This window comes from Erinaceus europaeus, chromosome 1, assembly GCF_950295315.1.
Source record: "Erinaceus europaeus chromosome 1, mEriEur2.1, whole genome shotgun sequence".
Classification (NCBI taxonomy): Eukaryota; Metazoa; Chordata; class Mammalia; order Eulipotyphla; family Erinaceidae; genus Erinaceus; species Erinaceus europaeus.
The window spans coordinates 190,569,319-190,641,407 of record NC_080162.1 but is presented as its reverse complement, the minus strand read 5'-3'; the positions used below and the strand labels follow the sequence as shown (position 1 = coordinate 190,641,407).

At 39.5% G+C, this 72,089-nt stretch overlaps 1 protein-coding gene across 9 annotated transcripts; it reads left to right on the top strand.

The window, feature by feature from the left end:
- The first annotated feature begins 17,838 nt into the window (after positions 1–17,838).
- On the top strand, positions 17,839–54,257 carry YTHDF3 (YTH N6-methyladenosine RNA binding protein F3). Of its 9 annotated transcripts, XM_060200893.1 has the most exons (7): positions 17,839–18,275; positions 18,494–18,679; positions 19,276–19,300; positions 22,679–22,824; positions 25,383–25,468; positions 33,781–35,379; positions 51,187–54,257. In XM_060200893.1, exons 4-7 carry the CDS (start codon positions 22,767–22,769, stop codon positions 51,208–51,210), a joined length of 1,767 nt encoding a protein of 588 aa, XP_060056876.1. In that variant the 5' UTR covers positions 17,839–18,275; positions 18,494–18,679; positions 19,276–19,300; positions 22,679–22,766; the 3' UTR covers positions 51,211–54,257. The 9 variants fall into 9 exon arrangements, with proteins under 9 accessions (XP_060056876.1, XP_007526942.1, XP_007526957.1 ...); XM_007526872.3 differs by lacking the exon at positions 17,839–18,275 and having other exon boundaries at positions 18,328–18,679; XM_060200910.1 differs by lacking the exons at positions 17,839–18,275; positions 18,494–18,679 and adding an exon at positions 18,923–19,016.
- The last annotated feature ends 17,832 nt before the right edge of the window (positions 54,258–72,089 follow it).

Here is a 72,089-nt window from a genome sequence, read left to right as displayed (position 1 = left end):
CTGTATCTGGTTGGCAAAGATCTTGTTTAATATTTTGGCATCTATGTTCATCAGCGATATTGGTCTGTAGTTTTCCTTTTTTGTTCTCTCCCTATCAACTTTTGGTATCAGGGTGATGTTGGCTTCATAGAAGGTGAAAGGGAGTATTCCTGTTTCTTCAATCTTATGGAAAAGCTTAAGAAGTATGGGTACTAACTGTTTCCTGAAAGTTTTGTAGAATTCATTTGTGAAGCCATCTGGTCCAGGACTTTTGTTGTTGGGGAGATTCTTAATAACAGTTTCAATTTCTTTGTCTGTGATTGGTGCATTTAGATTTTGTAGTTCTTCTTGGTTCAGTTTTGGAAGGGCATATATGCTTCTAGGAATTGTTCCATTTCTTCCAGATTCTCTAGCTTGGTGGCATATAGTTCTTTATAGAACTTTCACAGAATTCTCTGGATTTCTGTGGTGTCAGTTGTGATATCTCCTGCATCGTTTACAATTCTATTAATTTGAGTCTTCTCTCTTTTTTGTTTGGTGAGTCTGGCTAGGGGTTTGTCAATTTTGTTTAATCTTTCAAAGAACCAACATTTGGCTTCATTGATCTTTTGTATGGTTCTTTTATTTTCGATGTTGTTTATTTCTGCTCTAACTTTAGTGATTTCTGTCCTTCTGGATGCTTTAGGGTTCCTTTGTTCCTCTTCCTCTAAGTCCTTGAGGTGTGCAGTAAGGTCGTTCATTTGAGCTTCTTCTTGGTGTTTAATATGTGATTGTATGGCTATAAGTTTCCCTCTCAGTACTGCTTTAGCTGTGTCCCAAATATTTTGATAGGTTGTGTCTTCATTTTCATTTGTTTCCAGGAACATTTGCATTTCCTGCTTGAGTGAATCTCTGACCCAGTGGTTCTTAAGGAGTATGTTGTTTAGTTTCCAAATTCTGTGACTTTTAATAATTGTCTGTTTGTTGTTAAATGTTAGTTTTACTCCACTGTGGTCTGAGAAGATACTTGGGATGATTTCAATGCTCTTGAATTTATTGATGCTGTCTTTGTGGCCTAACATGTGGTCTATCCTTGAGTATGTGTTATGTGGATTTGAAAAGAAGGTGTATTCCGGTTTTTTGGAGTGAAGGACTCTGAAAATGTCCAAGAGATCTAGTCTGTCAATCTCTTCATTCAATTCCCTTGTATCTTTATTGGTTCTCTGCTTTGTTGATCTGTCTAAGTGTGAGAGTGGGGTATTGAAGTCTCCCACTATTATTGTATTACTATTGATGTATTTTTGAAATTCTTTCAGTAGGTACTTAATGTATTTAGATGGTCCCTCATTGGGTGCATAGATGTTAATGATTGTTAAGTCTTCTTGGATGATTGATCCTCTAATCATTATGTAATGTCCTTGCCTATCTTTCGTTACTTTATTTAATTTAAAATCTATCATGTCTGAGATGAGAATGGCTGTTCCTGCCCTTTTTTGTGGCCTGTTAGCCTGTATGATAGTTTTCCATCCTTTCACTTTAAGTCTGTGTTTATCTTGTTGTGACAGATGGGATTCTTGCAAGCAGCATATGGTTGGATTATGTTTTCTGATCCATCCCCCCACCCTGTGCCTTTTTATGGGTGAGTTTAAGCCATTAACATTTATTGTTATTATGGATTTAATGTATTGTAGTGCCATTGTTCAAAAAAAAATTTTTGTTTGCTCTGATATATTGTAAGTATTGTAGTGATGTTCTTGTTTATAAGAGGTCTTTTAGAACCTCTTTCAGGGCCAGCTTTGTGATGGTTGCTTCCTTTAACTGTTGTTTGTCTAAGAATGTTTTGATCCCTCCATCTAGTTTGAATGAAAGTCTAGCAGGATATATTATCCTTGGTTGAAACCCTTTTTCATTCAGGGCTCGATAGATATCTTGCCATTCCCTTCTGGCTTTTAGAGTTTGAGTGGAGAAGTCTGCAGATAATCTTTTGGGTTTTCCCTTGTATGTGATTTTTTGTTTCTCTCTTGCAGCCTTTAGGATCCTTTCTTTATCCTTACTTCTTCTTATTGTGACTATGATGTGTCTTGGTGTCTTCAGGTCTGGGTTGATTCTTTTTGGTACTCTTTGGGCCTCTTGAATCTTGCTGTCCTTTCTGTTATTCAGGTCTGGGAAGTTTTCTTCTATTATTTCCTCTAGAATGTTTGCTTCCCCTTCCTCTCTTTCTTCCTCTGGCAGGGCAATTATACGAATGTTACTTCTTTTGAGATCATCCCATATGTCTCTGTTGTTGTTTTAAGTGTCTTTCAATCTCTTTTTAAGCTCTTTCATCTCTTTCTTCGTTTTCTCTAACTCATCCTCTATCTGACTAATTCTGTTTTCTGCTTCTGTTAGTCTGCTTTCCCTTGCCTCAGCTTATTTCTTCATTACAGCTATTTCAGCTTTCAGTTCTCTAATTGCCTCAAGATAATCAGTATTTTCCTTGGGGGTCTCAACTGTTGTTTCCCTAATACTGCCATTCCTTTCCTCCAATGTTGTTTTCATTTCTGTGATTAATAAGTTTATTATTGCTTGCATACTTTTCTTGTCTATGGTTACTTCTGGCTGATTTGTAGTTTCTTCTGGGCTCTTGTCTTCATTCATTGGAGTAGCAGTTTTATTTGTTTTTGATCTACCCATTTTTTTTATTTATGTGTCTTTTTTTTTATATGCTCTGTTGTTCCTCAGTTGTTGTGTCTTGAGTACAAGCAACACTGTACTAAATACCTTTATGACAATTGCACTCACCAACCTCAGGAATTAAGGTAGCAACTGAAGCAAGTATTGAAGCAGTTTAATTGTTACCAGTTAGCCAAACAATTTCTCCACTCTGTGAAAGAACAGTAACCAAATCCCAGTGAATAATAAAGAGAAAAGAAAGAAGGGATAGCAAGAATAGACAGTTATGCAAATCTACTATCCACTGTATATTCTTGGGGTAACAAGAGGGGAAAGGGAAGTAGAGCAGATATACACACATAGAGAGTCCACTCTGAGTCAGATTTCTTCCCCAAAATAATTCAGAAATTCAGAAAGGCAAAGAAGAAGGAAGGAAGAAGTGTATGACAAGATTAAGGAAAAGAAGAAGAAAAGAAGAAAAGGGGGGGAAGATATATGCCTTTATATAATACTAATAGTAAAATAGAGCAGGTAAAAAAAAATAAAATATAAACCCTGTACCAGATTACCTCAAACCTTGTGATCAGAGGCAGCTGATTGTTAAGAATGAGAAAAAAAAAAAAAAACAACCTCAGGACTAGACAAGGATAGCTGAAATAGACAGTTATGCAAATCTACTATCCACTGTATATTCTAGGGGTGGCTAAAAGAGGAAGGGAAGTTGAGCAGAGACACTTGCAGTGAGAATCCAACTCTGAGTCAGAATTCTTCCCCCAAATAATTCCCAAATGTGTATCATTGAATTCAGAAAAGCACACTGTTTGGTGGTGTGGGGGCTGGGGGCTGTGGCTTTGGAAGCTGTAGGATTAAGGAAGAAAGGATGACAAGAATGAGAAAAAGAAAAAAAAAGAAAGAGAGAGAGAAAAAAAGAAAAAGATAAGAAAAAGAACAGTCATAAAAGAGCAGTGAAAGGAAAGGTTTTTTTTTTAATTTATTTATTTTTAATTATTTAATTAGCTATGCAGGGTAAGGTGGGGGGGTTGGCTACTTAGAAAGAAAAAAGTCCAGAGGTTTCAGAAGGGTATAGACTTAGAATGAATGATACTCCCTGGTGGGACAGGAATTTGGTAAAGAAAGAAGCTCCTAGCAGGGGAGCCTGCTAGGAGCTGGTCCCCAGGGACTGGTTATGGGGGGGGGGCAAGGGGGAGGAGGTATGCTTAAAAATTAAAAGCAAAAAAATTTTTTTCCCCTTTTTTTCTACTTAATTCTTAACCCAAATTAAGTTATAGTCACCTCCTTGGTGTTACCGCTAGGACCCCTTATTGACTGGCCTACTACTTCTACCACTAGCGTTTGCCCTTCTTCCGTAGCCAGTCAACAGTGTCAGGTTGAGCCTGATGTAAAGTTTCGAGACCTCCTTTGAATCTGGAGAGGTGGCAGTCGTTGACTATGTGGGTCATAGTCTGTCTGGAGCCGCAGGGGCAGTTCGGGTCATCTCTGGCTCCCCAGCGATGGAACATAGCGGCGCACCGGCCATGGTCTGTTCGACTGGCCTACTAAAAGCAGAAAATCCTTCCGTTTCTAGGAGATGTGGTCAGAGCTCAAGCCACTAGCAGCTTCTCAGTCCGCCATCTTCCGGGAACCTCGAAATGTTGTTTTCTATCAAACTACTTCTGGACAATTATATTCAGTAAAATATTCATGCTACACAATTTGCTGGACACTATGTAAGGCACTGATGGCATGAAGATGAAATCCCTGATCCTTATTCTCAAGGTGCTTAAAGACCAATAAAGGACCCAGGGAACATAAAAGTTGCCATGGCAATACAGAGAAAGATGGGTCTGATAGGATCAAGGAAGTTGTCATAGAAGAGAGTATTATAAATGAACTTAGAAGTGTGAGTATCAGTTTGGAAAGAAAAACAGCAAAATGCCAGCAAGAATGAAAACTGAAAAGTTTTCTAAGCAGAAGCAACAATCAACATAAAGATACAGTTAACAGTGACTATGCGAATAAGTTGACATAGAGCATATGTGTTGGGTCGGGGTAAATAGTATAATGGTTATGCAAAGAGACTCTCATGCCCCCCCCCCCCGCACCACCACTAGTCAGAGCTGAACAGAGCTCTGAAAAAAAAAATCATGTATGTCCGTGAATTGGTGAAAGTTATCTCCAAAGTAAGTGCTCAAAATGGTACATTAGACAGTAGGAAATTATTATAATTTCTATTTAGGTTTTAAATGGTTTCTGATTATCTAGTTTATATTAGACCTAATACAGTACAGTCACATAAATATAAAATAATAAAAGTACATTTGACTGCATTGGGATAAATACTTGAAGCTGTTTTTTTTTTTTAAATTATTTGATTTTCTAGAACAAAGAGAAATTGAAAGGGGGGATGGGGTGGTAGCACAGCAGGTTAATCGCACGTGGCGCGAAGCTCAAGGACTGGCGTCAGAATCCCGGTTCCAGCCCTGACTCCCCACCTGTAAGGGAGTCGCTTCACAGGCAGTGAAGCAGGTCTGCAGGTGTCTCTCTTTCTCTCCGCTTCTCTGTCTTCCCCTCCTCTCTCCATTTCTCTCTGTCCTATCCAACAACGACGACAACAACAACTACAACAACAAGGGCAACAAAAGGGAAAATAATTAATAAAAATTAAAAAAAAAAAAAAAGAAAGGGAGGGGGGAGGTAGAGAAGGAGAAAGAGACACCTACTTCACTGCTTCACCACTCCAGACACTTTCTCCCTTGCAGGTGGGGGATGGGTACATGAACATGGATCCTTGTGCATGGTGCTATGTGAACTCAACCACACGTGACATCACCCGCCCCAGAGTTATTTTTCTAGTTAAGAGTGTGGGTTCCAAGAGGTTTCTGAGACATCTGCTATAGGTGAAGGGAAACCATAAAGGCTTGTAAAGAGATGTGTGGCCACAAAACCTGAAACTCTGGCCACAGAGTGGAGGGTGATTCTTCTTCTTCTAGCGTTTGCCCTTCTTCCATAGCCAGTCAACAGCGTCAGGTTGAGCCTGATGTAAAGTTTCGATACCTCCTTTGAATCTGGAGAGGTGGCAGTCGTTGACTATGTGGGTCATAGTCTGTCTGTAGCCGCAGGGGCAGTTCGGGTCGTCTCTGGCTCCCCAGCGATGGAACATAGCGGCCCTGTTCGATAGCAATTGAGGAGGGCCCAATTAATACAAGAGAATATGCAAGGCAGAGGCATCAGCAAAGTAAGGAGTGAGAACTCAAACTAGGAAGTAGTCATGGGAACGATAAGAAAGTTTAAATATACAGAGTTTGACAAATGGATATTTTGTATTAAGCATGGAAAAAAAGAATAATTTTTTTTTTAAAAAATCAGAAAGAAGAAAATGGTGGCCTTGTGAAACAACAACAGTTGGGTCAAACTAAAAACCAAACGCAGGATGAACTCACTTGCCATTATTATTACAGGATGCATGTATCTTCCTTTGGCGTAACCACCATTTATATCTCTTTAAGACTGGAATGCATTTTAGATTCTAAATTTCCAGCCCACACAGATATCACACAATAAACGTGTTGCTGGAGATTAGCAAACCATGCTGTATCCAGAAGTAAAACAAATTATAATCTGATCAAAAGGAGCATTCAAAATGTAATGCTTGCCAGAAGAAGTGGTTTAAAGTTCTGAATGCATCTGTACCTATAAACATGATAATATGTTGTGGAAAAAAATAGTAACATAATTACAAGAGCATAGTCTCTGAAACCTTTGAGATTTCCCCATCTGGACACAACATACAGCTACAGATAATGTCTAGAAATAGGCACAAGGTGTGGGAGTGAAAATATTTTACTCTAAAAAACTATCAGTCACTGCAAGTGAATTTGGAACATTGTGATAGAATTCTATTTTAAATAATGGTGAAACTTTCCCTCTTGTCTTAAATGTAAATATGTTCCATTACCTTATTTCCAGCCGACTTACCAAGCAAGGAAATCATGTAAAAGCATACAAACTTTTCCAGAACTTCCCTTTGTCCTCTAGGCTTTACTGATTTTCACTTTCCTGAGTCAGAAGCATGGTCTGTGTAAGAGAGAGAGAGAGAGAGAGAGAGAGAGAGAGAGAGAGAGAGGGAGAGAGAACCAGTATGAAGAGAGGAGAAGACAGAGAGGGGGAAAGACAGACACCTGCAGACCTGCTTCACTGCTTGTGAAGCTACTCCCCTGCAGGTGGGGAGCTGGGGGCTCGAACCGGGATCCTTATGCCAGTCCTTGTACTTGGCGCCATGTGTGCTTAACCTGCTGCGCTACTGCCTGACTCCCCATTCCTATTTTTCATGTCTTATCTTAAACACACTTTGTCAAGTTGGCATTTACTGCACCACTATATAAATGCTTTTGCTCTATGACCCCTGGTACATCCATTTTTGTAACATGTATTGACTTGCAATTACTTTTTAGTACCTTCCTCCACACTGGCTTGTAGGTTGCCTGGTATATGATTGTTATTTAATAAACATTAATAGGACTGGGGACAGGTGGTGGCGCACCTGGTTAAGTGCTCACATCACAGTGCACAAGGACCCAGGTTCAAGCCAATGTCCCCACCTGCAGGGAGAAAACTTCACGAGAGGAGAAGTAGGGCTGCAGGTGTCTCTTTGTCTGTTCCTCTCTATCTCCTCCTTCTCTAATTAAATTGACTTTTATAAACTAGGCATACTAGAGACCAGACCCTCCATCTACAAACATATATGCAAGAACTGAATTCAATTTCTAAAGTTCGATTTAATCCCTGTATCCAAGGCATCACTTTACCTGGTTGTCAGACTTTTTTTCTTGATTAATTCAGTATCTCTTCACTTTGTGCTTTTACCTAAATTTACAAAAAATAACCCAGAGAGCAAGCTCATTTACCCTGCCATCTCTCCTCTAAGTTTAGATTCCAGTTCTGCATCTGACCATGTGGATTACTCCAAGCAGGTTTCTCACAAGATTTCCTTTTTCCTAGGGTGTGTTAAACTTAATACCATGAGACATAGGAGAGAGAGAGAGCAAGAAAGAGAACCGAGTTTCACTTTGGTACAAGTACTGTAGGATACTGAATTCAAGACCTCAGGGCCATGAGTTCGATACTTTATTCACTGTGCCACCTCCTGGACCATCTGTTTTCCTAGTGTACGACTCCTTTAAGTCAATGTCTCTCTTTACCGCTTGTCTCCGCCCTTGGGTCTGTGAGTTCCTTCTGCCACCTCAGTATTGCAGTGAATACACTAGTCAGTCACTTCCTTTGGACCCTGTTGTCTCCCTGGAGTCCCGTCCCCAGAGGCTAGGAACAGTATTGGGTTCTGGGACCTCGCACAGCTACATGGTATGGTGTTGCCTCAGTCGCTCTGCACAGATAATAGTGTTTTTCTCTAGTACCTTCCCACCTTGAGGACCCTTGCTTGCTCATGGTGTGGAGCAGGGGTGAGGAACATCCTACCCACAGGTCACTGTTCTGTGTGGGCTCAGTCAGGAACTTCACTGCCAGTCCCCTCAGTCCACAGGGCAGGTAAGCTCTGCCAAGGCAACTGGAGCTTTCTTTTTCTTTTTTCTAAATTTCTTTATTGGGAAATTAATGTTTTATATTCGACAGCAAATACAATAGTTTGTACATGCATAACATTTCCCAGTTTTCCACATTAACAATACAACCCCCACTAGGTCCTCTGTCATCCTTTTTGGACCTGTATTCTCCCCCCCTACCCACCCCAGAGTATTTTACTTTGGTACAATATGCCAAGTTTTTTTTTTTTTCCACAGCAACATTCAGTACTTATTTTTAAGGCTATAATTTGTATGGCCTGTGAATTATGTTATAAAGATCCAAATGGCTCTTGGTAAAGGAAAATTTCCCCACCCTTGGCTGAGAGCTTGTAGAGGTAGAAGAGGAAACCATTTTTGCTGGAGCTGTCTCCTGTGTCTTCAGCTTATTAACTTCTTTTAATCATTGAGTCTCAGTCTTTAAAACTCCAGACAGGAAGAGAACCCTTCCTCCGTGGCTTAGTTCTCCTACGTCATCTACTGGGGACTCAAATATGTGTTATGTGCATGGCAAACATGCACCTTTCTAGAAGAGCTATCTCACTGGCCCCTATCTTTAAAAAAAAAAAAAATCTTTAAAATATATATATATTTACCTGGAGTAGGGCACCAAAGTAAAAACCCTGGCTTCCTGGGGTGGCAGGGATGGGTGGGTAGGATGGGACACAGTCTTTTGGTGGTGGAATGGTGTTTATGTACATTCCTATTAAAGTTTAGTCATATAAATCACTAATTAATATGAGAGGGGAAAATTGATTGCATGTCTCAAACTTTTTAAAGCACAGACTGAGTCTTTTTAATACATAGGCTGAGTCTTTGATATGTTGACTCTCTCAAAAGAATAGACCAGGGAGAACAGAAGCAACTGGTGGCACAGCTATATACAAGATGTTGAGTATTATACAGCAAATCCTAACAAAGGGATTTTTCAAAGTTAATACAATTACCAAATAATGTGATAACAATAACTATCTATTGTCTTCTTGAACCCTAAGACAGCAGGAACCTCACATTTCCACTATAGAGCCTATATTTTCCCCAGTCCTGGAACCTTAGGGTGCGGGCACAATTTCCTGAATGCTTCTTTCAATTCATACTAAATAATATTGCATCCACTTCTTCTTCTTCTAGCATTTGCCATTGCATCCACTAATCCCAACCTAATCAACACAAGGAGTACCACCTCAGCATGCTTCACTTCAGACTGTGTCCAGAGACTTCAGGTGTGGAATGACAACTCTTCAGCTTCATCACTTGGGTGAGACCTTTCCTTTCATAGTATTCTTTAGTTCCATTCCAGGCGGTGCACTTCCTAACAAAGTCCCAAAACCTAGATATAGACTAGGTCCCGTGATATAGAGCATATGTTCACACATATCCATAAACTAGGGCAAAATATATACCTGAAAGGAAAAGTACACAATAGTCTGCAGTGAGTACCCCCCAACACCTGATCTGCACTACTCCAACCTTTAGGTCCATAATTGTTCAACAATTTGTTTGGCTTTGTATGTTAACTCTCTTTTCAGCCACCAGCTTCCAGATGCTAGCATGATGCTGACCAGACTTCCCTGGACTCCTGGACTGAAGACCCCACCAATGTGTCCTGGAGCTCCCCTTCCCCAGAACCCTTCCCCACTAGAAAAAGAGAGAGGCAGGCTGGGAGTATGGATCGACCAGTCAACGGCCATGTTCAGCGGGGAAGCAATTACAGAAGTCAGACCTTCCACCTTCTGCAACCCACAATGACCTTGGGTCCATACTTCCAGAGGGATAAAGAATAGGAAAGCTCTCAGGGGAGGGGTTGGGATACAGAGATCTGGTGGCGGGAACTGTGTGGAGTTGTACTCCTCTTATCCTGTGGTTTTGTTAATGTCTCCTTTTTTAAATAGAAAATATATATACATATATTATTGGACAAAGAAATTGAGAAGGAAAAAGGAGATAGAGAGACACCTGCAGCCTGCTTCACCACTGTGAAACTTTTCCCTTACAGTTGGAGACCAGGGGCTCGAACCTAGGTCCTGCACACTGTAATTTGTGCACTTAACCAAGTGTGCCACAGCCTGGCCACCTAGCTAGATTTCTTTTTTTAACACATAAAATCCATAGTATAAGTATAGATAAAGAGATTTAATTTATTTTGTTATCTTTATTTGATAGATTTTGAGCCAGAAATTGAGAGATAGAGAGGCATCTGCAGCCCTGCTTCATCACTTGCGAAGCTTTCTCTCTGCAGGTGGGAACCAGGGCTTGAACCTGGGTCCCTGTGTATTTTTAACATGTGCACTCAACCAGGTGCCCCACCACCCAGTCCCTGTTCTAAGTATATTAAGATTGACTTGTCACGGGTTTAACAGCATAATCATTATACAGCAGACTAACACTTGGCTATTAACAGCCTAGGCATATGGTTCTTACTAAAGTATGATACGATCCTGGACTATTTGACTACTGGTAGTGTGAGAAATAAATTCCTGCTGTTTGTTTGCTATGGCAAAAGCCTTTGGCATTTTGTTACAGCAGCCTGAAGGTACTAATACACAGTATTCTAGACAGAAAAGCCTGCCTCAATAAAAAGGCGATTCCGCAAATTTCCCATGTCTGGAAGAACTGGGGTCACTTTAATTATGAGGCATTCAACCTTCATATCTGTTATTTCCACTAGTGTTTTTTTTTTTTTAATTTATAAAAAGGAAACACTGACAAAAACCATAGGATAAGAGGGGTATAACTCCACACAATTTCCACCACCAGAACTCTGTATCCCATCCCCTGCCCTGATAGCTTTCCTAGTCTTTATCCCTCTGGGAGTATGGACCCAGGGTCATTATGGGGTGCAGAAGATGGAAGGTCTGGCTTTTGTAATTGCTTCCTCACTGAACATGAGCATTGACAGGTCGATCCATACTCCCAGCCTGTCTCTCTCTTTCCCTAGTGGGGCAGAGTTCTGGGGAAGCAGGGCTCTAGGACACATTGGTGGGCTTGTCTGTCCAGGAAAGTCTGGTTGGCATCATGCTAGCATCTACCAATAATGTTTCTAAATTGAAACAGCAACAAAAAACTTTGGCAGCTATCAAGTTTGTAATTCTCTAATCACATGTGTGGGTCACTGGTCATAATGCACTTTTCCTTTGTACCATTTTAGAGTCACTGCTGTGGTGTACGAATAGTTGTAGTCACTGCTACTGGTCCCCTGAATCCTAAGTCTAATGTCCTTACTCTTTTTTTTTTTCCTATAGAATGCCATATCTGTTGCGTAAGACTAGTGGTTGCTAATATTAGGAAGGATGAGTGCTTTGACTTGGATTTGGGAGAGAGGACAGTCAACTTTATTTTCACACCCATCATGCTGGGCTGAAAAGTCCCTGGTAAATCATTTCAAGGGCAAGAGAATTTTTCTTACCTAGGCCCATTGCACTATTGGTGGTGAGCTATGGAAGACAGTAAGGGTAAAGGAAATCCTCTGCCAATGTGCAAACAGGGGTGGGGGCATAGTGCTTCTTTACAAACCAGCATTTCTAAGATTCTGATATGCCCCTGCTGTTTTTGCTTCCAGGCTCCCTTTCACTATGATCTCACTACTTCTCTTCGCTGTTCATTTAAGTGTCATCCAAAGCTCATTTCCTATTTTCTGTTCATCTCATAAAACCGCAGGACACTCAAAATGTAGATTTTATTATTTGGTAAAAAGCTGGATATTTTTTTTTTAAATGCTCAAACCTTACTCAGAAAACTGACTTAACACCTGAACGTTTTTATTCTAATTTCAGTGCTACCATTCATTCTCACAGTCTAAATTTCTAGCATTTTAAAGGTCATTTTATACATGACTATATTTTAAAAAATTATTACTATTTTAAAAGGCATTTAATTTGTTGAGATAAAGGAGAAGCCGTGGCAGAGCACTGATCTGCTTTGGCATATGTGGTGTCTGGGATGAGATCTGGGCCTCAGGTATGCAAGTCCTGCACTCTACCTGTTAACTATGTCCAGGGCCACTAAATTTCTTTTTTTGCAAATCATATATAGACTTCCTATTCTGCTTCAGAGGACATACATGATATTCACAGAAGAATATAATTTGTATATAATAACAAAAAACCATAAATCACTATTCAACTAAGGTATTAATACCATATTTTGTTTTCACAACTTCTTTAAGGATAAAGATCATTTTATACTTTTTTTTTTTGCCTTTCCCCTTAATTGCTTAAAAATGTGCTAGAATTATATAAGGCATATTTATCCATTAATAAGAACTGGAAGGTCCTGGAAAAGGATTGTGGAGGACCGAGTGGGGGTTGTATTGTTATGTGGAAAACTGAGAAATGTTATACATGTATAAAATTACTGTATTTACTGTCCACTGCAAAACATTAATCCCCATATAAAAAAAAGAGTTCATTAGGAACATAACTACTATAGTCAATGTGCTTCCAAGTCTAATATCCTCAAATAAAGGAAGAAATAATAGGTATAGTCATGGGCAGAGCTCAAAAATTCAAAATCACAGGCCTTTTACTAAAAGGCCTTTTAAATAGTTCCAAGAGTGTTATAATTCAGCATTATTAAAATTTAATGACCTTATCTTCTCAATTTAAAAAAACAGTGTAAATGACATTTACAAGCACTGTCATTCTGTACTCTCTTATTAACTCAAATCAAGAGTGGGAGTAGGTAGCATCACAGTTATGCAAACAGACTCTCATGCCTGCAGCTTCAAAGTCCTAGATTTAATCCCCTGAACCACCATAAATTGAGCAGTGTTCTGGTAAAAAAAAAAAAAAAAAAGAACGCACTCAAATCTAATCTCATCATTTGTGTTAGATTTATCAGAAATATTAATATTTTCCTTTTTAAATTTTTTATTGGGGAATTAATGTTTTCCATTCAATAGTAAATACAATAGTTTGTACATGCATAACATTTCCCAGTTTCCCATATAACAATACAACCCCCACTAGGTCCTCTGCCATCCTTCTTGGACCTGTATTAATATTTTCTAATTAAAAAATCTCTTTTGGGGCCAGGCGGTGGCACACCTGGTTAAGCGCACACATTACAGTGTGTAAGGACCCAGGTTCAAGCCCCTGGTCCCCACCTGCAGGGGAAAAGCTTCACAAGTGGTGAAGCAGGGCTGCAAGTGTTTCTCTCTCTCTCTCCCTTTCTATCTCCCCTTCCCCTCTCTATTTCTCTACATCTCTAATAATAAAATAAAAATTAAAAAAAAAAATTAAAAAAAAAATCTGTTTTAAAAGCAATATAAAACTAAAAATTTCAACATTTCTTCATTAAAAGTTCCCCTTTTAAAGTATTTTGTTTGGTGCAGATTCCTACTAATATTTTTAAGAAACATTTTTAAACTTCTGTTGTACTTAGTACTGAAAAAAACTATCATGATTCCAAAATATTGAAGCTAAATTTCATTTTCAAATAGGCTAAAAGATCGATTCTGACTTCCTGTGGCCATGTCACCACTTTAAATTAAATGAAAATGTATTTAACTTACACGTGGCTTCCCCATATACTGATATTCAACTTAATTAAAGAAACAATACTTACATACAATCTCCATAATTCAGTACAACAGTCTATCTGTAAAGGTAGCACTTAAGGATCATATTGTGTCAAATCATTTGCTTGTCACTTTAAATATGATTGACTTTTTTCTTGCCTCCAGGGTTATACTGGGGCTTGGAGCCAGCCCTCCAAATCCACTGCTCATGGAGGCTATTTTTCCTATTGTGTTGCCCTTGTTGTGGTTGTTATTGTAGCTGTTTTTGTCTAGGACAGAGAGAAATGGAGAGAGGATGGGAAGATAGAGAGGGGAAGAGAAAGACACCTGCCAACCAGCTTTACGGCTTGCAAAATGACTTCCCTGCAGGTGGGGAGCCTGGGGCTCGAACCCAGATCCTTACTTGGGTCCTTTCGCTCTGCGCCATGTACTCTTAGCCCACTGCGCTACCGCCCAGCGCCCATGATTGACTTTTATTATTCCTGGAATGCTGTATTTAAAATTCTTCTCATTGAAAATGTATTTTCTACTACCAGGTAAGGAAGTGAAAGCGAGTAGTTATGTACACAGAGGCCATTGGTTACTAATTAGTCATTTCCCACTATTCCTTATCCCTTATAAGCATTTGGGATTTAGCAATCACATGACTGTTAATACATTTTCCAGGGCTCTGGGGTGGTGCACCCGGTTAAGATCATATAGTACTAAGTGTAAGGACCCACTGGTTTGGAACTGGGTTTGAACCCCTGTCCCCTACTTGCAACTGAGACACTTCATAAGTGGTGAAGCAGATCTGCAGGTCTTTTTCTCTCCCTCTGTATTTCCCCATCCCCTCTCAATTTCTCTTTCTCTATCAAGAAAAAAAAAGGCCACCAGGAACAGTGGCTTCATAGTGCCAGCACTGACCCCTAGCGATAACCTTGGAGGAAAACAAAACGAGAACATTTTCCAAGTTTCCTTTAACTAGTTATTTTCATAGCATAATACCTAATTTTTATTTTTAAGTGTCTTTATCATGAGAGACACAGGATGGGAGAGAGAGGTGGGTGACCACAGAACTGCTCAACTCTGCCATAATACGGTGCTATAGACTGAACTTAGAACTTGAAAGGTCTCAGGCATACAAATTGATGCTCTAACAGGCTGCACCATTTCCCACCCAGAAGACAGTATTTTAATGAGACAGGCAGACTTGAGAAATGCAGTTTCTTTTTCTTTTTCTAATTGCCACGAGCATTATCAATGGGGCTAAGTGCTGGCACTATGAATCCACTGTTTCAGGTAGCCATTTCTTTTCCTTTTCTATTTTTTATTAGGTAGGACAGGGAGAAATTGAGAGGGGAAGGGAAATAGAGAGGAAGAGAGAGAGAGAGACAACTGCAGAGCTGCTTCATCACTCATAAAGCCTTTCCCTTGCTGGTGGAGAGTGGTGACTAGAACCCAGGTCCTTATGCATGGTGATAAGTGCACTTAACTGGGTTCACCACTGCCTGGTCTCCAAGAAATACAATTTCTATGTCTGTAGGGGCTGGGTGGTGGCACACCCTGTGGAGGCTACATATTCTTATACTCAGTGTCCAAAGAGGAAGGTCCCTGTGCCACCAGCTTCAGGAGCAGTGAGTGAAGCAATGCAGCTGGTCTCTTTTCTTGCGATCTCTGTATCTTTCCTCATACCCTCTCTGTTTCTCTCTGTATGTCTATTAGAACAACAACAAAAGAGAGAGAGAAAAGACCAAAGGTCACTAGTAGTGATGGATTTCTTACAGTCATCAAGCCCAGTAATAATCTTGCTAGTCAAAAAAACAATAATCATAAAAATCCTTACAGGAAACAGGCACTTTTTTTTTTAAATTGTCATGAGAAATGTGATATATGATGGATCCTGAAAGTTAATATTTCTGATTTAAGTTTTACTTTGGATGGAAATTAAATGGGGACAGGAGGCATGCACGAGTACAGGGTCACAGCTCACAGACATCAGAAATGGCAGAACTACAGTGGAAGTGGGGACCAAAAATAAAAAAAAATCTGCCTGCCCTCTTCTCTCTAAGCCTAGAACAGTTGTGATACACCTGCAGCTCTGTAAAAGAATGAAATTTTATCTGGAATCTAGACTTGTAGAACACCATTTCGGGGGTCAAGCAGTAGCGCAGCGGGTTAAGCGCAGGTGGTGCAAAGCACAAGGACCAGCATAAGGATCTAGGTTTGAGACCCTGGCTCCCCACCTGCAGGGAAGTCGCTTCACAGGCGGAGCAGGTCTGCAGGTGTTTTTCTTTCCCCTTCTCTCGATTTCTCTCTGTCCTAGCCAACAACTAGCGACATCAACAACAATAATTACCACAACATGGCTACAACAACAAGGGCAACAAAAGGGGAAAAAAAATGGCCTCCAGGAGCAGTGAATTCATCCTGCAGGCACTGAGCCCAGCAATAACCCTGAAGGAAAAAAAAAAAAAAAACACCACTTTCCAAGATATCATCTGTATACTCCTGAAGCCACTGAATATGAGTTTAGTTAGTTCTCAAATGTTCTTTGAAAACGCACTATTAAGTTTCTATCCCATGTTAGCTGTCACTCTACTCTGCAATAACACATCTCAATGCTAAAGACAATATACAGGAAGAAGTTGATTGATGGGTAGGGATCACTGTAAACAGGTCATCAAGCTCTGACTCTAATCAACCATTTTCAAATCCTGACTCTCACAGTAACTTGCAGGGTTTTGGGGTTTTTTTTTTTTGGTTTCATTGTGTCTTTACTATTGTTTTTAATTTTTAAATTTTTTTATAAAGGTACTAATATACAAGGATCCTCTGAAGATTTAATGATTATAGTGTCTGAAATATAATGAACACCTAATAAATGTAAATAACCACCACTTTGGGAATTATTTAGCTAAGGGGCCAGAAACTAGCTGATTATAGCTGTTGTTTGCTGAAAGCTTACTGTTTGCCAGGAACTGCATTGCCTCTTTGACCTTAATTTGCTCATGAAGAAACCAAGACTTATAAAGGTTCATGAACTTCCCCAAGATTATGCAACTGATTCTAGTTCAGAATTCAGACACAGATTGAATTCCAAAGCCATACATTTTAACTAAGCAGATTCAGGATCAATTACAAGGCCTGCAAGATTTCACAACTTTCCTTCAGTATAGTCTCAATTTATTCACATAAAACTCAGCAGCAAACTGTTTGAGATCAAGAAAAAAAAAAAAGGAATAGAAAAAGAAAGGGTCTATATGAGTGGAAGAAGGGTGGATTTAAGAGATTGAGAGCAACAGATAGAGGTAGTTTGGGGGCATGGCAGTACGCTCAGTCTTAGCTGAAATTCAGGCTGAGTTCCTGGAATTGATGGGAAAATGGGACAGTATTTTCTTTCATTTCTTTTCTTTTTTACCAGAGCACTGCTCAACTATGGTTTATGGTAGTGTGGGGGACTGAACTTGGAACTTTGGAGCTGCAGGCAGGAGTCTCTTTGCATAACCATTATACTATCTATCCCCTGTACCCACTCCAGCGGCCCCAGACAGTATTTTCCGACCAGACTGAAAACTTACTCTAGATGATCTAAATGAAACAATGGGCTCTCAAGGTGAATTTCAGTTATATTACTTAGTGCTTTTAAGATATTATAAAACACAAAGCGAATCCTATGTAGCTCAGCAATTTATACTAATTACCACTTATTTGCTTGCCTTCAAATAAATAAAGGACTTTAGTCATTCACATTATTTCTTTATTGAGCCCTCACCAGGTTAGGTAGGGACTTTTTTTTTTTTTTTTTTAGTTATTGCAACAAAAATTTAGACATGTTGCAAACCAAGTCTTTTGGTCTTGCCAACTGAAAACGATAATTACTAACGTAAAAGGTTCTTTTAAAACGGAAAAGGACACCGTGTAACTTTATTTTTCGAATGCCATTAATGTCCGGGGGAGGGGAACACAGTCCGCGAACTGGGTGGCAAAGGTTTTTTTTTTTTTTTTTTTTGACATCATAGGTTGCAGTTCCAACTCTTAAAATGTTCTTCCGATCACGATCCCGGGGTTTGGCGAGAGAAGAAAACACTCTGCCCCACACATCTCCTCTTTGCTTTCAGTGCATGCAAGGCGCGTGGCTCTCCACCCAGTCACTTTCTCTGCCCGCGTCCCGGGGGTGGCTGACTCACCCGCCTTCCCGCCCACGTGGCCGGGGTTGGCCCCGGGAGGCCTCGCGGAGGCCCGGCCACTGCGGCCGCTGCTGCAGCGCTCTAGCCCCGCCATAGAGCCTCGGCCTCCAGGAGGACGCCTGCAGCACCGCGCCTTCCGCCTGGCTCTACACACCCCGGCAGCCGCCTCCTCCTCCTCCTCCTCCCGTTCATGCCCACTTCCTGCTCAGCGCGCTTTGAAATCCCGCGGCCAGCCGCAGCCCTAAGCGCACAACTGGAAAGAAGTCACCACCGCGACCCGGGACCGGGAAGGCGGCTCACGCAGACTCACTCCCCCCCACCCCACCTTCGCTCGGCGCATGCGCACCGAGGACGGCGCCCGGCGGATCCCATCCGGTGACGTGGCGATGCGGAGGCGGAGCCAAGGTTGGTGGCGGGAGGGTTGGGCGGGGGGCTGGAGGGAGGGAGGGAGAGCGAGGTGAGCACGGACGTCAGAGTGGAGAGCGGAAGGTCAGGGAGGCTCGGAGCGGAAGTGAGACTAAGGAGTCTGTCCGCCATTGTGGACCCGACAAGCGGAGCGCGAGAGAGGGAAGAGGAGCTTGCAGACGGGGGAAGAGAAAAAAAAAAGACGGGGCCCCTTCCAGCGACTCCCCAGTGCGAGGCCTGCGTTTCTGGTTTGGAAGCGATCGGCGCGGCAGAGCGGGCGGCAGGAACAGTTACTCGGCCGAGGGCGGCAGCCAACTGCTGTGAGTGCACGGGGAGAGGCCCAGGCGGCGGCGGCAGCAGCTCTCGGGTTGCGGTGAAGAATGTCAGCCACTAGCGTGGATCAGGTGAGGGAACCGAGGCCTCCGGCTCGGCCGAGGCCCGAGCCCCGGGGCTCCACCCTCGCGTGGGCTTTCCGGCTCCTCCCCGCCGCCGCCGCCGCCGCCGCCGCCGCCGCCGCCGCCGCCGCCGCCGCCGGCGGCCCCATAACGGTGCCCGGGGCGCAAGTTGCTGCGGCGCTGCCGCCCCGGCGGGCGGGCGGACGGGCGGGCGGAGGCCGGCGGCCACGGGGCCGCGGAGCGCGCGGTGCGGGCGGGCGGCTTCCGGGGACCCAGGGCTGCAGCTCGGGGGGCACAGACGCGGGCCCGGAGCCCTGCGGCCCCGGGGATGGAACCCCCGTGGCGGGTAGGGTTTTTTTCTTTTTTCTTTTAAAGACCCGGGGGTGGGCGGGTGAGTGGGTGGTTATGGAGGATGTGGTTGGTTTTTTTGTTTGTTTGTTTTGTTTTTGCTTACAGGCAGCTCTTTGAAAGCAACTTGTCTTGGATCATGTCTATAATTAACACACTTTTTCCTTTTTCTTTTTTTTTCTCCCCCCTCCTTCTCCCTCCCTCCCTCCCTCCCTCCCCCCATCACCATTACCAAAATCTTTCGTCTTCCTACACAGAGACCTAAAGGGCAAGGAAATAAAGGTTAGTTTGCGTAAATTTTTTTAAAAAATATTATTTATTTTCCCAGTGTTGGTTTGCTGTTTGTTTTAGATTTCGTGAGCGGGGGTTGGGGTGGGGGAAGGGCTTTTTCTTTTCTTTTCTTTTCCTTCCCCCCCCCCCCCTTTGGTATTGTGTTTTGAATTGTAACGTGAGAGAAACGATTCCTTACGGAAATGGAGGCGAGACTGCCAGATGCTGGACTGTTCGCCCAGGCGGGTCTCCGGCCTTTGCGCGACACTTGATGGCAATCAAAGTGATAGAAGAAACTGTGTTTCTAGGAAGGAAGGATGGCTGTGAATAGTGTCCTTTCTGTTGTTTGTGTTTTCTTTTTTTCTTTTCTTTTTCTTTCTTTTCTTTTTTTTTTTTTTTGCTTCCTCTCTCTGCCTGTATTATGTAACTTAGGCCACAAAAGTTTTCTCCGTGTGTGCAGTGAGGGGAGGTTTGTGCAGGGCCCCGGCACGCCTGGGTCCCTTTGAACGCGCAGCCCGCACACGCACATGGCTCGTCCCCTTGATGGAGGCCGGACTTGGTGGAAGCCAGTTGCCATGAGACAGGGCAGCAGAGAGAGATCACAACCGCAAAGACTCTGAAGGCGATGCCGGCTGACTGTGGTTGCCATTGGACAGTGTGACTCAGTCTCCGATTAAAAAAAAAAAAAAAGAGAGAGAGAGAAAGACTGCGAAGGAAGCAGTTTTGTGAAGGTGGTTTGGCTCTTCAGTTTTAGAAAGAGTAGCATTACAAGTGTTTTTTTTTTTTTTTAAACTAAGTTACATTGTATCTGAATGGAACAATACAGTCAGCTGACTGAAAACCATGACACTAGTCATGTGACATAGTAAGTATGGAACAATAACTGCTTTCTTGGGATGGCGCCAATTAAGTAACATTCCAGCAAATTGTATATGTATGACATTTTGTAATAGGGCTTGACATTAGACTAAATATTCTCATGCTTCCTGTTTTTTTTTTTAATTTCAACAGCCAAACACTAACTTGAAAGTAAGAATTATGAAAGCCTTTTAAATGTAAGTTTAATAGACACAGTGCCTTTATAGCCTTAGTATTTTTATTTAGTATTGCAAATTTGAAAGAAATAGGTTCTGTATGCAGTTTTTTTTTTTTGAGTTACACAATTTACTTAATTCTACAAACCAGATATGACACTTTGTTAGGTAGTAGATTACTTTGTTACCTCTATTTTCTTACAGTGTATGAACATTTAGAAAAAAAATAAATTTATTTAATTTTAGAATTATTTTCTGTGCTGTATGAACCAGAATTTGATGTTGATAATTTATTTTAGTTTTTCTAAAAATCATTTGCAGATTTAAAGAGAATGAATCATTAATTTCTCTTTTTTTGCTAGTCTGCCCATTAGGAAGTATGTATAGAGTTGGCAATAATGTGAAATCTGTGGTCATTACTGCCTAGCATAAATTATTCTACCCTAGATCTGTGGGGAGGTGGCACTTTGCAAAGCTATGTGAAATGCTAAGTGCTTTGTGTTACCTGCTTTAAGGTAAGTATTCAAGTTCTATGAAGTTCTTGTTTTGTAAAATTAGAATAGAACATCTAGAGCTTTGTGAGCCGCTGCTGTGCTGCTGCAAGTTGGATTTATGGCAAAGCCGTTTTGCCTGGGTGTGTCCTAGCAGCGTCTTTGATATGATAGGTACACACACATGCAACAATATTGCGTATTGATGACAAAGTTCTCTTTAACTAAGAGGTTTTTACTCCATTAATATAACCTGCTAGATAGAATTAAACAAAGAGATATCTATTTGGATATTTGTATCTTCCTAGAATTTTTTTTTTCTTTCCTCCTTGATTGTTCAGTTCACAGTTCCATCCGTGGATGGAGAGATGTGCTAGGATTTCTAGGAGAGCTGTGTTCAGGTACTGCCCGTGACTCATTTGCCAAATGAGCATGTTGTACTTTTTTATTAGAACTTCCTACCTATCAAATTAAATAGTTCCAGCCATAAATTCTCTTTTGTATTATGAAGATAGTCAATTACAATAGTTTGCTGTTGTTAATAGCACTTATATTCGGTTGGCTTCTTTTCTTCTTCCTCAAGTTTTATTGAAGCTTCAAGAAATTTCTCTGCTGCCTAAATCATTGAATGGAGGAGGCTTTACAGGCCCCAGGATTTTAGCCCAAGTGTACAATTATATGTAAACACACATTTGTATTTTTATGTCTCTGCAGAGAGAATTATGGGACAAAGGCAGCACCTTCAGTGCATTGATACAGTAGCTCTGTGTGTGTTTCATAAAAACTATAGTGCTTTAGCTGACTTGGTTTTCAGGATAGTAAAGATTGTTTTATAGTTCCATTTACTTTTAGAAATGGAAAGCAAAGTTATTTTTCTGGAACTACAGCCTCAGTATTTGAGCTTAAACTTGAATTGAAAACTTACCAAATTTAAACGTACATGTCCTTGAGGAGTTAGTGTCCAAATTTTGAAAGCCTAATCTTTTTCAGTTGAATGTAAAATTTCTGAGATGCTTAATTTTTTTCTGAATTATTTTCTACTGACAGTGTTAGCGTAATAGCTAACTTAGTGTCTTTGATTTTTCTAAGTGTGTTTCCTGCATATCCTTAATGATGTGAGTGCACTAAAGGAGCTAACATTTAAGAGGAATGCTCTTGATTTTTTTTAAGACAAATGTTTTTGCAGTATAGTAATGCTAGATATATATTTTTTTAAGTTTCTTTTCATTTGATAGATTGTCTCTACTTTCTTCAACATCCGGACATGTTTCTAATCTTGGTTATAGTAGTACTGAAAGAGAGTATAAAATTAAGGAAAATTATCTATTGATTGAACTGTAATTTAAAACTGACTAGATCATTTTTTTTTTTTAATTGACAAGTGCAGTTTTGGCTTGCTGAAATAATTTCTTTGCCCTGCAGGCACCATGAACAAATGTCAGATCCTATGCTCCCTATAATCTTAGATATTGTTGCTTATTTTTCTCCTGCCCCTTAAATTTACAAATAGGCAAATATATGAAAAGAAATTTGTGTCATTCTTCCTTTCCTTCCCTTCCCTCATCCTACAAAGGGACATAATCACTGTTTTTTTTTTTCTTCTTCTTCTTTCCTTTCTCCTTTAACATTTGCAATTTAAAAGTGTCAGATTGAATTTGGCTGTCTTTCAATGTTTTCAGAAAAGTAGTGAGAAATGCCTTATATTTTGGCAATATTCTTTCGTCTCCTCTCCCCCCACCCCACCCCCACCCTCAGAAATGATTGCAAAGCACTTCACTGTCATTTTAGTCTTCATTTTATTATTGATCCTCAAAACATTCCTGTAAGGAGTTAGAGGGTATATGGTATTGTCGCTGTTTTTGTAGGTGGGAAAACATGATGCACAGATCTGTTGACTTTCCTAACTTGATGTAGTCAGGACCAGAGCAAAGAATCACCTGGCTCCTAAGGCCCATGTTCTATGTTGATTTGACTCTGCTTCATAGAGCAGAGGAAACAGGCGAAGAATCATGTAAGTCATATGTTCTTTTTTCCCTGAAGAACTTGTACAGACTTTGGAATTGGCTTGGATTTCATTACTATTTAATAACTGTAGGTCTTCAAGACATAGATTGTCATTACTGTTCAAAAACTGAAATCTTTTAGGCAGTTGAATTTCTTAAAGAAACTGAAACTTAGGGTCTAGCTTCTTGTTCAGATTCTAATTTAATGCAGATTGCTTTACAGTGTGTGTGAATTACTTTTAATTACATTTTCCCCTTAGAGTGACATACTCCTTGAGTGGTATTTCAGGACATTTTTAGACATTTATGCAGCGTGTATACAGAGCTGTAGACTGTTGGCTCAGGATAGAAGAACCTTTTATTCTTTATCTCAGCAAAAGAGAAAGGGTATCTAGAACAGAGGGAATAGATAAGACTAGTCATATAATACACACTTAGGTACATTTCAAGTAGATATTTTTTGAGTGAATTAATAGTATGCACTAGATTTTTGAGAACTTATTGATTATAAAAAGTAAATAGTGGCCATTTTGAAATGCGTAGCTGTTTAAAATACTGACTGATCTGTAATAACCAATAGTAAAGGATATATCAGGCTAAAAATGACACAGTTATCAGAAGTAACCCAAGTTACCCCCTGCTTTATTTTCATTTCTACCAACTGTTGCATAATATAATTTCTGGGGAGCATGCAATCCTGATTCTTAACTCAGTCCTTACCAAAAGTAAATAAACTTAGTTAAAACAAGAGCAAGTTGACCTGATCAAGTTCAGGTTTGCTCTTGGAGTGTTTGAGGGGCAAAGTAGTGTCCTGAGAGGCCTGCTTTGATGGCTTCATATGGGAACATCATTCTTTGAGTGATCATTACTACCCATACTCAGTGGGTAGAAAATAACTAAATGACTTTATTTTATCTCTGCTCCGATGTCACTGTCAATTCTTGATATTGTATGTAGGTGATCTTAAGAAAATTAAAAATATTTGGACTATGATCTTTTTTTTTTGGCCACTGGGGCTCAGTGCCTACACAACTCCACCACTACTCCCTGTAGTCCTTTCTTCCTCCTTTCCTCTCCCCTTTTCCTTTCCTTTCCTTTTCCTTTTTTTTTCTCTTCTACTAGATAGAGGAGAGTTGCCACAGCACCACTTCCCTCATCCTGAAGCTTCTCCCTGCAGGTGCCCCCAGGTATCCAGGCTAGTACCGGGGTCCATGCACATAGTGCCGCGTGTACTCTACTGGGTGAGCCTCCTCCCACCTCCCCTAAACAATCAGTCTTGATTGAGTTCTTTTTGATTCCAAGAGATTAGTCAGCATCCATCAGATTCTTTCCAATTTTTTTTTTTTAATATCTCACGTATTTCAAAAGTAATGTAGAGTAGTACATTTGTGTAAGCAGGGGTGGGGGAGATAGCATAATGATTATGCAAAAGATTTTGATGCCTGATTGACCAGAGGTCCCAGGTTCAGTCCCCCACACCATCATAAGCCAGAGCTGAGCAGTGCTCTGGTAATAAAAATAATAGTAATAATAAGAGTATAGACAGTGCCATCATATATTTCTAACTTTGTACAACTTCTACGCAAAAACTTTGTGAGACTTCTTTATGTGGTTCTAAAATCATTTTTAATTTTCTTTAAGCCTTTTAGTGTTTTATGTAATAACGGTCAAGATTATTGACTATTGTCATTGAATTCTTGGACAAGGCAGGCACTACTAATAACCTAGAATAGAGAAGTAGTTGGAGTTAGCCTAAGTTATTAAGGAGAGACTTAGATTCTTTGTGTTGGGCTTGGCATTCAGACCAGTATCTCTATCTCAAGTGTATATTCAGAAGTATTCTGACATAGTGTTCAGAGACTGACACTTTTATAGGAGCACTTAGGAAATGATCTCAGAACAAATGTGGCACTTAGTTATTCTGACTTTTCTTATGTATTGCAAGAATAACGCTGCTGGTGATCTTTCGTTTCTTAATTTTACTTATACTTTGATGAGAAAATTCTGATAATTGCATTAGAATTAAGTTTCTTTTTATTTAGACTTTTCATAATTCTGTATACTGTGATACTGTTTCAGTGAATTATAGTCACTTTGATTAACTGGAGACATTTAAGATTTTTGCTATAACTTCAGTTACCAAAAAGATATTTTAAATTTTATAACCTTTATTGAACTAAATAATAAAGAGATGTAAACAGAAATCTGTGTCTGCAGCACTTTAACACTCTTTGAAGTGGTTTGTTTAGATTCTGATAGTAAACTCTTCCAACATTTTAATGTGACTGTTCACACCAGTGGTGAAATTGGACGGTTTACATTGTTTTGGTAATAAAAAAATGTATGTATATAGTAGTTGTGCTATATGTAATCTTGCGTGATTACCATAAGATTTACTAGTTTTAGCAGCACGTGAACATTTGTATTCAAAATTAGTCCAGAAGAAGGTGTTTTAAGTGGAAAGAGCAAAGAACTCAGGATTTTTTCTGAGTTGATCTGAAAATTGAAAAAGTTAGGTGGTTCTGTGAGTTCATAAAGTCACATCTAATACAAATGTATTTTTTAGTTTCAGTTCAAAACGGTTCGATTCATCAAAAAGATGCTGTAAATGATGATGATTTTGAGCCATACTTAAGTAGCCAGACAAATCAGGTAAGTCTTCTGACAGTCCTATATTTAGGAAATTAACCTTTTATTAGAATTGATTTTTCAAACAGATTTTTTTTTTTTAATTAAATGAAGACTAAGCATAATGTGAACTAATTGAGTTTGCTGATATAATAGTAAGGAACATTTTTGAGTTTATGGTAAAGGAGAGGTCTTACATTACAGACAGCTGCAGCTAGACTATGAAATAATAAAGATTTAAATTGAACATAATTTTTAGATATTATGGTTTGATTTTTTTTTTAATGTGAGAATTTGATCTTGTAATTTCACTACTATGCCTTCATTTATAGTTATAAGGCTTGAACTTGGCTCAAATTTGTGCCTGAAATGTCAGGGTGTAGTGCTTTTTTTTTTTTTTTTTTTTTTTGGATAAGACAAGACATGAGTTTCTCTATAACCTCATAAAAGGAATACCACTAAAGGCATTATGTATTTTAAACACTTGATTCTATATTATAGGCATAAAAAATTCGGTCTAATTTTGGTGATTTAAATAAGTGATAGCTTTTATAATTCATTTCTGTTTGGAATTTTTTACACAAATTTGTGATTTTAAATATAGGAGTAATTTAAGTTTAAACATTAAAAACCAAACTCCGGTCTGGTATCTAAGTAACATTTCTTTTGCTGGTTTGCTTTATAAAAGTTTTTTTTTTTTTTTTTTTCCTCCTCCAGGGTTATTGCTGGGCTCGGTGCCTGCACCATGAATCCACCGCTCCTGGAGGCCATTTTTTTTTTCTCCCTTTTGTTGCCCTTGTTGTAGCTTCGTTGTGGTTATTATTATTGCCCTTGTTGACGCAATTCGTTGTTGGATAGGACAGAGAGAAATGGAGAGAGGAGGGGAAGACAGAGAAGGGGAGAGAAAGATAGACACCTGCAGACCTGCTTCACCGCCTGTGAAGCGACTCCCTTGCAGGTGGGGAGCCGGGGGCTCGAACCGGGATCCTTACGCCGGTCCCTGCGCTTTGCGCCACATGCGCTTAACCCACTGCGCCACCACCCGACCCCCGCTTTATACAAGTTTTAATGAAAGAGGTGCATTGAAATAACCTAGTTGTTTTTTTTTCTTTTTTTTAAGTTTGTTTATCAACATAAGAAAGAGAGATCCAAAGAGGTCTCTGGCATGTATGAGGCTGGACATCAAACTTTGGATCTGATACACATGTCTGGCACTCTACTATTTGTATCATCTCCTGGGCCATAACCCAGATTGTTTAAATTATGAAAACAGAAAGGAATCAAGTGATACTACAGAACTTTACAATTGCAGGGGGAATTTGAACAATAAATAGTTTCCATAATTAGTGGAGTGTAGGATTGCCCTTTTTCACTTTTGAGAGTTGTAACTATATTCTCTTATCTCTTGCTTATTTCTATCTGTTGATCTACATTCCTGCTGTACACTGTAAGGTAGTGCATACATGAGAAAGAATAAATGCTAGTCGAAAGGACTAGGGTTCGATTTCCCCATGACCCACCTGCAGGGGGAAAGCTTTGTGAGTGGCAAAACAGTGCTGGCAGATGTCTCTCTGTTTCTCTCCCTTTATCACCACCTTCACTCTCTAGCCAACAAATAAAAGATGATAAACATAAAAGCTGGTGATAAAAATCTATGTAAATTTAGCTACTCTTAAGAGAATGAAAACATATTTGACACATGATCTGAATAATTTGTCCAATTTGACTTTCTACCTATAAGGTTACACACACACACACACACACACACACAATTGTAATGCAAAATTAAGTTTTTGGGGAGTATTTAATTACATTCAGGACTATAAAGTAACATTTTCCAACTCTTTTTAAAAAATTTTTTTAAAATATCCTTTTTAAAAACATTTATTTATTCCCTTTTGTTGCCCTTGTTGTAGTTGTTGTTGGATAGGACAGAGAGAAATGGAGAGAGGAGGGGAAGACAGAGGGAGAAAGAAAGATAAGACACCTTCAGACCTGCTTCACTGCCTGTGAAGTGACTCCCCTGCAGGTGGGGAGCCGGGGGCTCGAACTGGGATCCTTATGCCCGTCCTTGGGCTTTGCGCCATGTGCGTTTAACCTGCTGCGCTACTGCCCAACTCCCTTCCCAACTCTTATTTTTATTGCCACCAGGGTTTTCTTTAGCTCCTAATGCCCACTACCACCGCCACCCCCTTTTTCTTACTAGATAGCACAGAGAGAAGTTGAGAGGGAGGGAGAGATAGAGGAGAGACATCTGCAGATCTACTTCACCACTCCTGAAGCTTCCTCCTAGGAAAGTGTCCCTTCCTCTGGGTGTGCCCCTGTTGTCATACCCTACATTTCTCAACTCTTACTGAGGAATTCTTATAGTAGATATAGGAAATGTTCTCTGAAGGAGAGTCTGTGATTACCATATACCCTCATCATCAGGTAAGTTTGAGAAATGTAGTAAAGCTGTGTGTTTGCAGCTGTGAGGTAGCACAGAGGAAAAAAAAAACCTCTCAAACATGAGGCTCAAGTTCAAACCCAGCCATCAAAAGTGCCAGACTGATAATCTGGTTCTTGCTAATTATTTTTGCTCTTTCTTTATTCTCTTTTTGTTGTCCTTGTTTTATTGTTGTAGTTATTATTATTGATGTTGTTGTTGGATAGGACAGAGAGAAATGGAGAGAGGAGGGGAAGATAGAGAGGAGGAGAGAAAGATAGACACCTGCAGACCTGCTTCACCACTTGTGAAGTTACTCCCCTGCGGGTGGGGAGCCAGGGGCTCGAACCAGGATCCTTATGCTGGTCTCTGCGTTTTGTGCCACATGTGTTTAGCCCGCTGCGCTGCCACCAGACTCCCTATTTTTGCTCTTTCTACAGGTCACTGAACCTTCAAACCCCAATCAGACCTTCCCTCCTCACTTTTTGCAGAAATAGCATAGTTTGTTAATGTGAAATCTTAACTTTCCTCTTTTTTTTTTTTAAATTTAAGCAAAGGTTTATTTCTTAAAGGACTGAATTGATGTAAAAAATTTAATTACATTGATACAAAAACAATAGCTGTGGTTAAAATTAGCACCTAGAATTTTTCTAGGAAGTTGCTCATGATTGCCTAGCTAAAATACATTTTTAAATGAACTTTTAAAAAGATTAATGAAGGATTTATTTAAAAAGATTAATGAAAGATTTATTGATTGAAAAGCCTAAAGGAATGATCTCCACATTTAAAGTTACTTCTACTGATTTAGCTGAAATAAGTGCTTAATTAAAAAATAAGTTAGCTAAGGGCTTGGCGGGGTAGCTTGATAGGGCACCTGCCTTGCCATTTGCATGATGTATACATTTGCTCTGTATATGAAGAAAGCTTTAGTACAGTAGAGGGTGTGTGTGTGTGTGTTGAAATTGGAAGACTCTGCAAAGCAAAATAAAAATAACAATACTACTGCTAATAACAATGGAGAGCTCCAGCACGTGTACCAGGAAACCAGGTCAAGATAATAGTGCTAGGGGTCACCATGCCTGCTGGGATTCCCCTCTCGATCCCTAATGAAGCATGTAGCTCCTTGGTGTTTTGGCTTAAAGAAGATTCAGTCCAGGGGCCAGGGGTTGGTGCACCTGGTTAAGGGCTCACATTATAGTGTGCAAGGACTTGGGTTCAAGACCCTGGTCCCCACCTGCAGGGGGAAAGCTTCATGAGAGGTGAAGCAGGGTTGCAAGTGTATCTCTGTCTCTCTCCCTCTATCACCCCCATCCCTCTAGATTTCTGCCTGTCTCTATCCAATAAATAAAGATAATTAAAAAAGAAGATACATACTAGCAAATAGCTTACGTGTATAATATTCTTTGCCATGTGTGAGACCCAGGTTTGATTCCAGCCCCTACCACATTGAAGGAAGTGTTGATACTGTGACCCCCTTCCTATGCCTAGTTTAGGAGGAAAAAAGATCAGGAACCCCAGTACTACAAAAATAACAATTTGACTACAAATAGATGCCTTTATCTGAATCCCGGATTATACATAACAATGTATACAATATATGACAAAAGTGAATCTTTTGTCTGGAGAGTTTTATTTATTTATTTACTTTTGGCTAAAAATTAAATTGTTTTGTTAGATCTAATTGGGAAGTCATACCAGGGATACTTCTATTTGTGGTTAGTAATGGGTTACAAGACTGTGCTTTGCTGTTGTGCACACCATCAAAGGCATATGTGTCCTCACCTTCCTACCTCCCTCCCAAAGATAACCGTAGTTCTCACAAAGGCATAGAAATTGTTTGCATTATTATTTTTTTTTGAAGTTCATATGTATCAGTTCTAAATTTCATGTATGAATGAAACTGTTTGGTCATTGTCTTTTATCTCTTTACTTATTTTGCTAATTCTATTTTTGTCTGTTTAAGGACTCTCCATGCAGTCTTCCAAAAGGACTGCAGTTTCAAGATACATATTTTAATTTTATAAGTAAATATCCAGTCTTTCTGTTGTTAAAATTAGTCCTCTAGTTCTTTAGAATACACTCACAAGTTAAAGAATTTGTATTTAAATTGGTACTGTTAAAGATGCTATGCATTGTACATACACATTTGAAGATCAAAGTGAATAAACATGTCTGATTTTTTTTTTGTCATACTAGGGATGATAAATTTCCACCTATTCATATAAAAAAAAAGAGGTACAGATAACTAAGAAAGGAAAATATTTTAAATTTTGTTATATTCTATTCCTGCTATCACTGCCCTTAGGTTTTAATCTATCTACTCTTAGAATGATTTTCTAACTGGTCATTCTGTATTGCTGCTCAGCAAGTGTTTTTAAGTCCAGGTCTGATTGGGCCTTTGTCATGTTAAAGAACTGGCACAGCTTCATAACATTGGGCTGTTTCTTATATGAGTGCTCTTAAAATGACTTCATTTCACTTCATACCTCATTTTGCATCTCCTTTTCCATGTAGTAAATGCAGGAAAACACCCCTTATATGTATAGCTTGCACACCATGTCTTTCACTTCATGAAAGTTTTTTGATTCAGTTACTTTGTCCTCATTGAACTAGTATTTGTTTTGCTTTCTTTATCCTTCACTATAGTACCTTTCATACTATAGGCTAAATGCCTTCTACCTGAGAGAGCCATAGTGTTTTCTAGCCAGAGATAGCTCTTTCTGTTTTTATTTTCAGTGCCTGACACATTGTATCTGGCACATGGACATTTCATTACCTTCTTAACATCAGAAGCATGTACATAGAAGCACTGACCATACTACACTTCATTTAACTCTTTATTGTTAACTCAGACGCCAGTCCTGTTATTTTAAGTTCTACCTGAAAGTTAGTGGTCACTTAACTGTACTAAATGCTCTGAGGTCAAAACAGGAACATGATTTTTTCTTATTATTCAATTACTTCTGTAATAATACAGAAATAGACCTATATGTCAAAAGGTAAAGGAATCATACTGATAAATGATTTTGCGTTCTAAGGAACAACTTTTCATCTTTCTATATATTAGTTTTGAAATAATAAAACACTGACAAGGCCTTAATTCTTTTAAAAAATTATTTTAATTTATTTATTAGATAGAGACAGCAGAAATTGAGAGGGTGGGGGACAGGGAGAGAGAAAGGGGGGCACCTGCAGCACTGTTTCACCACTTGCAAAGCTTTCCCCCTGCAGGTGGGGGCGGACGCTTGAACGAAGGGCGGTCCTTGCTCATTGTAATGTGTGCTCAACCAGGTGTGTTACCACCCGGCCTCCCAAAGGCTTCATTCTTACTTAAAATTAAAGTTTTTTTAAAAAAACTACTTTTTATTAGAGTAGTAGTTATCATTGTTGAAGAAAAAGTGTTAATGAAATTAAATGGCAGCTCTTTGATTTAAAAAGTAGGAGAGTAAAGAAACTGAACTTTATACTGGATCATACCAAATGATTGATAATTTAAAGGGGTCAGTTAAGTTGTATTAAGAAAAATAGTGACTGAAGTATGTATTCTAGATACTGTATCTTTATTTTGTCTTAATGAAGAAATAAGTTTTAGATAGTTATTAGGTATATCATGTGGAACTTAATGGTAATTATAAATTAGCATCCCAGGTTACTGTTGATGATACTGTCACACGCATAAGGACATATCCTTATGCGTGTGACAGTATCATCAACAGTAACCTGGGATGCTATATATGGAAAAGCAGTGGCAGAATGGTTCAAGGAGTGTAACATTAAACTAAAGTGACATTTTGCTGTATGGTAGTTAGTCTATAAATAAGTGCTGTCAGCCATCAAAAATGGTATTGACTTGCAAGAATACTTTGCACATAATAAAGTGCACGCTACTAGATGAACTATTTCCTGGCCTATATTCAGTATATTAGCTTTTTCCTTTTCACATGGCTAAATTCTACAAATCCTGAAACTATCCAAGGCTTTAAAATGCATACTAAAGAGTGAAAATCTTACAGGCAGATTTTACATAAGTTAATTTTCAAAGGGCCGGGAGGTGGTGCATCTGCTTGGGTATACATTACAATGCAAGGACAGTGGTTCAAGTCCCTGGTTACCACCTGTAGGGGGAAATGTTCATAAGTGGTGAAGCAGGGCTACAGGTATCTGTCTCTCTCCCTCTTTACTCTCCCTTTCCTCTTCAATTTCTGGCTGTCTCCAATAAAGAAAAGTGTTAAAAAGAATTTAAAAAATTAATTTTCAAAAGTTAAGACATAATTTAATGGTTGATTTGTAAAATAATTACTATGATTCAAGTTTCCTTGTGGGTGATTGACTTAATATCAGTACAAGCTTATACAACATGATTTGATTTGAATATATTATGAAATCAGTACTACAGTAAATTCAGATATTACTTTGTGTACAATGGATACAGTAAAAAGAAAGGAAAAAAGAGAAAAGAGGTCATGTGATGAGAACTCTTAGGATTTATCCAGCTCACTACTTTACTAAAATATGGTATATCCTAAATATACAAAGCATGTCTGAATATTTTGATTTTTTTTTTTTTTGCATTTATTGGTAACAATTTTTTTTTTCTTCAATGAATATTTTTCCTTTTGGTAAACTATGAACTGAATGAACACTAGCAGTTTAATAAGAAGGTGATAACTTTATTGTACAGTTTGGAAGATCCGTGAGTACAAAAAGACAGCTGTTATTGCACCATTAGAAAGTCATAAAGAAAAATGTGTTTCTTTTTCAAAATTAGTAGGCAAAAGAAAGTGAGCATTTGAACCATTGTGCAAGTATTATTTTGACTTGTTTTCCTCATGGTGTGAGAAGTTTTTATCATCAAAATAAGAAATATAATTGCTGAGCTGAATTCTGTTATGTTGTTTTTTTGTAATTCTATAATTTGTGTAAAAAGATGACTGACAGTATATGATAACTTTTTTCTTAATTTTATTATCTTTATTTATTTATTGGATAAAGACAGCCAGAAATCAAGAGGGATGGGGCGATATAGAGATGGAGGGAGACAGAGAGACACCTGCAGCACTGCTTCACTACTCGTGAAGCTTTCCCCCTGCAGGTGGGGACCAGGGACTGGAACCTGGGTCCTTGTGCACTATAACGTGGGCTCAACCAGGTGTGCCACCACGCGGTCCCTGATAACTTGTTTATATACAGCTTACAAACATTTTTAAAACAGCTTTTTTTAGATGAGAGCATTGTGCCAGAGAACCTGACTTTTAAAAGCAAAAATAATGCCTGTCTTTCTGAGCCGCCTTCTAAAAAAAAAAGAGAGAGGTGACTTTGGTAATTGCAATATACTTACTTTCATTGTTAATATTTTTAAAATTATTATTTTTTAAGCATTTTAAAAGCAGCTTATTAAATGGGGTTGTTAAAAGCAAGGGAAAGCAGAAGTCCGTATAACCTCACATGGCAGGAGGTGCACAGACTGGGAGAGAGAAACACTGCTTTAACACAAACATTTTAAACTGATAATATGCCTCAGCAAATAACACTGTTGATAATATTGAATTTGTATTTTTCATTTTATTTGCATTTTTTTTTCTCTTTACTGAGATAGAATAGAGCACTGCTGAATTCTGACATATGATGGTGCTAGTTATTGAACCTGGGACATTGGAGCCTTTGGCATGAAAGCCTTTTGCAGAACCATTACTTTGCACGTTCCCTCCTATTTATCCATTGGTTTGTTTATGGCTCTGTTTATGACTGAAGCACCAGTTAACTCTGGCTGTTTGTGGTACTAGGGCCAGACCTCGTACCTCTCACATGCAAGTTTGGTTTATTAAAGCTGATAGTAAGTCTTTTGGGTATTTTTTTCTGCTAGTCTTCCAAGATCATTTTGATGCTGATTCTGATCTTTTCTGTTTTGCAGAGTAACAGCTATCCACCAATGTCCGATCCATACATGCCTAGTTACTATGCTCCATCCATTGGATTTCCATATTCTCTTGGGGAAGCAGCATGGTCCACGGCCGGAGACCAACCTATGCCATATCTGACAACCTATGGACAAATGAGTAATGGAGAACATCATTATATACCAGATGGTGTGTTCAGTCAACCTGGGGCATTAGGAAATACCCCTCCATTTCTTGGTCAACATGGATTTAACTTTTTTCCTGGTAATGCTGATTTCTCTACATGGGGGACAAGTGGATCTCAGGGACAATCAACACAAAGTTCTGCTTATAGTAGCAGTTATGGTTATCCACCTAGTTCTCTTGGGAGAGCTATTACTGATGGACAGGCTGGATTTGGCAGTGATACTTTGAGTAAGGTGCCTGGTATTAGCAGTATTGAGCAAGGCATGACTGGACTGAAAATTGGTGGTGATTTGACAGCTGCAGTGACAAAAACTGTAGGTACAGCTTTGAGCAGCAGTGGTATGACCAGCATCGCAACTAACAATGTACCCCCAGTTAGCAGTGCAGCGCCTAAACCGACCTCCTGGGCTGCTATTGCCAGAAAGCCTGCCAAACCTCAGCCGAAACTTAAACCGAAGGGCAATGTGGGAATCGGGGGCCCTGCTGTGCCCCCACCACCTATAAAACACAACATGAATATTGGAACTTGGGATGAAAAGGGGTCGGTGGTAAAGGCTCCACCAACCCAACCAGTTCTGCCTCCTCAGACTATAATCCAGCAGCCTCAGCCATTAATTCAACCACCACCATTGGTGCAAAGCCAACTGCCTCAACAGCAGCCTCAGCCACCACAACCACCACAGCAACAAGGACCTCAGCCACAGGCCCAGCCTCACCAAGTACAGGCCCAGCCGCAGCAGCTACAGAACCGTTGGGTAGCTCCTCGGAATAGGGGAGCTGTTTTCAACCAGAGCAATGGAGCAGGCGGTGAAAACTTTGGTTTAGGTGTTGTTCCTGTCAGTGCTTCACCTTCCAGTGTAGAAGTGCATCCAGTGCTGGAAAAGCTAAAGGCCATAAACAACTATAATCCCAAAGACTTTGACTGGAACCTGAAGAATGGACGTGTGTTTATAATTAAAAGCTACTCGGAGGATGACATACATCGTTCCATTAAGTACTCTATCTGGTGTAGTACTGAACATGGTAATAAGCGTTTGGATGCAGCTTACCGTTCTCTGAATGGAAAAGGCCCGCTCTATTTACTCTTCAGTGTGAATGGCAGTGGACATTTTTGTGGAGTGGCTGAAATGAAGTCTGTCGTGGACTATAATGCATATGCCGGTGTCTGGTCTCAGGATAAGTGGAAGGGCAAATTTGAAGTAAAATGGATCTTTGTCAAAGATGTTCCCAACAATCAATTACGGCATATTCGCTTAGAAAATAACGATAACAAACCGGTTACCAATTCAAGGGACACTCAAGAGGTACCCCTAGAAAAAGCTAAGCAAGTGCTTAAAATAATTGCTACTTTCAAGCATACCACCTCAATCTTTGATGACTTTGCACATTATGAAAAGCGTCAAGAGGAGGAGGAAGCCATGCGTAGGGTAAGAGTTCACTCCCTTTTGTTTCTGGGGCCTTTACTGGTGTGTGTGCATGAGCATTCTGTAATGGCTGTAAGTTTACACCTGAGCTGAAAGAGCTTTACTCTGAAAGCAACCAAACTTGGGCGTTAAGTTCCATGTGTTCCTTGAAGACTGCTAGTGCCACAGGTAAACAAGCACCTTTTCCTTGCCACGGCTAGTTCTTACTCTGAACTCACTTCCACTCTCTTCCCCTCTGCTCTTACTCCTTGTGGTCATCAGTGCTCATTGAGTTCAGCATTAATAATTCAAGTAGACATGAAATGGTGAGAGACTTTTAAGTCACTGATCTTACAGATTTACGGGGAATGTGTTTAGGGTTTGAACCAGCAGCTTTTAAATAAGTGGCTATAGGTAGTCGGGCAGTAGCTCCGTGGGTTAAGCGCACGTGGCGCAAAGCCCAAGGACCGGTGTTAAGGATCCCGGTTCGAGCCCCAGGCTCCTCACCTACAGGGGAGTCGCTTCACAAGCGGTGAAGCAGGTCTGCAGGTGTCTATATCTTTCTCTCTCCCTCTGTCTTCCCCATCTCTCTCTCAGTTCTATCCAACAACAATGACATCAGTAATAGTAATAACTACAACAATAAAACAAGGGCAACAAAAGGAAATAAATATTTAAAAAACAAGTGGCTATTAAGCATTTTATGATTCTGAGATGTAAAATAGTTTTTTTTTTCTAGAAACTGATTTTTTTTTTTTTTTTTTGGTCACGGTTGAGTGTTGTGGTCTCTTGGCAGTGAGATGAAAGCAAGAAAAAACTATTGAGACTGCAGAACTGGTTTTGTTCTTTGTGGGCTGTTAAGGGAAATTTCATCCTCAAGTTATCTGCATTATGCTTGCATCGTATTGACCAAGACTGAGCATGGTGCACATAAAAAAAGATAATTTGGGTATTATCTTCTGTCTCAATGTCTAAAAGAAAAACTTGGATTCTATTTTTCAGAAGAAAAAGTAAATGTACAGAGCATAGGCAAGTTGCAGATTTTTCTGTAGGTAGTACTTTGGGATTTCTTTTCAGAAATGGAGATAGAGTTAGAGGTATCCAATAGATTTTATTGGCTACTGTGTGAAAAACATTTTTAAAAGCTAATGCAATGCAGTAACAACTCCTTGTATGTATAATGCCATTCATTTCTCTGGAGGGTCCTGCTTCAGCTAACAATCCTAAAGGGTAAATCATGTTAAAACAGTGATCCCAGACCTTATTATGTGACTGTCAGTCAGGTGCTTCTTGAAAATGCACATTCTTGAGACCCAGCCACCCACCCACCATATGAAAGTCTATTGACCTGGTAGTATCCTTTTTTTTAAATATACCTCAGGTGATTCTGCTACTCATGATTCCTATACTGAATTACCAGAACTTTTGCTTTGGAATAATACAAATGATTACTTAAAAATGCTTACCCTTTCAGACTGCTGAATAACTCTTGCTTCCAGCTCAGCAGTTGAGTGAATGGTCATATTGTACCAGAGATTTTAAATAGTGATTGGGCAAGATGATGTGAGGTAGGAAAAGTGGGATTCTAGTGAAGATTTTCTTAGGATGTGCTGCTTTGAAGATGTTTTTGAGATTCTTTGATTAGGCAGTTAGATGTGGGAGTGACAGATTTGGGTGCTTAAACAGTTCATTCCACTGAAGTGGGATGAGATTAATAAGGGAAAAAAGAGTCTTTCTTTTCCCCACCACTTAAAACAGGTCACCCCTGTATGCCTCCCCATCTTTCCTACACAGTCCCAAAATCATGTTTATTAGTTGGTAATATTACCAATTATCTAATCATACAGCAACCATTAAGACATTGTGCTCGTGGTTATGAAGTGTTACTCTCAAGCAGGAAGTTCTGAGTTTGATCCCCAGCATCACATGTGCCAGAGTGATTCTCTAGGCCTCTATTTGTCCCCCTCTTTCTCCTTCTCTTTCTCATTAAGGAATGAATTAAAAAAATAAAAAGAAATTCTCAGGGAACATGCACAGGATTAATTTTTAAATAAACATTTTTAAACTTTAAATTTTTACATTGAAATTGTTTCATAGTTTACTACCAGTACTTTTTTCTTTCTTTTTTTGGCTAGAGATTGAGAGGAATAGGGGGCGGGCAGAGAGAGAGGGAGAGACACCTGCAACACTGCTTCTCCACTCGTGTAGCCCCACCTGACCTCACTGCAGGTGGAGACAAGGACTTGAACCTGGTGTTTGTGCATGGCAGGCAATACGCGTACTCTGCTGGGTGTGTGAGCACCAGGTCCCAGTACCAATCTTGTTATGTGTGTCTAGACCATGTCTCGTGTACTCCAAAACTTATCATTTGGGGGGAAGGGTAATTTGGTAATAAACTTTGAAAACCCTTCTGTATTGAATGTCTTTCTTCGACTGTAGCATGTAAACAACAGTTTATCTGAATATCCTATTCTTGGCTCACAGTCTTCTTTCAGACTTTGCCTTGTGGTTGCATATTACTTACAGCTTTATATTATTTATAGTTTCATATTAAAATCTAAGGTTGGTATAATTTTTGTGACTTGTTATTTCTGTGTATGTACAAGTGATTTCCTTTATTTTTGAAATCTGACTGTGTTTTATTATTGAAATATGAATATGTACCACATGGCCTGCGTATGATGAGTTATTTTTTTTTTTCTTGATCTTCTGATTTTTTATTTTTTTCTAGTAATGTCAAGATATGTTGAGGGCAAAGAAGATAGCACCAGGGTAGGGAGTAACACGGCAGATCATTGTCTGAGGCTCTCGTGGTCCCGGGTTCAGTCCCAGGCACCACCATGTATCAGTGGAGTAGTCCTTTTGGCTTTACTTTCTCATAAAAATCAATAGAATTGGTCTTTGAAATAGCGTCCTTTAAATTGTTTAGAGAGGGGGAATGGAAAGAGAACCAGAGCCTCACTCTGGCTCAGTCTTCTTCTTCTAGCGTTTGCCACTCTGGCTCAGTGATGTGGGCGATTAATTTCAAGACATCATGCTTGAGAGTCCATTCTTTGTCTACTGCTCAACTTTTCTCACCACTGTTTAATTTTTTTTTTTATTGGTGACCTAATAATAACTTACAAGGTTGATTAGAGTTCTGAGGGTAAAGTTTCACAATGCATTCACCACCACAATTCTGTGCCTCCTTCATAGTTCTCACAAGTCCAAGAGACAGTTTGATTACATGTCTTTGCAAGTTCATCTCTTCTTATTGTCTGTAATACCCCCACAGTGGTTTTGTAAAAAAGCATTTTTAGAGGATGTGTACACAGAAATTGATAGAAATCTTAATTTAGATTCCCCAAAATTGTAATAACAATTAAAAATACCCTGTATGTGAGTTGTTACTTAAATTTTTTTTGTATTGTTTTATTTGGATAGAGACAGCCAGAATTGAGAGGGGAGGTGGAGATAGGGAGAGACAGAGAGACACCTGCAGCCCTGCTTCACCACTCATGAAGCTTTCCCTCTGCAGGTGGGGCCTGGGGGCTCGAACCTGGGTTCTTGCACATTGTAATGTGCACTCAACCAGGTGCACCACCACCTGGCCTCGAACGATGACTTCTTGTGGTTGTCTTTCTTATTTCACTAAGTGTGATCACCTCTACTGTCAGTTTTGTTCCACAATATACATATTTTAAAACAGTAAGTTTAATATTTGCCTTTGGGTATTGTTGGCTCTTACTTCCCCTTCCTCCAAATTTGGAGAATTTTTTAAAAAACTGAATTCCTTTGTCACTAATTTTTTCTTAGTGTTGATTTTGTGGTTTGGGAGGCATTGAATGTTTTAGTTGCTTGTTAATTCACCTACATTTCTATTGCATCTGGTTTTCCATTACACCTGTTGTCTTGCCTAGTCCCTTAGTCCAGAGTTCATCTTGATTTTATTATGCACAAAGGCGACTATTTAAAGCTATTTGTTCCTCTATGCTTTTCAGAAGCTTTCCTCTTTTCCATATGCTTTTTGATTTAAATTTTGTGTGTAGTAAAATTGTGAATGCCCCTTTGTGTTTAAATTCTTCCCTCCCTGAATTCCTGCCAACTACTGATCTGTTTCTTCAGGCATTTTCCATAATGTCATGTAAATGGAATTTCACACTGTGTAATATTTAAGATTGCCACCTTTCAGCATAAAACATGTCTGTTGTGTAGATCAGTTCTTTTTTCCTTTTAATTAATAACTTTTCATTGGATGGACTAAGCATAGATCCACCCTTTGAAAGGACACCTGGGTCTTTACAACTTGGGAATCTAAATTAAGGTTTCTATCAATTTTTATGTATATATCCTGCATAAAATGCTTTTAAAAACTATTTTGGGGATATTACAGTTCTATTAATTTCTACATATTTGTAGATTTGTTAGTGATGGGGGTTTGATCCCTAATACAACATGCCAGAGTGACATTCTGATTCTCTCAGAACTTAGTAAATATTTTTAAAAATTCAGATTCATGTTAGTATTCTTTTGCCCAAAACATTTGTTTCTTTTGGTTTTATTTTTTTAAATTTCAGTCCCCACTGAACTAGGGAAGGAAAAATCCTGGTCAATTATAAGATTTCTTTGTTAGCAGTTGTGGGCTGGCATGGGGGTGGACAGAGAGCATCACTCTGGCATATATAATAACTAGTGCTGGGAATCAGATAAGGGCTTCATGCAGAGAGACTGTTATGTCTGTTTGCCACCTCTCAAGCCCTTATTTACTTACAGTTTTAGGGTTTCTTCTGTGTTGTTTTAGTATGAAGGGTTGGTTTTACTTTACCTTAGTACTTGGTGATAGTCACAGAAACTTCTCCCTTTGCACAAGTGGAAGGAGATGAGATTGATGAACTTTAAGCTAAGTAACTCATTAGCCTGTGAAAAGCAAAATGGGAGAGAACCAGTATAGTGGAGATGCCAGTAGGTTGAACTTGGCATTCCAGCCATTATGTCAGGATGCAGTTTCCCTGCTTATTTACTCTGTATTTTTAAGGGTGCGACGTGTCTTTGTTCAGGTTTCTCTCTGCTGCTGCTGCTAGTCTTTATCTAGGCTGAATTTGGAGAACTTGAACGGTGGCACTTTTCTTCTGTCTGCTGTCAGTATGCTCATGCTCACATTTGGCCTCTTCTGGCATACTGATACCCAGACCATGAAGGATGCATTCTCTCTTCTGGTTCTCCTGCTTCTCTCTTGCTCTAAAGAAGGACAAAGTAGTGATATTTTTCTTAGAATTCCCTTTGCTTGTTGTGCCTTTTTTCTTCAGTAAAAGGAACTATAAATTATTACTGAGTCGTCATCTTGTGCTTAAACTGGAATTCATCAGGCCTCTCATATGTAGAGGTCACATCTTGCCTGGTGTTCTTCTTCCGAATCTTGGCTACAATAGGACTTCCTTAGGGGAAAATACACAAAAGCATCTTCATGACAGCAGTTCTGTAAATCAGCATTTAATCGATTTTGTGCTGTTGGAGTAAAAAAAAAAAAAATACAGACATTCTCAAGATGCAAAGTAACTCTAATTATTATAGAAAACTTTGGCATGTTTTGACTAGGTTAAACTGTGTTGATATGTTAAAGAATTTGAAAAGATATTTTAGAAACTTGAGGGGACTTGACTTACTGAACTTGAAGATCAGTATGAGAAATATAGAGAGGTGGTACAGTGGATCAAGTGTTAGATTCCAGAGCCTGAGTTACCAGAGTTTGATCACCTGTGCCAGAATGATGCTCTGGCTCTTTCTCTCCCTCTCTCTTTCATTAATTAATAAATGTTTAAATCATTTTTTTTAAACATAGAAAAACCTCTGACAGTTTCCTTAGCTCTCATCAAGTCTATAGAGACAATTTGGTTATTACTTCTTTGGCCAGATTGTACCACCAACATGGCCATATGCTCTCTATATGTCTAGGAGTGGTATTGTTCAATTATAAGGTATTTCCATTTTTATGTAAGTACTCATTTTACTGTTTTATTTTTTTAACACTATCTGGAGTATTTTTATTTTAAAAAAATATTCCCTTATGTTTTTTTTTAAAGAATTTTTTCTTTTTATTATATTTATTTATGTATTCCCTTTTGTTGCCTTTATTGTTGTAGTTATTGTTGTTGTTGGATAGGACACAGAGAAATGGAGAGAGGAGGGGAAGACAGAGAGGGGGAGAGAAAGACAGACACCTGCAGACCTGCTTCACTGCTTGTGAAGCAGCTCCCCTTGCAAGTGGGGAGCCGCGGGCTCGAACTGGGATCTTTACATAGGTCCTCGCGCTTTGCGCCACATGCGCTTAACCCACTGCGCTACTGCCCGACTCCCCATCTTACTGTTTTCTACAGAGCCTGCACCAAATTGCTTTCCTACCGACTGTACCGAGTTCATTTTTTCCTCTACATCCAAACTAATACTTCTGTCTTTCTTTATGTAGGCCATTTTCACAGGTGTGAGTTGCTACCTCATTGAGAATTTAATTTGCACTTTTTCATGTCTTTGGGCTGTCTGTTTTCTTTTATAGCACTATCTTATTTTTGCCCACCTTTTTTAATTGTTACATTTTTGTTAATTAATGAGCTGTGTGATTTCAGAATTAGTGTCAGGTCAGATGTGTGATGTACTACAAATACCTTCTCCCTCTAACACATGGCAAAGAAGTCAAGACCATACAGTGGGGAAAAGAAAAACCTCTTCAGTGAATGGTGCTGGGAAAGTGGAGGACCACATAGGGAGAAGTGAAACTGGACCATCACTTAACACCATTTGTCAGAATTAACTCACAGTGGGCTTAAGGCTTGGACAGTAGGCTTAAAACTGAAGTACAGAGAAGACAACTTCAGTGAAACACATTAGGACCTTAACACTGAAGACATATTTGGAGACTCCGCCACATTTGCAAGGGGTGGTAAAGCAAGAGTAGACATGTGGAACTATATCAGACCAAAAAGTGTCTTTTAAAAAATAAATATTTTAATGATCACGAGAGTGAGAGAAAGACAGAGACCAGGGTATTGCTCAGCTCTGTTTGTGGTGGTGCTGGGGATTGAACCTGGGACCTTGGAGTCTCAGGCAGGAAAGTCTTTTTGTATAACCTTTATGCTATCTCTCCAGCAGCAAAAGGCTTCTTTACAATGGAAGAAAACATACACAGGGTTGAATGGAAATATAGTGTAAATGATTTGGAAGAATAGTATATATGAAGAACACACATATATACCTTGTATCTAGATCACAAATATTAACATTCTTCTCATTTGCTTTATATTATTGTGCCATGTCATCAGGCTTTTCCCGATAAAATGTGTAGTGTAAATAAATGTCCTAACAAGAAGGATATCCTCTTCCATAACTTGTTTTCTGTCAGTTGATCTGCACCGTTGACCAGAATAGCCAAGATAGTTTTAAAAAGATTATTATAAAGAGTTTTTTTTCTTCCTCACGCTTAGCAAGACTTTTTTTTCCTGTACTTTTTTCATAAAATTTTATAGTTTTAAGTTTTACATTAGGTTGATGGTATTTTAGCTTTCTGTCATTTCTCACTTTGCTCATATTTCTCTGTTAAATTACTTGTGATAGTGGACAGAAACTTTAAAAAGAAATTCTGTACTTTTATTTTTGGATCTTATTTTACTGAATAGCTTTCCTCTGGCTGTTTTGATAGTGGAGGAATTCCCCAGCTTTCCTTGCCAACAAAACACTGAATGAAGGAATAGACCTTTTTAAAGATTATTTTCGTGGTGGGGGGTGGGTGGGTGGTATAGTGGATAAGGTATTAGACTCTGAAGCATGAGGTCCCAGGTTTGGTCCCCAGTGGCACATGTACCAGAGTGATGTCTGGTTCTATCTTTCCACTAATAAATAATACACACACACACAGACACACAACTTTTTTTAAACAGTTTGAGATATTCAATTCATTTTTCCCCTCTCATTAATTAGTTATTTGTGAGACTTTAAGTTAATAGGAGTGTATATTAACACCATTCCCACCACCAGAAGCCTGTGTGTGTGGGTTGTCCCCCTCATCCCCTATGAAGCTGAACATCTACTCTCACCCTCCACCCAGAGATTTTTACTTTGGTGTCATACTCCAAACTCAGTCAGGTTCTGCTTTGAGTTTCCCTTTCTCTTCTTTCTTAGCTTCTATTTATGAGTGGGTTTAATGTTCCAGTCCTGGTAAAAAAAAAAAAAAAAAAAAAAATTGAGTGTTTAGTAAGTGAAATCGTGTACTTAATTTTGTTAGGAGATACTTATATTCATTATAATACAGAACATGTTGCAGATATTGTAAAGCACAAAGCAAAATATAGCACAGGAGCAAATAGGTAACAAATGTACAATGGTCAAGGAAACTATAGAAAACCATCCATCCACAGGGGGCTGGAGGTAGTTTAGTGGGCTAAGTGCACATGGCACAAAGCACAAGGATGGGTGTAAGGATCCCAGTTCGAGTCCCCGGTTACCTACCTGCAGGAGGTGGTGGGGGTCTCTTCACAGGCAGTGAAGCAGGTCTGCAGATGTCTGTCTTTCTAAGAAAACCATCCACACAGTGTAACAAGTATAGGCAAAAAGAAAAGTCAACAAGAGCATAAAACAGCCTCAAAACAAAAAACACAGAAAGGTTATTCTTAGCAAACCACATTTATCAGTAATCACCCTAAATGTGAATGGCTTCAAGTCACCAGTCAAGATTCAGTGACAGAGTAGATTAAAAAGTAAGATGCATTTAGTCTGTCTTCAGGAAACATACATACTTTGCTTAGCTTCTAAGAGTTACTGTTTCCAGATTCCAGTTTACTTTTTCCCCCAAGAATTCTGTTAGCACATATCTTGTGTACTAGTCAGTCTTTACCATCACATATTTAAACCCCATGTGTAGTTTCTTTAAGACTACTTTTCCGTGTTTATTTAGTAGGTTAACATTAAAGATTAGGCCTGGAGAAGTGGGGGTCATGCTTTGCTATGTGTGTGCCCTCTTGGCTTCAGGCCTGGAAGAGGCCTGGCACCAGAGCTGCATTGTCTCTGAATGAAAAGGCTTGGACAGTGAAATGACACGTATAACTCTCCAGCCTAAGTATATGTATATGTATATATATATATATATATATATATATATATATATATATATATATATATATATATATATGAACAAGCCTTAACAATCATTAAGAGTACCAGTGAGCCACTGAAGATAGATCAATCACCTTTCCTCTATTGAACTTTCTGTTCAATAGAGAACACACGCACACACACATGCACACACGCACACACACACTTTGCTAAAACAAAATTACAACTCAGCATGGATTAGTTCATTGTGTACCCGGACCTGAAAGCCTGCCCCCCCCCCAAGTCCTTTGTGCAGTACACCAAACCCAGTCAAGTTCTACTTTGTGCTTCCCTTTTCTGTTCTTATTTCTCACTTAATTTTTTAAAAAAATTCTAGGATAGGGGAAATAGCATAATGATTATGCAAAAATATTTTCATGCCTGAAGCTCCAAAGTTCCAGGTTCAGTCCCTTGCTCTAATGATAGTGATGGTGGTGGTGGTATAGTTGACTTCCAAAACCAGAACCTCCACAGCATGTATATTTTCCCTTGATGAATTCTGTCTGTTTTTTGAATGCTGTCTTACAGTAAGTCACATGAGAACTAGGACGTGGGTGTGTATGCACCACAGCTGAACCAACCTGGCCCGATTTTTTTCTATTTTTTCTGCTTTTCTGAGAAAAGAAGCGGCACCAAAGCTCTGTTTTCCATTTGTGGAGTTCTACCTGTCCTGGTTGCTTTCTTTTTTCTATTTCTTCCTTTCTTTCTCTCTCTCTCTCTTTTTCTCTCTCTCTCTTTCTTTCTCTCTCTCTCTTTTAAATTATCATTATTTATTTATTGGATAGAGAGAGCCATAACTTAAGAGAGAAGGGAGAGCAAGAGGGAGAGAGACAGTGGGCCACCTGCAGCACTGCTTCACCACTCATGAAGCTTCCCCCTGCAGGTGGGTATTTGCACATCGTCATAAGTGCACTCAGCCAGTCACCAACCAGCCCTGGATGCTTTTCTATGTTACTGGAGCTCAGTCAGACCTCAGGCCACGTCCCTGAGACCTAGTTTAGAATTTTGTCTTTTTTATAAGTATATTTGCTCTTTTATCAGATTAAATCAGTTCTTTTAGTTATCTTTATTTATTAGAGAAACAGCTAGAAATTGAGAGGGAAGGTGGAGATAGGGAGAGAAACAGAGAGACCTGCAGCCCTGCTTCACCACACGTGAAGCTTTCCCCCTGCAGGTGGGGACCAGGGGCTTGAACCTGGGTCCTTGTGCACTGTAACATGTGTGCTCAGCCAGGTGCGCCACCACCTGGCCCCTATCTTTTTCCTCTTAATGCAAAGGGGTGCATCATGCTTCGGAAACAGTCAGAAACTTACCTCAGTATTAAAACAGTTTCATGGCTTAGGAAAAAGACACAGGCTTTATTATTCTTATTCTTATTTCTAACTTTCTGTCTTATTTTTCTCTGGAAAATAAAAGAATCTGGGTAAAAGCAATATACTTTTACCCATAATTTGAAGGGAGATTTCCCACTGCACCTAAGGTTAAATTTCTGTAAATTTTAGGAAAGAAAGTTTAGAGCAGAGAACTGTTTCTGAGAACTGACTGTACTGAGTGGTGGGTAGTTTAGAGGCCATTTGTGGAAATAAATTTCTGATATCTCACTCCTTCCCTTTCTACCCTTTGACTTTGATTTTTTAATTTTTTTTAATTCTGATTTATAAAATGGAAATATGGACAGGACTATAGATAAGAGGGGGGTACATTTCCACACAATGCCCCAGAGCTCCATATCTAATCCCCTCCCCTGATAGCTTTCCCATTCTCTATCCCTCTGGGAGCATGGACCCAGGATCATTGTGGGATGCAGAAGGTGGGAAGGCCTGGCTTCTATAATTGCTTCCCCACTGAAAATGGGCGTTGGCAGGTCGGTCCATACTCCCAGCCTGTCTCTTTCCCTAGTGGAGCAGGGATCTGGGGAGGTTGGGCTTTAAGACTTGTAGGTCCGTTTTAGGCCTACTCCAAGGGGCCCATGACTTTACTCACTTTTGCCTGAGCCTGACAGCTAACATGCAGGTGGACCCCAATGTATTGTCTTGAGGAGATGGTGTCATAGTTAGAAAAAGAGCTAGAAAGCTGCATAGGGAGGAAAGTAGCTCCCAAATATGGGGAAAGTATCTAAATCTTGTTAACTGTAACTCCTGTGGATTTGATTTGGGCCCCATATTCATTGCAGGAGCCTGTGTAACCTCTGCATCCCTACAGGTCTGAGTTCGCATTCTGTGGTTATGGCTAGGAACATTCTAGGCTGCACTTATTTCAGGACCCATCTTCCTCAAATGGTAGAGTATGTTGCCCAACCTCCCTTCAGAGAATTGGACTGTCTCTACCATTGTTTGTTTCCATTGTTAATCATTGAAGTAAGAGTTGACTTCCTAATCACTTTGGAAAAATTGTTAAAGAGTATTTACATGAAGGGCCTGATGAGCAGGCATGTGAGCTCTTGCTCAAGGCGTCGTCCTTCCACAGCTGGACGAGGTCACAGCCCTTTTTGTGTGCTACTTATTTTGATTGGGGGAGGAGAGTATTACTGTCAGTTTACAATGCTGTCACATGTACTGAGGACTGACTCAGGGCCTCGCTTATGCAAGGAATGTGCTCTACCAGCTGAACTACCTCCCCTGCTATTATAAGTCATTGTATAACACCACAAGGCAACTGATAGCTGAGCATTTCTTGGTTCATATTTCTATTGGTCTATAGTTCATTGCATAACTGTGTAATTGTATACAAGTGTTTAATAGTGTTAGGTGTAGTTCTAGATTGTGTTTTTTTTTGTTTTTTCAAACTTAAAGACAGTAGACAGTAGACATCCGGAGCATTTGAATGTTGTTGAATATTTAACCACACTGAGGATTTGCAAATTTGAGTATTTGTTCAGGGTCATTCCTCTTCTCTCCATTTCTCTACTTGACATCTTTCATTAGTTGTCTACCGAGCATCTTAAAATTTGATAAAACTCCTACTTCTTTACTTGTCTCAAACCTCTATTTTTTTTTTTTAGAAGCCCTCGCTCTTTACTAATAATGCACGGTGTTACTGTTTCAGGCACCCAGGACTTGCTGATATCTTGCCTTTCTTATCACCCCATCTAATCTCTCAGTAAGTCTTGTCTCAGCTTTCAGAATGTGTCCTCAGCCCAAGCCCTTCAAGCTAGTTCTACCGTTTGTCACCCCAGTAAGAGCTGACGTTGCTGTGTCTGCTTTTCAGCGGTCTTTTTGCTTTTGCTCCTTTGCACTCTTTAGCAAACAGCTGTTAAGATAATTTTGCTGCCAGTTACTGCTGGCGATCGATCATTATGACCATTTTTGGTTTTCTCTTTCCTTCTCTTTTTTTTTTTTTTTTTTTTATAGGCCGGAGAAATCGAGAAGGGAAGGAATGATTGATAAGAGTTCTCTCCAGGCCTACTTCCTCCCTGCAGGTGGGGAGGGAGCCGGACCCAGGTCCTTTCACATGAGGCATACCACTGCCCAGCTCCAAGAAAATTTACAAGTCACATTTAACTTCTTTTTTAACAATGTTTATATCAAAGTTCTACCAACTTGAGCAGGTTGGGAAACAATCTTTCCTTGCCTAGTCTCTGGAACAGTTGGTGTAAATTTAGCACGATTATTTCTGGAGCAATTAATCAAATGTATCTGTAAAATTGTATAAGCCTTGTAAAACCATATGGTTTTTGTTTGGAATAGATTTTGATTGTTGAGTAAAGTTCTCTGGCTATTTATAAATAGCTTTGTGTTTTCTATTCTTGAGTTTGTTTCAGAAAATAAGGCTATTAGGACATCTTTATATTTTTGTGAAATCTGGTTTGTATTGAGGTTTATTTGCATAGTACATTAATAGTGTTTTATCTCTATGCTACATCAGGCTTCATTACATTATTTGCGCTTCACTTTTTGTCTAATCAGACTTTTCCAGGGACTTATTAGTTCTCCCCCATCCCCAAGCACCAGCTTTGTCTATTGTTCCTTTAACTTTTGCTTTATTATTTCTTACTGCTTTTTTTAAAATATTTATTTTATTTATTTATTCCCTTTTGTTGCCCTTGTTGTTCTATTGTTGTAGTTATTGTTGTAGTCGTCGTTGTTGGATAGGACAGAGAGAAATGGAGAGAGGAGGGGAAGACAGAGAGGAGGAGAGAAAGATAGACACCTGCAGACCTGCTTCACCGCCTGTGAAGCGACTCCCCTGCAGGCGGGGAGCCGGGGTTCGAACCGGGATCCTTATGCCGGTCCTTGTGCTTTGCGCCACCTGCGCTTAACCCGCTGCGCTACAGCCCGACTCCCTCTTACTGCTTTTTTTAAATTATCTCCCCCACTTTGTGTAGAGGGTGTTTACTGTTACTCATTTCCTAACACTGTTTTTCTCATTTTCTGTCACCGAGTTAAAAGTTAAGACATTACACACGCAAATGTATTATAGTATTAATGTTATGCATGTTTTATTTATTCAGTTAAAATAAGTAATTGATTATAGGTCAGGTTAGACATTTCTAACTTCTGTTTAATATGTAATCCACATTGGTATAATTGGTAACACTCAAGCATTAAACTGCTCTTTGTCAAATCTATACTTAAGCAAGTTTTTTTTTCCCCTGTAGTATCTGTAGTTCTATACATGAAGTTGATGAGTTTCTGTGGTTTTGCCATGTAGTTAATTAAATTAGCAGACTTAATTTCTTACTCAAATTTGTTTCTGTCAGCTCAAAACCATGCTTAGCCTGTTCTTTCTACAATTTCTTTTTTAAAAAAATATTTATTCCCTTTTGTTACCCTTGTTGTTTTATTGTAGTTGTTGTTATTGATGTCATTGTTGTTGGATAGGACAGAGAGAAATGGAGAGAGGAGGGGAAGACAGAGAGGGGGAGAGAAAGATAGACACAAACAGACTAGCTTCACTGCTTGTGAAGCGACTCCACTGCAGGTGGGGAGCTGGGGGCTCGAACCAGAATCCTTAGGCTGGTCCTTACGCTTTGCGCCACCTGCGCTTAACCTGCGGTGCTACCACCTGTTTCCCCTTTCTACAGTTTCTAAGGGGGTGGGAACTGTCTTGTTTTATTTTCAGTTTTTAAGATTTATTAGGGAGAGAATCAGACTATCACTGACTTACTTGCTGCTGCAGATTGAATTAAGGACCTCCTTTTTTGAGGGTCCAATACATTATATACTGTGCCATCTCTCAGACTGTTATTTCTAATTTAAGGCCTTTATAAAAATTATACTACAGCATCATAGTACAAATTTTTTTATTTCTCTTGTTGAATTTTACATAGTCTTTTGAAGCATCACTAGCTGTGTTTCCTGTTCTTTAATTTCATTGTAACCCACTGGTATTTAGGTGACTGTGAAGTATCTTTATTTGTACTTATCTCTTTGTTAGCTTTCTACATTAAATATTGTTACTCAAGTCTCAGAAACATTCAATTGGAATAAAGACTTCAGTTTAAAAGAATTTTAAGTTTGTGTACTTGAAAATGGATTTGGGGGAGTCGGACGGTAGCACAGCGGGTTAAGCGCAGGTGGCGCAAAGCACAAGGACCGGCATAAGGATCCCAGTTCGAGCCCCCGGCTCCCCACCTGCAGGGGAGTCACTTCACAGGCGGTGAAGCAGGTCTGCAGGTGTCTGTCTTTCTTTCCCCTCTTTGTCTTCCCCTCTCTCCATTTCTCTCTGTCCTATCCAACAACGACGGCATCAATAATAACCACAACAGTAAAACAATAAGGGCACCAAAAGGGAATAAATAAATAAATATTTTTAAATGGATTTTTTAGGTAGTGTCATAGAGGATGGGGGGCTAATTTGATCACTTGCAAAATGTATTTATACTTATTATATGTGAAGATAAAAATAGGAATAGTAAAAAAAAAGTCTCAGTGTGTTCAGGACATGAAGTTTTCTAAGTTTCTAGACCAGCATTATTAGGGATCTCTTGTCAACTTGTTAGAAAAGCAAACCCAAGAGTTTGGCCTCAGACCTTTGGGACCCAGTACTCAATGTTTTCATAAGCCATTCAGCTTATTCTGATGCTTGTGTAAATTTGATACTGACTGAGTTTGTTATTAAAACAGTACAAACTACATGATGACCTCAGTCGATAGGCATGCACAGTGCTAGCCAGCTTGTTTTAAAATGTAGAAATATGATAGGAGGTCGGCATTTGGTAAGTAAACATGGGGACATTTCCTCTTTATTGGGAGTGTAAGGAATACGTAGTAGCATTACTTGATGTCAGATATGCGGCCCTTCCTGCACAGGCAGTTTTGAAACTGCTAGAAAGGCCCTTAGCCTACTTGATACCTCTATCAAAACCCCATTGAGAGTGCTAGAAAGACACAGCTGTAATGGTCTCTTCTTACAAAAATGTGATTTGTGAGAAAACAGGGCTGTGGAGCAGGCCGGTACTTGGTTAAAATAGGGTTTGGTGCTGGGAGTTCTGTATTGGGAGGACCTGCAGACCAGCCCTCTGGGATCATGCTGCCTCACCTCAGGCTGCAGCCTGCTGCTCCCACACAACACAAAGGGAGCTTGCACCCTGTGTGCTTTACCCAGTCCTTCTGTGGTGTGTTGGGTCAGATTACATAGTTTCAGGTGGTTACTAAACTAACAATTGAAGTATTTTTTATAGAGATGGTTCACATGATATGTATGTGTGATTGAAATTTCTGAATAATAATAATCTAATCTGGTTCTGTTGAAAATTCTGTGTTTTTCTTTCAGGAGAGAAACAGAAACAAACAATAACCGAGTGAAGATTTCCTGTTAGAATCACAACACTAATGATGTAGACTCTGGAAATGCCTAATAAGTCAAAGAAGACGTTATTCAAGCTTTTTTTTCCTGCTTAAGGTGACATCTTTGAACTCTTTAACACAGAATTGACTCTTCTTGTAATGGTTTTCATCAGCGCATCTGCCCTTATATTCTCACCAAACACAACTGAGAACTGTAACTTCGTCAAGCACTTTCTGTCCTGAAGCTTTTACCAGTATCTGCTGTCCTTTGTAATCATGCATCCTAGCTAAGGCACAGAAGACTGAATGAATGCAAGGATTCATTAACTCTTTGAATTTGTTAAATACTAACAGTTAACCATTAGAAGTGGTTCAGTGATGTAAGAGTCACACTGCTTCAACTTTTTCTTTGTTGTAGTTTTTAAATTGTCAATTTTTAGCTATTTGACAGATTACAAGCAAAATAATCATGCCATATTTAGTCCTGGAGTTCAAGTCTAAATGTTATGTGAAAAATTACTGTAGTAAATTTTTAATATGGCAAAGCAACCTTAAGCTCTATTTTAGCCAAATGAAGCATAATCTGAAATTATATTAGAACACTTCCCTTGTCTTCAAACTGTTTGGTGTAACAGAATATTGATATGCAGCTTGGTGGATTTCACCAGTTAATGCACATTCTTTTCCCCTCCTTTCCCAATAATCTGTATACTGAAAATGTGCATTTGTCTGAGGAATTATTTTGTTTGCTACCACTTAATGAATCTCAAAATTTTGAGTAAATGTACCTCAGTCTAATCAGACTTTTTATGACCTTTATAACTACATTTCAAACCCTTAATTCCTACTTCTGGGTGTTTGCGAGCCTGATTGCTATCATGAAGTAAAAATTTATTACTCTAGGTATTCACTAGCTAAAGAAACATAGTTCTTGTTTAGCAAGCATATACTGTTCCTCAACTCTTTTCTCAAGCTTTTGCAGTGTCCTGGCATCCTTAAATCCTTTGAAAATATGGCCTTGATCCATGGATTAAATCAGTATCTAAGTGAATGTGTTGATGTTTTATTGATCAGAGATATATAAATGGGAATACAGCATATATCTGGATATTCTTATAGTTATCTTTTTAACACCTTATTTTTTTCATTAATTACATATCAACATTAATTTTGTATCTTGAAACAAATTGATTTTGTATAATTAAATGTGTCAAGCATCTGTATTAACTGATTTGTTGGCCTAAGGTTGTGAAGATAATGTACTGCCCCTTATATTACTGTTCCAAAAGAAGAAAACTGTAAAAATATGTTAAGGGTGAAAATAGCAATATAGTAGATTTGAGTACCTTGATTTTTTTTTTTTTTTTTTGCGCTTCATTTATGTTTACATCATGTTTAGAAATGTTTTCATTTACTTTGGTCACTTCAGTTCAAAATTTAGTGACAAGTATTCTTTGAGGCTTTCATTTATATAATCTTTTTGTACTGTTTTCTTAAAATGTACAAATACTGTATCCAAATGAAAAAAAAATGCAGTATTTGTAGACACTGTAGCTACTGCACAGATCTTTGGTAGACCCAGAATAGTTATATCAGTGTTTACTGAAGGGAACATCAAAATGTTAACGGTATACTACAAAATAAAAGACTTTCTTAAAGGAACATTGCACCTATTTTACCTTTTTTAGAGTAAGCCATGAAATCTTGTAACATGTCTCAACTATTTATAATGAACAATGGCATTTGGATCTAGTCACCTCGGCAATGCTCTACATCCCTGAGATGAGATAGACAGGACATGTCAGAGATGGCTGTTGGCATTCTGGAAGGCCCATTAGAGACAACTGTCAAGGAGTGTCCTTGGAGACAGGATCTGAATCCTCTCTGGGATTCTCTTTTTCTTGGTGCTTTATTAGCGACTGAATATTTTTATAAAACTAGTTACATTATAAATGAATTCCAACTTTGCATTCTTTAATTTATATTAGGTTTCTATGAAAGAAGTGTCGCAGAGACATTTAGCAAGCAGACAGATTGCAGTAGACTCAGAAACGTCACGTGTAGTCGAGTGTGGTGAGGTGTACATCCTAGTGCCTTTATCCTGGATTCCTGATACTAAGTGAAATAGGTGCAGCATTCCTTTGGAAAAGAAAACCTCTTTCTCTTTTCAGTTGCTGATTTTGTTTTTCTTGTTTCTCCAGAGCTCCTACCTTCTCTTCCTCCTTGGTCTGTTTTTCCTCTAAGTGAAATTTATTGCGCGTTGTCTCAGTAGTAGCACAACTAACTGAATGTTTTTAACTATGGGGACCGAAAGGGGGAGAACTTGGGCTCTGCAGCAGTAGATACATAATCAGAGATTTGAGTAATCACTAGTTACAGTATTGGCCCAGTAAACCTCTCACATTTTTTTCTAAAACCTAGTTTGAATATTTCTTAATGAATTTATCTTGTGTGGGGGTATTTTATTTTGAAAGGTATTATTGTTTGTATAATTAATGGTAAGGGAGAAAATGTAACCAAAATTAGTATTGCTTCTCTATACATATTGGTACTTGAAAATTCCTTTCAGAAGAAACCCCAGCCTTCTCCTAATTTCAATACCCAATTCTTGATTTTCAGTCATCTTTCTAATTCAAAAGCTGTGTTTTTTTTTTTTTTGAATACCATGCATGAAGGTAAAACTGATGTTAAAACAGTTTGCAATAAAAAAAGAAAAAAGAGAGCGAATTGGCTTAAGTCATTTAATTTCAAATGCATTTTGCATCCTAGGAAAATAAGTTTGAGAAATTTAAGAGAATTGTGTTTTCATTAAGTTTTGCATATCTTTTGTTATGCCATGTAAATTCCCTTTTTCACATGATTAAAGGAAGGTTATAAAACAATTAGTTCATTTGCATTCACTTGTAGCAATGACATGAGAATTTGAATTTTGTCGTGTTTGGGTTTGTTCATTCCTGTGAATGATGGTACAGTAGGTGCGGTTTTCTGTCATGGTACCCAAACTCACCATTTGGTCCTCTTTAATCTTTGAGGGTTTCAATAAAAATTGTTCACTCAGATCTGCGTTCTCTCCATTTTATCTTTAAAAATCTTGCCTCACACAAAAGGTTTTTGTTTATTGTGGACTTTCTGGTTGACCCAATATTTTTAAAGTACAAGTATATTATTTCACTCATTTTAGTAAGCCGTTTAAATTAGGTTGAGGGTCTGGAGAGATAGCTCCTGGGTGGGGCTTATGCCTTGCCTGTAGGCCAGATATGAGCCTTGGCACCACATTGGTGGTGTACAGTGCCATCCGGGGAAGATTTGGCAATGTGGATTCCCTTTGTGTCTATCTGAAAAAGCAGCTAACTGAAAATGACATAAAAAGGGAGGACAGCAAGTTATCTTAACCTAAGAGTTACGTGCCTTTATTTATTTATTTTTTTAAGTAAATATAAAAAAGATAACAAAAATAATAATTACAGCAACAATAAAACAAGGACAACAAAAGGGCGGAAACAAATTAAAAATAAAATTAAAAGGTAATAATAGGAAGATAAAGCAGAAGCAGAGGAATTAACTAAAAAGAAAAAAGGGGGCAGGGATAGATAGCATAATGGTTATGCAAAGAGACTCTTGTGCCTGAAGCTCCAAAGTCACAGGTTCAATCCCGTGCACCCCATAAACAAGAGCTGAGCAGGGCTCTGGTTAAAAAAAAGAGAGAGAGGAAAAATAAAGAGAGTCCAAAGCTTTATCACTGTGCCACCTCTTGGACCACTTTATCATTTTTTTTTTTTATGTGCCTTTAAATCCAAACAGAGCAAACAAAAGAATCTGCTTATTTTCATATAATAAGTGGAGCTAGACACACCAGCTATTTAAAAGCCCCAATCCTGTATTCTTTTTATTATTTTTAACATTTATTTACTTATTTTCCCATTTGCCTTGGTTTTTTATTGTTGTTGTAGTTACTGTTGTTGTCATTGTTGGATAGGACAGAGAGAAATGGAGAGAGGAGGGGGAGATAAGAGAGACACCTGCAGACCTGCTTCACTGCCTATGAAGCGACTCCCCTGCAGGTGGGGAGCCAGGGGCTCGAACCAGGATTCTCCAGTCCTTGCGCTTCGTACCACATGTGCTTAACCTGCTGCACTACCACCTGACTCTCCTGTATTTTTAAGTTCCAACAAATGCTTTTTCTGACAGTCTGTGCATGATCTTGGGGTAGACAGGACTTGTGTGCATAGAATCCTGGTGGCTCTAGGGTGTAATGATCATTGCTAGGTTCCATAGATGAGGTTTTGTTCAGACAAGATAAAGTACTTTTTTGCTATCAAAACCAACCACATCCATCCAACACTGCTTACCTACCACTAGGGCAATATATATATAATGGAAACACTGACAAGACTATAGAATAAGAGGGGTACAACTCCACACAGTTCCCAGCACCAGAAATTTCAGGGTTTTTTTGGTGCTAGGTCCATAATACATGTGTGGTCCCAATAAGTCCTAGACTGACTGACTTCATATATATATTTTCCCTTTTGTTGCCCTTGTTTTTTATTGTTGTCGTCGTTAGGACACAGAAATGGAGAGGAGGGGAAGATGGGAGAGAAAGACAGACACCTGCAGACCTGCTTCACCAAGCTTGCGAAGCGACCCCACCCCCTGCAGGTGGGGAGCCAGGGGGCTCAAACTGGGATCCTTATGCTGGTCCTTGGGCTTCACGCCATGTGCGCTTAACCCGCTGCGCTATCACCCGACTCCCTGACTTTTTCTTTATTACTATTTTTTATTTGACACCAGGGTTATTGTTGGGGCTAGGTGCTGCACGAGGAATGCCAAAGGGCATATTTTCTCCTCTCTCATTTGATAGACAAATAAGGAAAGACCGCCAGCACTGTGTCACTGTTCCTGAAGCTTCCCCTACAGCAGGTGAAGATCAGGGACCTATCCTTGGTCTTTGTGAATGGTGATGCATTGTTCTGCAGGGTGACGCGTGCATAGTGCTGCTCCACTGCCGGTGGATCTTCAGTTGGTGCCATCCACAATTTGTGCTCTTGTGTGGTGCTGGGCCTTGAGCCAGAAATCTCACACAGGGTAGGACTGAGCTACCTCCCAGCTCCCTATATGTAAGACTATCTTTTAGAGAAGTTTTTGTGTTTTACACGAGTTAAGAAGACAGTAGAAGTTCTCCTCCCTAAAGTTTGCAAAGGGGCTTCCCTATTCTTAACATCTTTTATATGATACATTTGTTCCAATAAACAGACAAGTGTTGATGTATTGCCATTACATTTTTTTTTTTCTTCCGATTTCTGTTTGTGCTTAGCGTTCTTTTGTGATGGCTTCTCTGGTTTGGTTTGGTTTGGTTTGGTTTGTTTTAATGACCTTGGGCGCTGTTGAAAAGCACTGGTCAGATATTTCGTAGAATGCTGCTGCTTTTGGAATGTATCTTGTGCTGTGTTGTTGCGAGTTTGGAAGAGGAAGGAAAAATTGCCAATTTCCATCTACTTCATACCACTAACTTGCTGATGTTGACCCTGGTCCCCTGGCTGAGACAATGTTGAGTTTCTCTTCTAGAAGATTTCTCTTTCCTTCTCTTCCTACTGTGCTTTTTGGGAAGGAAATCACATCTTACAACTGAGTGGACAAATAGACTCCCTTAACTGTTTTGAAGAGGAATAGGGAAATGTGTTTTGTTATTACTCAGCCTTATCTCAGCAAACATTTTCCATAGTAGACTCATAGTAAACCTGCTTCCTGAATTAAATCTGGTGCACAGAGTTGAGTAATACTCTTACTAATAAAGACATTGGTGATGAAATAATAGAGAAGTACATTACAACATAATAACTTGGACTTACTTGTATGGGTAAAAATAATCATTTCGTGGTTTGGAGAGGCTGTAAAACATGAATTAATTGTTAAACATTCTAATATTGTTAGGATGATAACATGACTTTAAAAGGGTTAGTTGGGGGGGGGGGTGGTGGTGGTAGAGATTGAAATAGCTTGATACTTGTTCCTGATGAAATTCTTTTGAAATACTTCTTAGACTGCTGAGTAATACTAAGGCCAAAATAAAACTTTGGAGACAGCACATTTGTCTTGGAACCTGGAGTCTGCTAAACTATAGCTTCAAGCCTTTTTGGTTAAAAATAATAAAAGTTAATACATTTCAGAAAGAATCAATGGGGCAATACTCACAAAGTGCTTAGTGACAAGTCGCCAGATGGTAACTTATCTTTCTTATGAAGAATAAAAGTTACTGACTGCCACTGAACATTTCCTAAAATAACATTTACTACTTAGATACAGTTTAGAGACTATAGAAATCTACTTAATAATATCATATTACGATCCTGAGAGCAAGCAATGCCTGAATAAAGCTTACAAATGGTCATTTTTTTTTTTTTAATGCAGTTTTAGATTTTCAGTGTCTGCCAGCCATGGTTTTTCTAAGTAAGTAAAATGCAATAGCACAGTTAGCTTATTCTGCTAGAGCAGAGCAGATGGCAGCGCCAAATTAGACTAAAAGCACAGCAAAGATGGAGAAGAACAAGAAAACCAGTAAGCAATAGGAGGAAATTAAGTCAAAGATGAAAATTAGATCAAGAATTTTTTTTTTTTTGCTTGCTTATTACCAATGCCCCTTGATAGTTATGCCTTTTATCTCCACATTTCATCAGTGAGATTGTGCAACTTTAGAAGGAAGAAGTAATTGACACACAAAATTAGATGATGGTTCTAAAATTTATTCAAAAATCAGACAAAATTTACAAATAAAATTTCCACGTGTATTTTTAAAATTTGATTGCCAGGTTAGTGGCTTCCGGTTTAGTCATTCACACATAGGTACAACCTCTCCCCTTGTCTGTTGTTTGGGAGATATAATAGGATCTCAGTGTCTCTTCATCCTGTCCCAACCCCTCCTCCAGAGTCCTTTGCTTCGGCTCGGTATGCCACAGCCTGTCCAAGTTTTACCTGGTTTCCCCTTGTCTTAAGTTCTACCCATGAGATCATTTGGTCTTGGGGTATTGGTCTTTATATTTCTGGCTTATCTGACTCAGCATGATGCCTTTAAGTTCTGACCATGCTACTGGAGATTACCTCACCATTTTTAACAGCTGCATAGTACTCCATTTGTGTATATGTAAGCAAACTTCTTTAGTCATTCATCTGTTGCAGGGCATTTGGGTTGCTTCCAAGTTTGGGCTGTTACAAACTGGTGCTGTGAACATTGGTGTGCATATGTCTTTTCAGACAGATGTTTTTGTTTTCCCTGGGTAAATCTGTAGGAGAGGGGTTGCTGGGTCATAAAGTAGGCCCATTTAGAGTCCTGATACATCTCCAGACTGTTTCCCACAGGGGGTTAGCCATCTTACTTCCCACTAGCAGTGTAGCAGATTCCCTTTCCTCCATGGGCTCTCCAAACAGTTAATGTTTCTGTTTTTTCTAATGTGTGATTCTTTTTTTCCCCCTTTTTTTATTACTTATTTATAAAAAGGAAACACTGACAAAACCATAGGGTAAGAGGGCTACAGCTCTACACAATTCCCACCACCAGAACTCAGTATCCCATCCCCTCCCCTGGTAGCTTTCTTATTCCCTAACCCTCTGGGAGCATGGACCCAAGGTCATTGTGGGATTCAGAAGGTGGAAGGTCTGGCTTCTGTAATTGCTTCCCTGCTGAATATGGGTATTGACAGGTGGATCCATACTCCCAGCCTGTCTCTCACTTTCCCTAGTGAGGCAGGGCTCTGGGGAGGCTGAGCTCCAGGACACATTGGTGGGGTTGTCTGTCTGTCCAGGGAAGTCTGGTTGGGATCATGCTAGCATCTGGCCATTCTAAAGTGGTATCTCCTTGTTTTTATTTGCTTTTCCCTGATCATCAGTGACTTTGAGAATCTTTTCATATGGCTATTGACCCTTTGGAGTTGTTCAGAGAAGATACTGCCTATACCTTCCCCCTCATTTTTCAATGGAGATTCTCTGTCTTTATTGTTGAGATTGGTGAGTTTATAGTGTATTGTGGTTCCTATCCCTCTCTCCAGTCAGTATCAGGCACATAAAGATTTTCTTCATCTCTGGGGGCGGGGGGTTGAGGGTGGGGGTGTCTCTTTGTTACAGTGGTGATTCCTTTTGCCTTGCAGAAACTTTTCAGTTTGATGTAGTCCCATTGGTCTATTTTTACTGTCAACATACTATTGCTTATGCTAATATTTAAAACTAGTGTTCCCAAATATATTCAACTTATTTCTGCTTGGACTTGTTGCATTAACTGACTTTCTGTTAGCTACTAAGAGCGTAATCAGTATTTGCATCTCATGATTATGATCTAGTTTTCTCCTTTGTATCAAGAGTTTTATCTATTCTTTATATGCTTGTTTATTCCAGTTGTACTAGTTTGTTATGTGATTTAAACATGTAAACAGATAAAATGTAACAGGTTTTTTTTTAAATGAAAGTTTTTTTAAATGAAAGTTTTTTAAATGAAAGTTTTTTTAAATGAAAGTTTTTTTAAATGAAAGTTTTTTTTTAAATGAAAGTTTTTTAAATGAAAGCAAATGAATCATTGCTTTGATAATAGTTGGTTAAAGTGAGTTGTCTAATTAGGTATAAATCAGAAAACTTTAAAATATATATGGTAGAAAAGTCATAAATATCTACAGGTTTGCAAGTGTAATTTTTGGTTTTCACCCCAGTGGGAAAATTTACATGATTCACTAGAGGTGAGGTGTGCTTCACAGAAGAAGGGCACCAGGGAAATTGAATCATCAGGTCCCTGTACAAATGAAAAATCTTCAACCTATCGCCAATGGTGAATTAAAGCACACATATTTTAAATTAAACTGTTGAAGATTTTGTGCATGTGTGTTAGTTTTTTAAGTATTAACATCTTTATTTATTGGATAGAGACAGCCAGAAATTGAGAGGAAATGGGGAGATAGAGAGGGTGAAAGACACCTGCAGCCTTGCTTCAGCACTTGTGAAGCTTTCCTTATGCAGGTGGGGACTGGGGACTTGAACCTGGGTCCTTGCGCATTGTAATGTGTGCGCTCAACCAGGTGCGCCACCACCCGGCCCCAAATATTTATTTATTTATTCCCTTTTGTTGCCCTTGTAGTTTTATTGTTGTCATTATTATTATTGTCATTGTTGGACAGGACAGAGAGAAATGGAGAGAGGAGGGGAAGACAGAGGGGGAGAGAAAGACAGACACCTGCAGACCTGCTTCATCACCTGTGGAACGACTCCCCTGCAGGTGGGGAGCTGGGGCTCCAACCAGGATCCTTATGCAGGTCCTTGCACTTTGCACCCCCTGCGCTTAACCTGCTGGGCTACTGCCCAGCTCCTATGTGTATTCATTATTGATTGAATCCACCCTTTAATATCTATATCATTAGTTGACATTTTACTTTATTTTTAAAATTTTAACCTAGATTGATTTAAAAGTCCAACAGTTTTTTTTTTCCCTCTGCATTATACAAGTTCACTATTTTCTTCATGTACTATGTATGTCCATGGTAACTTTTCTTCTAGCGTTTGCCCTTCTTCCGTAGCCAGTCAACAGCGTCAGGTTGAAAGCTGTCAGGAGCTGCTTGTTGCTGGCTTTGAAAGTGACTGGGATCCATGTGGATTCAGTTGGCTAGGAAGGATCGTCAGTTTCCCCAATGAATGGGTACTCACGGGATGCACCACGAAAAGGTCGATCCAATGCAACCCTCCATGGTAACAACAAGCTGTTATATCTCTAAATAAAATGAACATTCCTATCAGGAACTATAGTGTGCTAGCACTTACATATTTACTTCAAGTATCTAAACAGTGATAAATATTTCCTGTGTGAAATGTTGGAGAGAAGTAAATAATTTCTGGCATCTAAATTTATGGCACTGAAACCATGTCAAGTTTTGGGAATTACTTTGTGCAAGCCATTCCTCTTTTGGCAAGACACATTTCATTTTTTTTAGAGTTTATCTGATTCCTCAGCTAAAGCTGACCACCTCCCCCCTTTTTTTTGTAAAAAGGAAAAACTGTCATAGGAAAAGGAAGCTAGCCACTAAACACCCAACACTTCATCCACTGTGTAACCTCCTGGGCTGTCAGACAACATTTTAAAGGTCACACATTAAAAACAAACATCAGGGGAGTGCATATAAGTAGCATATGTGTGCAGAAATATTTTTAACTTTCCCTTTAGTTCACATTTACTTGCACTAATATTTTCATAAGACAGACAAAAAAACTGTAAAACATGAAAAAAAATTTTTTTATTTAAAAAAAGGAAACATTAACAAAACCATAGGATAAGAGGGGTACAAACCAAGACCTTTAATCTGGCATAAGAGAAGCCAGGAATCAAACTCTACTTTTTTTTTTTTTTTTCCTTTCTTGCCTCCAGGTTTATCACTGGGGCTCGGTGCCTGCACTGCTAATCCACTGCTCCTGGAGGCCATCTTTTTCCCATTGTTGTTGTTGCTGTTATTGTTGTTGGATAGGACAGAGAGAGGTTGAAAGAGGAGGAGAGAAAGATAGACACCTGCAACCCTACTTCACCACTTGTGAAGCGACCCGCCCTGCAGGTGGTGAGCCCAGGGCTTGAACCTGGGTTCTTGAGCCCATCCTCACGCTTCGCATATGTGCGCTTAACCCAGTGTGCTACCACGCTGCCGTCTGGCTCCCACTCTGTACATCTTGAGAGTCCAATTCTTTATCCCTTGTACCACCTAGGGGGGTGCCTAAAAGCATTTTAAATAATATTCAAACAAACAGGATTAATGCCAAGTTTTATTCACTTTTAGACACAGAGCTTCTCCCTTTAGTTCTTATTTATTCTTTTTTTTTAAAAAAAAGAACTATTCTGTTCACAATGTCAGTATAAATTTGTCTCTGTTTTTTTGTTTGTTTGTTTTGCTTTTGCCACCGTAATTGCTGCTAGGACTCTGTGCCTGCACAACGCCACTATTCCTGATGGTCTTCTTTTTTTTTTTCCCTCCACCTCCCTCTTCTTTTCTTCTTTATTTTCCTTTTTAATTTTTTTTTTAAACCAGAGCACTGCTCAACTTTGTTTTATGGTGGTGCTGGGGACTGAACCTGGTGCTTTGGAGCCTCAGGCATGACAGTCTCTTTACAGAACCATTATGCTCTCTACCCAAAAATTATTTATTTATTTACTTATTTATTTATTATTTTTGATAGAGTCAGAGACAGACAGGAATGACACCTGCATCTCTCTACTCCACTTCTGAAGCTTCACCTTTGCAGGTGTGGCCTCGGGGTCTTGGGCCCAGCTCTTCAAACACGATAACATGTACGTGCTAGCGGGTGTGCACCATCGAGCCCCCCTTTGCCTCTTTTTTTTCCTTCTCTTTTTTAAAATTTATTTTTATATTACAAAATTACACGTCAGCAGGGGTTTGACTCCACACCATTCCCACCACCAGAGTTGGGAATTTTCAGTCTTCCCACTGCAAGCCACCATGTTCCCCTAAGGTTGTAGACATGGGCCAACCATCATCTCCACAACTATCTGTTCACATTTAGACATAATTGCCTCCCCCTTTTTCTGATTCAATCCTCCATATGTCTCCTTTTCCTTCTTATCCTCTTCCTCCTATCACTTCTCCCCCGCTGGGAGTATGGATCAAGGTTGTTTTTGGGAAGCAGAAGGTGGAAGGTCAGGCTTCTGTAGATGCTTCTCCACTGGACATGGGCATTGACTAGTTGATCCATACCCCCAGCCTGTTTCTGTCTTTCCCTGGTGGACCAGAGCTCTGGAGATACGAGGCTCCTGGACACATTGGTGAGATTTCCCAGAGAAGTTAGGGTGGAATCTCTGTTTTTAAGCAAAAAGTTCATGTTTTCAGCGTTGTACAGCAGATTTTTTTTTTCTTCAGGAGAACAAAAACCATAGACAAATTACTCCTTGAACATGAATCTGGAATGGTTATAGTACTTGGATCTACTATTGCATGTGTCAATTCTTAATGCCTTCACCTAGCTTATTAATAATAGAATCACCACAAAAGATTAGTGTTTTTCACAAATATATTATAGTATATTATAAAATATAATATTTGTGTAATGCCAATAGCTCACATTTACTAGCAAGTTAGTGATTCTAAAACTTTTTAGGACCCCATTACAAACAAAATTACTGAAGAACCCAGATTGTCTTTGTTCATGCAGATTACATCTATTGACATTTACCACGTTGGAAATTAAAACTAAAAAGATTTATAGCATGTAATGTCCTAATAACAGCTGGGATTTTTCCGTCTTTCCTGTGTTCATTTTACAGCGATACTCCTTTGGAAAAACAAACCACTCATAAGAGAATGAGAGCAAAAAAGTCTTTGTGTGGGCTGGGGAGATACTGTGATGGTTATGCAAAATAGAATTTTATGTCTGAATTTCCAAAGGTCCTAGGTTAAATCCCCAGCAGCAGCATAAGCTGGAGATAATCAGTGCTCTAGAAAAAGAAGCAAGAAGAGAAAAAAGAAAAGGAAAGAAAAGAGAAGAGAAGGGGAAGTCGGGAGTGAACAGGAAAGGAGAAAAGGAAAGGAGAGAAAAAGAGAAAAGATCTTAGGGCTTGCAAGTTAGCCTACATGGGTAGTGTGTTTGCATTACCATGTACACTTGACTCAGGTTCAAGTCTGAGCCCCACTTCATTGGGTGAAATTTCACTGCTGTGGTACCCTCTCTTCTCTTTGTGTCTGTCCTTCTGGAAAACAAAGAAGTCTTAGTATGACCAGGTATTATAAAGTTGGCATTACTGTCTTCTTTTGGGAAATGTATCTCTGGGATTCTTGTGGCCTGTTTGGTGTTAATAGTTATCTGAGCAAATGTGTATCCTTAAAATCTACTGAATCACTTTTAAGCAACCTTGTCCTTGCATATACAGGCTCTCACCCAGAATCTCTTTCCTGCTTGATGACAAGTTGGAAACAAACACATACCTCAGTACATATTACTGGGGTCTATTGATTTCATAAGTTACCGATAAGTTTTATTTCACTGTTACATTTTTTTCCTCTTGACTTTATCGCCTATAAAAACAACACAAAATATTCTAACACTTATAGTTAATTTTGATTTGGGGCCAGATGGTGGCACACCTGGTTGAGCACACATGTTACAATGTGCAAGGACCCATGTTCAAGTCCCTGGTCCCCACCTGCAGGGGGAAAGCTTTGCAAGCAGTGAAGCAATGCTTGCAGGTGTCTGTCTCTCTCCCTGTCTCTATCTGGCTCTTTATCCAATATATAATAAAAATTTAAAAATTCATTTTGATTTATGTTACAAAATTTGATTTGTATTTTTAAAGATACCTTTAGAAAAAAAATGATTAATTTCATATGAGATAGTTTGACATGAGAGAAAGAGAGAGACATCAGCACCACTCTTACCTATCCAACTGGCCATCAGGAGCCCCAGGTAATGCAAATCTTATGTCCTACAAGTTGAACTATTTCCCTCACTTCTTTTTTAATATTTATTCCCTTTTGTTGCCCTTGTTGTTTTATTGTTGTAGTTATTATTATTGTTGGATAGGACAGAGAGAAATGATTAGAGGAGGGGAAGACAGAGAGGGGTAGAGAAAGACAGACACCTGAAGACCTGCTTCACCGCCTGGGACTCCAACCAGGATCCTTCCGCTGGTCCTTGCACTTTGTGCCACCTGTGCTTAACCTGCTGTGCTACCGCCTGACTCCCTTCCCTCACTTCTTAAATGCACTTTTTACCTGGAGGGAAATGTTTGCTTTCAGCCTTGTTCTTCTTTTTTTTTTCATCTTAAAAAAAAAAAATTTTAAATATTTATTTTATTTATTCCCTTTTGTTGCCCTTGTTGTTTTATTGTTGTAGTTATTATTGTTGTTGTCGTCGTTGTTGGATAGGACAGAGAGAAATGGAGAGAGGAGGGGAAGACAGGAGGAGAGAAAGATAGACACCTGCAGACCTGCTTCACCACCTGTGAAGCGACTCCCCTGCAGGTGGGGAGCCGGGGTTCAAACCGGGATCCTTATGCCGGTCCTTGTGCTTTGCGCCACCTGCGCTTAACCCGCTGCGCTACAGCCCGACTCCCAGCCTTGATCTTCTTAACTTGACTGTTACAACACCTATTTGTTATTCTCATTTCTTTTCTTTTTAAAAATATTTTTATTTATTATTGGATAGAGACAGAGAGAAATAGAGAGGGGAAGATAGAGAGACAGAGACACCGGCAACCCTGCCTCACCACTCATGAAGCTTTCTCTCTGTAGGTGAGGACCAGAGGCTTAAACCTGAGTCCTTCGCACTGTAATGTGCGCTTAACCAGGTGCGCCACCACCTGGTCCCCTTCATTACCTTAATCCTTTGCCCTTGCTTACATTGCGTCTACTTTAACGTAACCACACTCTCAACAAAGGTAGTACTTATGTAAGTAGGAGAAAATTGTCATGTAGCCTGTGCAATCTCAATTTTATTAGGGTACACTTTTCTATCCAAAACTGTACTCCCACTTGCAGGCAGAAGCTTCAGTGCTATGGTGTCACTCTCCCTCTCTTTGTCCCTCCAGCTGAATGAATGGAGAGAGGAGGGGAAGACAGAGAGGGGGAGAGAAAGACACCTGCAGACCTGCTTCACCGCCTGTGAAGTGACTCCCTTCAGGTGGGGAACCAGGGGCTCGAACTGGTCCTTGCGCTTTGTGCCATGTGTGCTTAACTCGATGCGCTACCACCCTACTCCCAGGTTATTTTTATTTATATTTAATTTTTATTTGCTAGGACAGAGAAATTGAGCAAGTAGGGGGAGGTAGAGAAGGAGGGAGATACATTTGCAGCACTCCTTCACCATTCATGAAGCTTCCCCCCTGCAGGTGGGGGTTGGGGGCTTGAACTCAGGTCCTGCACATTGTAACCTGTGCTCATCAGGGGCACCACTGCATGCCCTCTATCGCTATTTTCTACAGGGCTCTGCCAAATGGCTTCCTCTAATTGTATGTCCCTCCCTGCTTATATCTAAAATAGTCACTCAGACACTGTTACCATTTTCTTACTACAACTTCTTTAAAATTATTTGTGTATGGCCTTGATTTTATTCTGGAAGCTGTAAGAATCACATGGGAAGGGGATTTGTTTTCTTTTCATCAATGCTGCCTGACACAGAAAGTGTTCAGCCTCTACTGGTTGAATGGGTCACAGACTCCTAGCTCCTTCTTGGGTTGTGGTGAATGGAGCCATTGCTATTGATGCTACCAAGATGTCCATCACTGTTTGGAAACCAGAAGTTGCCAGGCTAGCTTCGCAGGCAGAAGAGAGAGATGATCCAGGAACCAAGCTCATGGCAGTAGCAATACAAATCTTTATTCACGGAGGATCCCCAGAGTCCGGCATGAGTGCAGTGGGTTAAGCTACGTGGAGCCAAAACTGCAATGGCCAGTGTCTGCCTCCGGGTCTGCACGCCTCACCTCCTCTAGGTCAGGTGCAGAAGAGAGAAACCAGAAACAGAAGTGGCTTTTATAGGATAAAACTGGAAGTGGCAAGTCGGAAACGGAAATGGCTAGGAAAGGGGGTGGAGAAAGGAAAATGCACCCTGGGAAGACAGAACTTCCTTAGCAATTGTTGCAATAGTTTTAACTGGTGGGATTAATGTTACCCTGCAGGCAGGGTGAGTCTCCAGGTAGAAAGAAGATAGATCAGTTGGGCTGGGTGGGGATCTTTCAGGCAAAACAATGTATGTAAATAGGCCACAGTATCAGCAGTGCAGGATGCCCGACAAGAAGTCAGTCTAAGAACTGGTGATGCAAAGAGCAGTAGAAAGTTGCTATTGCTAATTACTGCTGAAAAGAAAGTGATACAGCATTTATTCATCAATTTTAGATTAAAAAAAAAAGGTCTTTTTTTCATTAGAGAGAAAAGCACTATGGTACGTGTGATGTTGGGAAATGAACTGGAGTCATGCTTCCCGGTCTAGCCTTCCAGCTGCTGTACCATCTTCCAGGTTGGGGTCTTTATTTATTTATTGTTGCCAAAAGGCAGGTTGACTGCTAGATAATATCTCCGTTATACTTTTGGCATTTTATTGGATTTTTTTTTAATGTAGTAATAACCAGAACCTTGTGGTACTTCTGAACCTTTTTCATTATTTTTTAAAAACCATCTTTTATTTATTTAGTGGATAGAGACAGCCCAAAATTGAGAGGAAGGGGGGAAATAGAGAGGGAGAGAGACAGAGAGACACTTGTAGTACTGTTTCACCACGTTTGGAGCTTTCTGCCTGCAGGTGGGGACTGGGGGCTTGAACCAGGGTCCTTGCTCATTGTAACGTGCACTCCACCACCTACTTGGCCCTTTTTTCATTCTTTATATAAGAAAGATTGAGGAAGAAAGACAGAGAGAGGAGAGATGCCACAGCACTGTTCCACTATCCACAGAGCTTCTCCCAGTGCTGCTGTGCTCTCGTGGTGCTGGTACTTGAACACAGGGCCTCATGGATGGTAAAGCTTGTGTTTAACTGGGTTACCGTCTCTAGGCCTATGGCTGGTTTTTGCTCGTTTGTTTGTTGTTTTCATTCCACCTGCCTTTTTCCACCTGTTCTTTCCCATTCTGATATTCACTCTCTTCAGCCCTTCCCTTTGAAAAAAATAAAATACTATCTTTGATTCTCATTTGAAATGGATTGTTGTGGGGTCTGATGTGGTGGGGAAATACAGTATAAAATTTAGCCTGAAGATCACTTAGCATGCAAGAAAGGACTGGAAATGTCATTTAATCACGTCTTCCAGTTATGAGTGAGGAAGGTTGGGGGGCTATGATGTCCCCAAGATCCCAGGTAGTCACCGAGTAGGGACTTAAGCCATGATTTCTAGCCCTTATTTGGAAGTCACACAGGCTGAAACCTACTGCTTAGTTATTAACTGATGAGTTAAATGTCTGTTGTATCTTGTTTGTAAAGGGAGACATAACCTGACTCAGACATGTTGGAGAATTAAATACAAATACATGCTGCATAGCATTTTGAAGCCTTCTGTGTGAGGTCACTTTTTCTCCTTTTTCCCTCTTCTCTCTAGCAGTCCTGGCTCTTCTGATGGAGAAGAACTTGTTTATCCTCTTCCTGGGATAGTGCTTATTTCCTTCTCTGCATTCATTTGTAGAACCTCTAGCTCTTCTTAAAAATCACACTGTAGTCTTACCTTTAGTTTCCCAATTATTAAACAGTTTGTTCTGCTTTACATCTTGATGCTTTCTCAGCCACCAAGTTGCAGATACGATCATGATGCCAACCTGACTTCCCTGGGCAGATGACCTGTGTCCTGGAACCCCACCTCTACCAGAGCCCTGCCCCACTAGGGAAAGAGACAGGCTGGGAGTATGTATTGACCTACCAATGCCCACGTTCAGCGGGGAAGCAATTACAGAAGCCAGACCTTCCACCCTCTGCACCCCATAACGACCCTGGGTCCATACTCCCAGAGGGTTAAAGAACAGGAAAGCTTCTGATGGAGGGGATGGGGTATGGAACTCTGGTGGTGGGGATTGTGTGGAATTGTACCTTTCTTATCCTACAGTCTTGTTAATCATTATTAAATCAATAATAATAATTTTTAAAAAGCCACTGGCTTTTCAACTTTTATATGGTTAAGACCATCTAGTCAAGTGGCACTTTGAAAGTTTTATATTTAAAAATTAGCTGAACCTTTAGAGATTGGTATTTCCTGGCTATTAAAGCTTTCATATCACTTTCCCTTTAGGAACATAACCTCTCAATTATACAAATACTTCAATCATTGACACATATCTGGTCACACAATGGTCTTTATTTATTATACAAAAATGATGCTTCTAGTTTGAGATTAAGTGGTAAATATTTTGACAACTGATTTGTATGTTACCCAGCTTAATGTGATTTCCTAAGGTAGAATCACAAAGGAAATAAAAGGTAAATAAAGCAAAAAAATGCACAGAAACGACAGCAGAGGGAGCTATTGAGATGTGAGTGCACACTTCTCTGCTCTGGTGGAGATTTTTGTTTTTGATGAAGACTTTCTCATCTCAATATGCAGGAAAAGCTATAATGGAGGCTGTCTTTGGTTGTTGTGAAATCACATAACAGGAGGGATATTCTGCCATTGCTTTTTTTCCTCTTTCTGTTTCTTTTCCATTCTCTATTTCCAATATTCCTATACAAATAATCGGTACAAAGATTAGTAATAGAGACAGGGCAAGTGTCCCAGCAGCTTCAGAGTGGAAATCCTGTATGTCTTGACTTAGTTTACAGCACAACATATACTGAAGTGAAATTCTGGTCCCAAGGAATGAACAAACAATTAAATCATAAAAAGAAAAAGAAAAAAGAAAAGAAAGGAGCAAAGAATTGTAATTTTTAGAAAAGAGTCTACTCCAGTCGTGTAAATCTGAATCACCAGAGACAGTTCTTCGCTCTTTAGGCTATTGTCGTGTGTGTGTGTGTGTGTGTGTGTGTGTGTGTGTGTGTGTGTGTGTGTTGTTTGTAAGACAGCTGTCTTTCCATCCTGTTTCAATTACATGCAGTGAAACAAGAGACCTGAAGTGATTAAGATTCACAGTACTGTATGAAAAACATTCATTAAAAAAAGGTGAGGCTTGTGACTATTCTATGTTTGATTGTGTGTGTGTGTGTGTGTGTTTGGTATGTGGGTGGGTGGTGGTTAGAGGAGGAAGCAGAGCTATATTCAAGTCTTTCTCCACCTCTTTTTTAGGTCAGACCCATGTATTTAACTTACATATGCTCTTCATGCTTCTATCTCCTTCTACCCTACCTACTGGCTGCTTGGGGCCTAACTGGATCCTCAGCTTTGAATCTCCCCACTTAACAATCGATCCTCTACACTTCACTCAGATTCTTCACTTTTTTTTTTTAAACATTTCTGAATTCTAGTAATATCTCCTTTTGTGCCTAAAAGTACTCACAAAATGTGTGAATGTATAGGGGATACTCCTTGTAGTATTATTAAAGCACATCAAAAAAAGAAAAAAAGGAATTCCCTCTTGGAGGGTAGAACAGTGACTAAAGTGTTGGACTTGGAAACATGAGGTCCTTAGTTTGATCCTTGGCATCATGTGTGCTCGAATGATACTCTTGCATGTTCTCTCTCTCTCTCTTGTAAATAAAAAACACATTTGAAAGATAGCAATGAGCCTTCTGTTCATCTAAAAGTATTATGATCCAATGCTATACTATATAACAATTAATGCTGGCCCAGAAAGATGCTGATATATTTACGTAAGACTCACAGCACATATGGTCTGTGTCATAATCTTAAAAATCTAATACAAGGGCCCAGGCGGTGGTGCATCTGGTTAAGCTCTCACATGATAGTGAGTGCACAAGGACCTGGGTTCAAAGCCCCTGGTCCTCCACCTGCAGGGGGAAAGCTTCACAAACAGTGACACAGGTCTGCAGGTATCTTTCTCTTCCTCTCTCTATCTTCCCCTCTTCTCTCTTCTCTCATTTTCTCTCTATTCTATCCAATAAAAGAAAATGGGGAAAAAAAGTGGCCTCCAGGAGCAATGGATTCCTAGCACAGTTACCGAGCCCCAGTGATAACCCTGGAGGCAAAAATAAATAAATAACTAAATAAATACGATTAGGAATGTTGGCAGACCCAATTTTGTTTGTTTGTTTGCTTAGATAGAGACAGAGAGATAGTGTGTGTGTGTGTGTGTGTGTGTGTGTTCACAGCTCATCCCTGTTTTTTCTTAAACCGGAGCCCTGCTCAGCTCTGCCTTATGAGATCATTGGGGATTGAACTTGCGACCTTTAGTCATGAAAGTCTGTTGTACTATGAATGATGCTATCTCCCTGGCCCAATAATTGCTTCTTTTAAAAAAATATTTTAATATCTGTATTTATTGAATAGAAACAGCCAGAAATCAAGAAGGAAAGGGATGGTAGAGAGGGAGAGAGACAGAGAGACACCTGCAGCCCTGCTTCACCACTCACAAAGCTTTCCCCCTGCAGGTGGGGCCCAGGGGCTCAAACCTGGGTCTTTGCACATTGCAATGTGTGCACTCAACCAGGTGGGAGACCACCAGGCCCCAGAAGTGCTTTTTTTTCTTTATATATATATATATATATATATATATATATATATATATATATATAACAAAATTTTCTTGTGTGGCATGACATCATTCTTTGGATTTCTGTATCAAATTGTACATGTATTAAGTTTCTTTTATGTCAGCTGGACTCTCAGCTAGTTGAATGAACAGTCTTGATTACATATATATATATGGAGATATTTGCATGTTAAAAATGAGTATACAGCTCCATCAGCACCCAGAGAGAGAAGAGGAAAAGGAGAGGGACATATGGAGGTAGTAATGGTGTCATGAGTAGCTTGGAGTGGAAGAGAGGATTGGCTCAGGAAGAAAAACGGGGTGATTCTGTATAAATGTAGACAGATAGTTGTAGAGGTGATGGTTGGCCTATGCCTACAACCTTAGCGGAACTGTGGTGGCTTGCAGTGAACTCTGTTGGTGGGAATGGAGTGGATTTATACCCCTGTTGACATGTAATTGTGTAAATCAATATTAAATCACTAATAAAATTAAAAAGAAACCAAAAAACAAAGTCTGCTCCCTAATGACTTAATTAAAAGGTGAGCATAATGATGGCATTCAAACACCATATTAAGAAGAACACACATTTAGAAATATCAGGATGAAAATTTGACTTTTTTTCCCCATATAACCTATATAGTACCCGCTGCACAAGCTGTGAGTTTTCTTTGCTCAGCGGAGCAGAAGAGAGCAATCACGCAGCTATCATTCCTGAGGCTGGACCAGAGGTAATGAGTGATCCTGGTGAGCTTGTGATTTTCAAAGGGGTCACTTCTCTCATCACTTGCCTATTTGTTTATTTGTTTATTTATTT

Coding starts and splice junctions, on each gene's coding strand:
- YTHDF3 (XM_060200893.1), top strand. CDS start 22,767: ATGTTCTATGTTGATTTGACTCTGCTTCATAGAGCAGAGGAAACAGGC. Junction 22,825..25,382: donor GGAAACAGGCGAAGAATCAT/GTAAGTCATATG, acceptor TGTATTTTTTAG/TTTCAGTTCAAAACGGTTCG. Junction 35,380..51,186: donor AGGAGGAAGCCATGCGTAGG/GTAAGAGTTCAC, acceptor TTTTTCTTTCAG/GAGAGAAACAGAAACAAACA.